Raw genomic sequence first — 72,089 nt, forward strand, 5'->3', positions numbered from 1 at the left:
ATCACTGACCATAAAACAGAAACTGAACCCATCACTTTAGTTGCTGAACAAAAAGAACGTCTTGTAAAGACACCATCTGGCAGTGAACAGTCATTTAAGAAAAAGAAACAAGACTCACAAAAAGACACTTAAGAGTGGCACTAAAACCAGCACCATGACCACCCTCGACAAGTTTCTAAACCAAGGAACTCCGATGTCTCGTAAATCAAGACAAATGGCCGAAGAGGTGCGTACACCACCAACTCTTGACAGAAATGCTGGAGGCTGGAGGAAAAGCAAAGAAAAAACCAAAGGACGATAAAGTAAATAACAAGGTGTAAATGTAATGTAGATCAATGAAAAATAACTTTTGGGATTTGTATCCTTTTTCCCTTCCAGATCTACAAATACAGTATCCATGAGAAAATACAATCACAGTAAATATATAACAGAGAAAGTAGAAATTAAGTTAGAAATATGTTTATTTACAATGTAGAAAATTTCACTAAAACAATCCAACATGGTAATATATGTATGAATCACGAAATATATTCTATACAGAATGTATGCCATATTAACTACATAAACAGTATACATGCATTTACATTGTACATATATCAACAAAAAACAACACCATGTTAATTGTGTCATACAATGTATAATGTACAAACATAATGAAAACAACACATACAACAAAATGTTACATATGACAATCATAATCTAAATATCAAAATATTAAATGCGTCTTACAAGGTGTATATGTATAAATGTATGTATAATAAAAAATACCTGTATATTACAGGATAAAACCCATAAAATTATTAATCAGTTAAAAACAGATATTTTCAAAATATTAAAAAATTCAAAATAAAATACAAATTGCACTGTATAACGCTAAAAACACAAGGTCTCGGAGAAAAACAAAAACATAGCACATTATTTATATCTATAACACATCTACATCAAATTTATAGGCAAACATCCAATTCAAAGAGGCATATTATTTTTTTCCCCAATATACATACATTTTTAGGGACTTCATTTAATTGTGGTCTTAGTCCTATTATAGGACACTTTTTTTCCTTAAATTAAAAAAAAAATTCGGACAATGTTGTATACATCAGTGTACAATAGCTAATACCCTCAAATCAATAAAAACTTAATTAAATTTTCAAATCTTACATGCAGTCACTGAACCCTAAATGACCATAACACACATTTGAATTTAAACAGCCACCTGTTGGCCATCTTGAATTCGAATCAGTCCATTAAAGGTACATTGCACAACTAGGGACCAAGGGGAAACTGCATATGAAATTTGAAGTACTTTTCCAGAAATTAACAAACTTTTACTTCCAAAATCCAAGATGGCCACCTGTCGGCCATCTTTTCCAAAAAAGGTACAATAGGGCGGGAACCTGCATATGAAATTTGAGTAGTACTTTTCCAGAGTAACAAGAATTGTTTACGGACGGACGGACGGACGGACGGAGGGACGACGGACCACGGACGCAAGGCGATTTGAATAACTAATTGGCTAAAAATCCATAAACATAACTTTTGCAGTATATTCTGTGGTGTGCTTTTGCAACTTACATGTGCAACTGCTTTGATGAAGCTAAGACAGTAAAACAACAGACAAATATTAAAAAAAAAACCCAAAGGATATTCAGGTACATACACATATATCATTGTATGTTTTGTATGAAGCCAGTGTTAATATCCGACAGAATTTGTACCTGTGCATTGTTTGAGGTATACATAAGCAGACTGGAGTTAAGTGGTCTTCATCCTGAAAGTAACATCAAAGTTGACGCCAACACTGTCCATCGGTATGGCAATGTAACCTGGCACCCCTCCAAAGGTTGCTGTTCGCAGCATCTGTAAACAAGATGTTATTACAAATGTAGATGGTGACGAAAAGAAACAATAAAATCACTGAGAATATATATTTGGATCGAACAAAGAGTGTCACAGAGACCTATAAACTAAAGTCCAGTTAAAAAGAATTAAGAACATTCTACATGATTTCTCCACCAAATCATCAATGGAGTTTAAGGGACAGATATTTCCACAAGTTTATAGGACAGACTTACCATAGGATTTATAGTGACAAATAGTCCCATCCTCAGAGTTTAGCGGACAGCTGGTCCCACCAGTTGAGTCAAGGGGGCAAATCACGCCACAAGTGGAGTTTAGGGGAGAGATAAACCTAACATAGAATTTTAGGGGGAAAATTAACCTACCATAGGATTTTAAGGAACAGATCATCGTCCCATATAGGAGTTTTAGGGGACAGATAGACCCTTGAGTGGAGATTTGGGGACAGAATTTCCCACTACACCTCCATGTTACACCTACCTGTTCAGGACATCCACGAACAACTCCTTTAGCCTCTTTGATAAGATCCCAGATTGTACTATCAAACTGAACATCCCTAATGCAGCCACGGAAACCCTGGGGACTCACATATCTGAGAAAAAAAATAACCACATGAATTTCATCAATGATGCATTGATCACACGAAAGGAGTTTTATGCATTGGGCTACTGTACAAACAAGCATAACAATATCACTGTAGTGTTCACTGAAATTTCACTCGTACTTAAGCGAACATTGTATAAGGATATATTTTCATTTTTGTGAGTACTGTTAATCCATGTATTCTTATCTCCATGCACTGTTAAAATAAGAAGACTTATTCAGCCACATTTATCAATGAAATCAAGAATTCATGAAGTTGTAATTTTTTCCAACAACTGTGAAAATTTAACCCCACAAAAATATGTGATTTTCATGTATTTAAATTATGTTAATTGATAAAATTTCATGTAAAAAATCTGAGCCTGAAATTTTAATTCTAGGATTCACACTAGTTCAATATATCAGGTACCGTATAGCTATTCCAAACTGAATTTGTTTCAAAGCCTGTGTCTTTAAAAATGAATGGATGAATTTTTTACAAGATAAAAGGGAATAAGATGAGTTGGAGTGTCAAGAATGCTCTCCTCTCTTGGGAATTTTTGAGACAAACAGGGCATTTTCACTGATATTGTTTTTTTTAAAGGTGAATTCATGACTTTTAAGATAAAGACTCTTTTGGTATCAAGTAGTGGTTGACTAAGGATGAATTCCTAAGAAAATCAGTAAGTGAGAAGTTTCTTAAAAAGTTTCCATAAGGGGCCATAACTCTAGAGTACAAAATGACGGCCAAGGTCAACACTGTATTCTCTTGTAATTTAATGACAAGGGCATCAAAAAAGATTTTACAACTGTCAAATACTATTCCTTACAATCTAATAACCACAAGAAAAAGGCATGTTTTAGCCATCTACAAGTACTTACTTTACAGGCATGACGAGCTCATTGAACCCTCCAATGAAGATATCATCAGTGTATGACAGAGAAGCCAGTGTTCCGGGTGAGCGACCCTCAATTCCATCTGAAACGCATAGAATACATACATATCAACTTATTGGGCATTTGTTTTTACTGATTTTTCGTATTCAATGATACATAGAACATATTGAACTTTAATGCAAGTTAGGGACATTGTCGTCACAACAATGAGAAAGATTTTTTTAATCTGAACAGAAGCACCCTGAAAACCTGTACTGACCTTCTTCATCGACCCTAAGGAATCCAGTTTGTTTATCGCGGGCTGCTTGAATCTTATGCCAGGCTCCATCATTATAGGTTTGTTCTGTCATCAGTTTGGCTGGCATTCCTCCTAAATCATACTGAAACAATACCTTGCCATCATTTAATTCGATGAGCTGAAGTCGCGTCCCTTCCCAATAAAGAAGAGAAGTCCATTACTGGCATAAGTCTTGAAATGCAGGATAATGGTAGCCTTCTGTTGGGGACGGAAATTAATCTCCTTGGCACTCACAATGGCATAGCCATTACCGTTAAAACTAAAGCCATTGGACTTTTCTTCCACCAGTACATTCCTGGATGTTTAGAAAATTCTGATGAAATAACAATACTTTTTATGTTTGAGAAATAATTGATTTTATATCAGAAAGAAGATCCTTCATTCTTACTTATAAAAATGTGTTAATTTAGTTGTTTAGTTATTTTTCGGTATTCAATGTACTCATGTCCTTCTGATATGTTTGCAGTTTAAGGTATCTCTATTTTATTCCACTTGCATCTTTTATCTTTCCCAATAATCAGTATATCTAAACATAAATCTATGGAAGCCCTCTTCTTACCAAGGCACAGAGATTATGTCAGACTGTTAATGGTATCAACTTACCTCTCTACAGCACCAACGTAATTATTATCACCATACACAAAGTTCCAGATTCCCATTGGCTGGCTGTCAAAGGCCACACCCTCCATTGCGCCCTCATAGTAGTTTGAACCCATCACTGATCTAGGCAGCTGTTGACATATATCAGCAACATAAGCATACAATTATCAGACATTCAGCTATATTAGAAATTTCAAACCTACTCAATTTGATTGTATATTCTGGTGTTAGATGTACTGGACAAAATAACCACCAGATTTACACATAAGAGGATGTGCTGCATTCAACAGCAAAGTGACTACTGTAATAATCTAGCAAAAATATTATGTCTGGTAATAAGTCAGCCATGTATTGCTCACACCAACAAAAAACTATTCCATTGTCCAGTTAAAAGCCCACCCCCTCCCCCCCCTTCCACACCCTCACTGTTTCTCAGTCAGAAAAAGTATGTTTTACCTCCCACACACCCACACACTCAGTGTTTCTCAGCCAGAAAAAGTATGGTTTACTTCCAACACACCCACACCTTCACCCACACTCTCACTGTTTCTCAGTCAGAAAAAGTATGTTTTACCTCCCACACACACACCTTCACCACACCCTCACTGTTTCTCAGTCAGAAAAAGTATGTTTTACCTCCCACACACACACCTTCATCACACCCTCACCGTTTCTCAGCCAGAAAAAGTATGTTTTACCTCCCACACACCCACACTCTCACTGTTTCTCAGTCAGAAAAAGTATGTTTTACCTCCCACACACCCACACTCTCACTGTTTCTCAGTCAGAAAAAGTATGTTTTACCTCCCACACACACACCCACACTCTCACCTACTCCCTCACTGTTTCTCAGTCAGAAAAAGTATGTTTTACCTCCCACACACACCACCCCTCCCACACACCTCAGTCTCCTCCCACACCCCCACCTACTCCCTCCCACACATGTTTCTCAGTTTCTCAGCCAGAAAAAGTATGTTTTACCTCCCACACACCCTTACTCACAGCATTTACCATAGTTTTACTTTGCCCTCCACACACATAGAACTTTGTTGTGACAGGCACAGCTCTAATACAGTAAAGGTCCCAGAGGAATTACCACTAGCCTTCACGCTCTCCACCCCAACACCTACATCACGCTTGACTGTCAGTGTACCCGTCTTACCAATCCTGAAACAGCATACAGGAAAATGATTAACATACATCATATATTAAAAGGTCAGGTATCACACAATTCTTTATACAGTAGGCTAGAAAGTCATAATAACGTCAGACTCACCGCTCTGCCACAACCTTATACCACTTGTTGTCGTTGACGCTCCATGGATGACTGATTTCTGCTGGTCCTGACCCCAGGTCATACTTAAACATTACTCGGCCATCGCGAAGCTCCAAGGCCAAGAAGTCCTGCAGACATGAAATTGAAAGAAACCAAACTCAAAATGAACATGCAAATTAAAAAATTCTACCATACAAAACATGAAATATTATTTTGTTGTTTGGTGTAATGTTTAAAGCCAATCATCATTTACTCACTTCAGCAGATCGTTCAGGGATGAATTCTTCACCGATGTAAGCCAGCAGGGCATCACTTTGTTGGGTACGAATGTAAGTGGTAAAGCGACTGTATGACCCAGCCAAGTCAACATCTGGTGGATTTCTAAGGGCAACTGTTGTGTTTCCTAGGAACTCCATTCCAACTCGGATCTGTAATCGTGAATAAAAAACAAGGTTAGCATAGTAAGGTCATGATACCAGTAATTATAATACTAAAATCAGTTTAGTATTACAAGAGGAATTGTCTCTACAAGATTATTGTGCTTATGTCAGGAGTTTAAATCTTCCAGAATATTCGAGGACATGCAAAGGTAGTTATCTCACCCTGTTTGCCTCATCACGGGCTAGTATAATCTTCTCACGGAGATCAGTGATGTTGCCCATAACACTGTCCCGAAGACTACGAACATTCCTAGATTGTGTTCCCACCAGCTCGATCAAGTCCATGATCTGCGGCACTTTCTCTTTCACATCCTGAGCTGTAGTATAGAAACTTAGGTTTAAGTACAAAGTAGGATTCACTGTAAATTTGAATCTGATTTACAAAGACCTTCCTTTTTTCCCGATTTTGTTGAACTCTGACCTCTTAATTTAAATTCTGATATCAATAAGACACTTACTCTGCTGATCAGCGTATTGGGTGTTTTTCTTGGTCTTTGTGGAATCATTGATGAGTTGCTCGACCTTGGCTTTGTTTGACGGCAACTTTCGAATGATGTCATTGACCTTGTTACCGGCATCCTTCGTCATACCACTTGCTTCTTCTGCTTGCATTATGGCATCTTGAGCCCTCTGCCCAACGTTTCCTATCAAGGTATCAAGTCATAAATTATATGACCCATTTCCTAGTTCAAACGTAAGTGTCGTTCATGTTATGATCACAATCAACTGCATTTCTTTATATTTACAAGTTCCTTATTTTGCAGACTATTCACAGTAAATACTTCTGTCGTTGAAAAATTGGATTTTTTTCCCAAAAGTGACTCAGACTAGGATTACAGGTAAAGGTAAAGAAAATTGAAAATGATTTAAATTTTGAAGTTTTCAAATGAGTCTCCATTTCTTGTGTATCTTTCATTTTGTCATACCTTGCAAACCTGCCATATACAACATGTACCCGAATGATAAAGTTTGATGTGAAGAAACATTCTGTCTACCTACCGGTTTCCAGTGAGGGCAGTTGAAAGTTGACATTGTCGAGTTGGTCTTTTGACTCCTGGTTTGTGTCTTCCACCTTGTCTGTGTTGAAGGTTGCATCCTCGAGCCTTTCCTGTAAGTCTAAACACAAAACAAATCTTCTACTGAGTATCTAGATTTCACACCCATATAACTATCCTCTTGTTCTATCAGAAAGTCCAGTAAACTCTTGCCTTACAAGGATTCCTTCTTGTGTAATTAGAAATCTAACACACCTTTTAAACAACTTCAAATAAACTACTCATGGCCCTCCATCCTGACACCAAACTGTCCCCTGACTCTATTATCACACACAGATTAGCAGCAATTTACCTCTTTGTGTTTTCCTAAATTTCAGCCTATTAACAGTATTGCAAACTTTCCCCGAGTCTATCTGATATTTGACTGCCATGAGTGAATCATCTGTTTCAACCATCATAGTTAAACTGGGACAATATTCACAAAACATTTTTCACAAGAAGTAGTTCTGGAGCTTTTTGACAAGATTTTTAAATCACCATTTTCAAAATGTGATTTAACCAACGTGTGCATCCTGGGATAATGAACCATTAACAGTGTTTTTAGCAGCTAAAGCTGCCAGTTGCAGCTTCTAGAACTTGAAGAAGAGGTATAATAATTATGTGATGAATGAAGTATTGTATATAATTACTTATATAAAGTGGATTACTTTTCATATTTTATATTCCATATAATATATAGAAAATGATGTGAAAATGTCGTTATACACATGACCCTTTTAGCCAAGTCATAGAATAAAGATTTTATCACACAATTGAATATGAAACTTTGATTGGATGGACGAAGGGAGGCAAACCATTTTCTTTCAAACAGACAAGTGTTGTAATATGTGCATAGTGGTTTATAATTCTCACAAATGAAATTTGCAAAATTACAGCAACAATTACAAGAAAAAATTTCAAAACACACTTAATCCCTCTCGCAGAGTTAGATGTGTGTAGTTGTGGTTTTTTTTTGTGTGAAGTAATAACAAGGTTCCAGCTTATGAAAACTGTTGATGGCTATAGAAGCTCAGCATCTAAAATTGACCTACCCATGTCAGTCTCTTCAAGCTTCTTTTCAGCAGCAGCAAGCAACTCTGCACTTCTAGCTCTTTTGGAGTCAGCCACTTCCTCAACCCCAAATGACTGCAAAAGTCAGGTTGTTGTTAAATGCATCATACAGACTCATTGCTCTAGAAAAGATTCACAGAATAAGGTGGAAAATTAATAAAATATTTTTATATTCACCAACTTCCTCCAATACTGACACTGCAGCTTTTCACTGGATACTACCTTCTCGGTCATTATTTAACATATTTTATACTGAAATTGGTAAATTTTCAATATTTCTAGGATAAAAATTCCAACATATCAAATAAGTGAACACAAAATATACAAGACTTTGTCTTATATATTACTGCTAATGTAAGATAATATGAATGAGCTGTTCTGTAGTATAATCTCATGCCATCATCTCCCGGGTTTAGTGTTGCCGACTACCATTAATAAATTTGTCAAAATCTGATTGTTAAGCCCAACCATATAAAAGCTTACCCACTGATACATTTCTTTGGTGGTTTAACCATTGATGACCCATGAGCTACCTTTATTCCTTGCTAGGGTGGTTGTGTAGTGAAACAGCTTCATTGATGACCCATGATAAAAGCTACCTTTATTCCTTGCTAGGGTGGTTGTGTAGTGAAACAGCTTCATTGATGACCCATGATAAAAGCTACCTTTATTCCTTGCTAGGGTGGTTGTGTAGTGAAACAGCTTCATCAACACAGTATTTTTTGGATATGAACTCCATTCAATTCACAGATGTAAAAGTTATGATACAGATCAATTAACTTTAGATTGTTTTAGTTTTTGTATTTAATACTGCTGCAAAAGAACTATGCCAATCATCAAGTATGCCACTCTCTCAACCAAAAACAAAATTCCCCTTCACGATATAAGCTTGTGTTTTACACATCAGCTTTGTTAAGGGGGAATAACAAAAATTACAAATGACTATAAAATATATATATTATATTTCCACCATATAAAGTTTGTAGGCACATTTTTTAAGTAAAATTGATAATGTCACATGAATGTCTACAATATTATAGATATTGAACATTCAGTCTTATATATTGCTTTTTATTTTCATGGTCTGTCTAAAGCCATGAAAACAATTAATATTCTACAAAAATTTCATGTTATACAATTTTTTATTTATACAATTTTTTTTACTTAATTATATTGGATATCAGAAATAGTCAGATCAGTGATATTCCATGTATCTAATACCCAGTAAAACACAAGATCCAGAAGGGTTGTAAATCTTATATATAGTTCAACAATACATATTAAGAGGTTTATGAATGGCACTATCACAACTAAAGAATATATTTCAATGTAGCTGTATTCTCTTCTTATTGATCTACATACTTACCTACAAATCAGGATACACTGCATCTAATGGATCCTCTCATAATTTGCATCCAAATTAATTATAATTCAAAAGGAATCAATAATCTTGTCATGCAACACAGAAATTCATTAAAATTGTTTCCTAAAATTGCAACAAGTCCAAGAAAAGAATACACTACAGCTGCAATGTGTTAGTGAAGAGCGTACGAGTTATCCATACATATGTACCAGGAACCTTAAATAGAGGGTATATTACAACACGGCAACCAAACAAACAGAAATCATGTGAACACTTTACAGATATCACAATCAATGAACCACCAATGTTAAACTTCTACCAGTGTTTTCAACCCACGGTCATGTCGAAAAGACAAAAAAAAGGGGAATTATTCTCCAATGTATTTGGAATCAATTCCACAATTCAGTAAGTTATAATTTTAAAATGACTTTGACAAACATCTGTGAGAAGTATACCTCCAAATGGTGAAAGATCTATTCCACTAATCTACCAGTAAGGGGACAAAGAATCAAGGAAAGAAAGGCACATAGGAATTAAGGGTATCCTTTTTAACACGTCCATGTTATTATGAGTTTCTAATCTATTCAAGGGTTTTTTCTCTTCACTCCAAATCTCAATTCTATTCTAGAACTATGATCAAAGTGTTTAACCTGTCTAAACTGAACCCTGTGGAATCAAAGATCATGAATTTGGGTTTGATGTTTTAACTTGTACAGTACTCAACCTAATAAGCATACGTGCCTGATAAACACATCCTCTTTTCTGTTTACTTCACTTTCTATCACCACAATATTTAGCCTTTTATCGCTTTCTCTTCCCTATACCCAGTCAATGTGTAGTATAGCTGTGATTTATGTAACGGTTTTCAAATTTGTCTTGCTTGTTCAAGTCTAGAACCTTTTAAGAAGAAACCTTCCTTATAAAAGAAATGGAACAAACAAACACTTTTAGTGTACTTACATATATCAAATCAATTTGTAAACCTGCATAAACCAGATTTATAATAAATATGCAATGATGAGATAAAAACCTGCACATTCTGTGCATATTTGGACAAAAATATTGGTATGTGTTCAGTTTAGACAGGTTTTACAGTTATATGTGTAATGGAGGAAACAGCTCTTCAAATTCAAAATCATTTTAAGAATCCACAAATATAATGTCACAGACTTTGGTGAAGCATGCATTGTCATTGCACAGCCCTGTTACATTAGGCATTACCAAGGTTACCAAAGAGAGCTGAAGCCTTCGTGTTGTTATGTAAGTAACTATAGTACATATATATATTGTGTATAAATACAAGTCCTTACGGGCATTAGGAACACCTGAAATAAAAACCCCAAAATTAGTGTAACGATGCCGTGCTCTCATCAATAATTAACTCGCAAAGACTGGATGATGCCACTCTCTCAACCAAAAACAAAATTCAATTTAAAAAGACAGAAATAAGTAAATTCTAAATTTCAGAAGAGTAAAATTTCATTTATATTTGTCATTATACTAGGAAAGACAAGTGTCTGTAAAAAAGGACATTTTTTGATGGTAATGAAATGAGAAGGAAAATGGAAACCAGAAGATACATGCACTCCTATCAAAGTTTCTATCATTACAACCACTACAATTCTTTTTAAACAATACACCAGTTCACATACAACACATAAAGAGTGCCCATAAAATGTATTGCGCTTGAAATATGAAAGGGCATTTTTTTATTTCTTCAACTGGTGTTATATATAACATACATATATATACATATACAAAGCAACAAAGACCTAATTTCCTCTCAATTCGTATCAATATAATGCTGTACCATCAAAAGCTTGCTGTTTAAAATCTGACTGATACACCATACCACTGGTAGGACAGCTTTACATGTAACAACAACAATAAAACACACAAGCAAGGCATAGCCTGACAATTAGTGGACATAGCTCAGCATTTAGCAGTATCTAACATCAGCAACTTGCAATTAATTTGCACATAAAATTACATACAATGAAGTCAAATATCATAGTCACTAGTTCATGTGTTACCTTTCCCAGTGCACTGGACGCTGCCCCTGTTGCCGCTTGTGAGGCGTTTTGAGCATCATTGATTGCCATGACAATACCCTCGTAGGCGTTGGCTGCTCGAAGTGCTAGGGCAGCAGTGTCACGTGTGTCTGTGTACACACTGTCAAAAACAAAAGACAATTCACTCTTATCTGATATGGTAGGGCCCACTAAGCAAAAACAAAAATTGGGGTGTTGGTTGGGGAGCTGGTGGTTTGGCAAGTTGGGACTTCTGATATTTCACACGTGTGCTTATGACATGAAAATATATAATCCATCAGTTAATGTTTTCTTTTAGTTCAATACAGAAGTCTAAAACATTACTGTCTTCATTAAAATGAAAAAGAAAAATGAAAATTAGATGACCTTTCTCTTAAGTGTGTTGATAGTTTGAAAATTGTATTTGCCAAAAGAAAAATTAAGGAAATTTGAAATTTGTGAAATCGCTATTGTTTTTTTTAACTTGTTGATTTTACACTATACAAAATACCTTTCCAGCATTTTAGCCTGATCAACCAAGCTTTCTGCGTGTGCCTGTGCCTGCATTTGTTTCTCATCCAAATCACTCAAGCTGCTGTTCAAGTTGTCGTCGATGACTTTCAACTGATTGATACTGTCAGTTAGAGCAGCTGATTGGTCATTCACCGTCTAAAAATAATACACAAGAAATAAACGTGATATAACACAATTGTGAACGATTGGTCATTCACCGTCTAAAAATAATACACAAGAAATAAACGTGATATAAAACAAATGTGATACAAACAAATTACCAAGTAACACATGACTAATATCTACTACACAGCAGACTATTCATCATTACCATAACCTCCAGCCATTTAACCCCACAACTGTTTCCCTAACTCATAACCTCAAGCCATTTAACCTCACATATGTTTCCCTAACTCATAACCTCAAGCCATTTAACCTCACAAATGTTTCCCTAACTCATAACCTCAAGCCATTTCACCTCACAAATGATTCCCTAACTCATAACCTCAAGCCATTTAACCTCGCATGTTTCCCTAACTCATAACCTCAAGCCATTTAACCTCACATATGTTTCCCTAACTCATAACCTCAAGCCATTTAATCTAACAAAAGTTTACCTAACTCAGGTCTGAAATGTATATGAACCTCCGTATCAGCCTTGCAGGTCTGTAAGGCCTCCAAAGCTGCATCAATTTCGCTTTGCGACATTCTCTGTATCATCTCTGTATCTCTGCTCGACTCTTCAATTCCCTTCAGACGCAGCTGATTGAAAATGAAAAATCAGTCATCATGACAACTTACATTATAAAACCCAGCGATCCTGACCTCATAGTAGTTCAAATAGATAACAAATTCAGCATAATTCAATTGGACAACAACAAAAACCTTGTAAGACATTTACTTTAATCTTTTGATTTTGGTTTCTTTAAAAGCTTTATGTTCTAAACCCTCCGTTTAAGTACCCGGAATATTCTTTTCTACTTACTCCAATGATATTAAGAGACAGCTGTCTAATCTTTTTAACAAGTGCCATGGTGTCAGAAGAGTTAGTGAGACTGCGCTGACCATTTTCCTGAAGGCTGTAGAGACTGTTGGCGAGGTCGTTAACAGCATTGGCTAGCCTTTCAGCCTCATTCTCACTCTCCTTGTATGCAACCCTGTATCTGTCCAAGTCAACTGGACATAAAAATTGATAAATCTTGAAATCATTAAGTCAAGCAAAGAACCAATCAGAAGTAACGTTCATCCGACCTCATAAACTTCCAACAGTAGGCCAAAACCAAAGCCAGCAGGGTTTGGGATGTAAAGTTTACAAAATCTAATACAACAACAAAACTCCTATCAATACATCATTTGTATACTCCCTTGGTAAACATTACTTTGTTTGACAACCTGAAATGTATCTCAAATTACTCAAAGTAAGACATGTGACATAATCCAGTATACCTCCTCCCACTGGTGCACTTAGTTTTCTATCAAAACAAAATTGATCAAGGCACATCTATTCATCAATTTCACAGAATCTATAGACCAAACTTAGGCTCTGTAAATTACTAAACCATTTTTTGTTGTATACTTACACCCTAAAATGTCAATAACAGCAGCTTGCTCTGTCATTTACCCCAGTTATGTTGACTGCCATGATGTCATCCAAAAGATCAATGGACTGCTTGATGTATGTGTCTATGTTGGTCACCTGGATCCCCCTCAGGATGGTGGCAAGGACATCTTCAACCTCCTGTACAGCCACTGTAAGGTCAAGGTCGTACAAAGGTCATTTTCCAAAATACTACGGTATATAAAGTTACTGGCAAGACAGAAGCAATTGTTTATTTTTCATTTATTTATATTTATTTACTTTTAAATTTTAAATTAAATTAAATTTTAAATTACTTTAAAACTTTTGAAGAATTCTATGGTTGACTCATTTCTGTCTAAATGAAATAAACAGCAGAGACTGACTGGAGTAACATAATCAATACTCCAAGTGCATATGTAAATTAGCACAGCCAATGTCAGCTTAAGATATCTCTAACAGAGTCTTGTTCTATTTCTAGAATTGGTGACCTTGACCTTAAGGAACTTGTACAATCTATATTGTTAATCTCTGTATCAATGGGTAAGACCTTGTGAGATTAAGACAGGTGGATTCTGAGATAATATCCAGAGATGACTGTAGAGAGATGACCAACAGAGGTATGATACTGATTACAACAGTCACCTCTCTGACAGTTAGAAGTGTCAAGATTACATTACAAATACACTACATGTTGTGTTTACTTCACCAAAGAGAGAAGATGGCAGGTCAAAGAAGCAATCTTCATTTTAAGACTTCAACAAAAATTATTGTACTTTTAGGTATTTCAAAATTTTAAGTTATTTATTTCTAAGTCTTTAAGACTTTGTCAGCCATTTCCACTTTGATGTCTTTATACATTTGAAACTGAAAAAAAGAAAGAAATATTTTCTTTTTCTTGTGTACATTTGGGCATCAAATACTATCATCATATCATATTTACCATTAGATCCAGCACTGACATCTTCACTGTTCTGTTCAAGGTCAAGGGCTTTGGTGAGGAATTGTTCAGCTTCCTCCTTTACCAGGCCAGCAGACACTATCTGTGTATTGGACTGTAAGATAAAGAATGTGCACATCATCAATACATATCTAAACTTAGGACACATCCTTGTCACATATTTGGTCATTGCTCTGAATTAATATTTTTGACAAACATGTAAACAAGACAGACAGTGACCCAAAAACAAAAAGGAGTTTAGTGTCCTAATTTGTTTAAAATGTTTCTGTGATGAGAGGAAATAATTCTGCATGGTTAGGGTAAAAAAATTGCCATATAACACAAGTCACCACCGTATCACCATTAGTAAATTACTAACCATCTACATTATTGCAATAGTTTACCTTTGACTTCTTACATGAACCAAAAGATTCACAAATACTGACCATTGCCACGGTGTCATCTGCCAGTTCTGCTTTCATTTTGTCGATCTTAGGCTAGAACCATGGATAGTTATTTTACTTCAAGAACCATGGAGAAAAGATCTTTCACTTCAAGAACCATGGAGGAGAAAAGATCTTTTACTTCAAGAACCATGGAGGAGAAAAGTTATTTTACTTCAAGAACCATGGAGGAGAAAAGTTATTTTACTTCAAGAACCATGGAGGAGAAAAGATATTTTACTTCAAGAACCATGGAGGAGAAAAGATCTTTTACTTCAAGAACCATGGAGGAGAAAAGATCTTTTACTTCAAGAACCATGGAGGAGAAAAGATCTTTTACTTCAAGAACCATGGAGGAGAAAAGATCTTTTACTTCAAGAACCATGGAGGAGAAAAGATCTTTTACTTCAAGAACCATGGAGGAGAAAAGATTTTTTACTTCAAGAACCATGGAGGAGAAAAGATCTTTTACTTAAAGAACCATGGAGGAGAAAAGATCTTTTACTTCAAGAACCATGGAGGAGAAAAGATCTTTTACTTCAAGAACCATGGAGGAGAAAAGATCTTTTACTTCAAGATCTTTTACTTCAAGAACCATGGAGGAGAAAAGATCTTTTACTTCAAGAACCATGGAGGAGAAAAGATCTTTTACTTCAAGAACCATGGAGGAGAAAAGATCTTTTACTTCAAGAACCATGGAGGAGAAAAGATCTTTTACTTCAAGAACCATGGAGGAGAAAAGATCTTTTACTTCAAGAACCATGGAGGAGAAAAGATCTTTTACTTCAAGAACCATGGAGAAAAGATCTTTTACTTCAAGAACCATGGAGGAGAAAAGATCTTTTACTTCAAGAACCATGGAGAAAAGATCTTTTACTTCAAGAACCATGGAGAAAATATCTTTTACTTCAAGAACCATGGAGGAGAAAAGATCTTTTACTTCAAGAACCATGGAGGAGAAAAGATCTTTTACTTCAAGAACCATGGAGGAGAAAAGATCTTTTACTTCAAGAACCATGGAGGAGAAAAGATCTTTTACTTCAAGAACCATGGAGAAAAGATCTTTTACTTCAAGAACCATGGAGAAAAGATCTTTTACTTCAAGAACCATGGAGAAAAGATCTTTTACTTCAAGAACCATGGAGGAGAAAAGATCTTTTACTTCAAGAACCATGGAGGAGAAAAGATCTTTTACTTCAAGAACCATGGAGGAGAAAAGATCTTTTACTTCAAGAACCATGGAGGAGAAAAGATCTTTTACTTCAAGAACCATGGAGGAGAAAAGATCTTTTACTTCAAGAACCATGGAGAAAAGATCTTTTACTTCAAGAACCATGGAGGAGAAAAGATATTTTACTTCAAGAACCATGGAGGAGAAAAGATCTTTTACTTCAAGAACCATGGAGGAGAAAAGATCTTTTACTTCAAGAACCATGGAGGAGAAAAGATCTTTCACTTCAAGAACCATGGAGGAGAAAAGATCTTTTACTTCAAGAACCATGGAGTAGAAAAGATCTTTTACTTCAAGAACCATGGAGGAGAAAAGATCTTTTACTTCAAGAACCATGGAGGAGAAAAGATCTTTCACTTCAAGAACCATGGAGAAAAGATCTTTCACTTCAAGAACCATGGAGAAAAGATCTTTCACTTCAAGAACCATGGAGGAGAAAAGTTATTTTACTTCAAGAACCATGGAGGAGAAAAGTTATTTTACTTCAAGAACCATGGAGAAAAGATCTTTCACTTCAAGAACCATGGAGGAGAAAAGTTATTTTACTTCAAGAACCATGGAGAAAAGATCTTTCACTTCAAGAACCATGGAGGAGAAAAGATCTTTTACTTCAAGAACCATGGAGGAGAAAAGTTATTTTACTTCAAGAACCATGGAGAAAAGACCTTTCACTTCAAGAACCATGGAGGAGAAAAGACCTTTTACTTCAAGAACCATGGAGGAGAAAAGTTATTTTACTTCAAGAACCATGGAGGAGAAAAGTTATTTTACTTCAAGAACCATGGAGGAGAAAAGATCTTTCACTTCAAGAACCATGGAGGAGAAAAGATCTTTCACTTCAAGAACCATGGAGGAGAAAAGATCTTTTACTTCAAGAACCAAAGATTTTACTTCAAGAACCATGGAGGAGAAAAGATCTTTTACTTCAAGAACCATGGAGGAGAAAAGATCTTTTACTTCAAGAACCATGGAGGAGAAAAGATCTTTCACTTCAAGAACCATGGAGGAGAAAAGATCTTTCACTTCAAGAACCATGGAGGAGAAAAGATCTTTCACTTCAAGAACCATGGAGGAGAAAAGATCTTTTACTTCAAGAACCATGGAGGAGAAAAGATCTTTCACTTCAAGAACCATGGAGGAGAAAAGATCTTTTACTTCAAGAACCATGGAGGAGAAAAGTTATTTTACTTCAAGAACCATGGAGAAAAGATCTTTCACTTCAAGAACCATGGAGGAGAAAAGATCTTTTACTTCAAGAACCATGGAGGAGAAAAGATCTTTTACTTCAAGAACCATGGAGGAGAAAAGATCTTTTACTTCAAGAACCATGGAGGAGAAAAGATCTTTTACTTCAAGAACCATGGAGAAAATATCTTTTACTTCAAGAACCATGGAGGAGAAAAGATCTTTTACTTCAAGAACCATGGAGGAGAAAAGACCTTTCACTTCAAGAACCATGGAGGAGAAAAGATCTTTTACTTCAAGAACCATGGAGGAGAAAAGACCTTTCACTTCAAGAACCATGGAGGAGAAAATATCTTTTACTTCAAGAACCATGGAGGAGAAAAGACCTTTTACTTCAAGAACCATGGAGGAGAAAAGTTATTTTACTTCAAGAACCATGGAGAAAAGACCTTTCACTTCAAGAACCATGGAGGAGAAAAGATCTTTCACTTCAAGAACCATGGAGGAGAAAAGATCTTTCACTTCAAGAACCATGGAGGAGAAAAGATCTTTTACTTCAAGAACCATGGAGGAGAAAAGTTTTTTACTTCAAGAACCATGGAGGAGAAAATATCTTTCACTTCAAGAACCATGGAGGAGAAAAGATCTTTTACTTCAAGAACCATGGAGGAGAAAAGTTTTTTACTTCAAGAACCATGGAGGAGAAAAGATCTTTTACTTCAAGAACCATGGAGGAGAAAAGACCTTTCACTTCAAGAACCATGGAGGAGGAAAGATCTTTCACTTCAAGATTTTATCTTGGTTTTTGATGCCCTGATCCTTTTTCTTTACAGAAAATATTATGTACATTACCATATTTAATGGCCATTGGTACCCTTATATAATACACAACACTAGCATTATATACACAGGGCATTGGTAGTTCTGATTTATTTATCAAAACTGTTATCAAAATATCAGGTTAAATCGTTAAAAAGAAAATGAAAATGTCCGATTCTATCACCGTTTTTCACTTTGATTTCTGTAACACACTTTAATAGAAACTTGACTAAAAACATACTCCATTAATGGCGACTGAATCGTTGATGGCTTGCAGACGCTTCATGGCTGTCACTCCAACAGAGACTGTTGCCAGGTTACCGGTCAAGCTGGTTAGATTTCTATCCATGAATTCCAAGTCATCCAGCAAAATGTGCACACAATTGTCACAGGCTAGAATACAAAGAGGGGATGGAACAGATAAGCTGCCATTGTTAATGACGTTAATGACCTAAAGACAGCGTAAAAATATCGCCATGACATCATTTTGTGTTTTCATTGATTCATTATTTTATGTTAATTGTAGCCTAAATCCTTTTTGACAACAGAAGTACAAGCAGTTTACTTCAAAAAATAAAACAAAGTACTGACAAAAAGTTCTTTTAATAGTTTTTTTAATGAGGTTATCTTTCCTCATGGGTGAAGAGACAACTTACGACGGCATCCCTCATTAGGTACGAGGATCCAGCGTGGAAGGCATCTATCACACCTTTCACCAGTGACACCCTCCAGACACTGACACACCCCAGTAAATGGATTACAGGTCATAGCACCATCTGCCTCACAGTCACACTCTGTACACACACAGCAACATGATAATCCACTTTACTCCACTTTATATTGTTGCTATATTGTTGCCATTAAAAGCATCAGTTAACTGTTTAGTAATATGTATAGTGAATATGTATAGTGAAACCCACTTAATGTCACTTCTGTTAATGTCACTTTCCAGTTAATATCACATTTTCTTGAAACACATGTTTCTATGTATTACCATTATTTTCCATATGCCATTTTCATGACATCTGTTTGGCAATTAAAAATAAGCACTTACATTAATAGTCAGAGAAACATGGCGTTTCAAAGTTGAACAATTCACACTCTGTTAGCTTTTTTTTTTGTGGTAATGCTTGAGCTGCGATCTTCAGATCACATTTGATCAAAGTTGCAGAGATAAACACTGTACATATATCAACTTTGCTATGATACACCATTATAAAGCCTATATATCAAAGAATGAATGAATTATGTGGCAAAACATCAGCTGATGACAAGTGTCATGTATGAACCACATATAAATGGAATATTACACAATGATGACATCATCATTCAAGATAATTCATGATTCCAATTTAGGTATTTCAAAGAATAAACAAATGAAAGCTATGGAAACTCATTGTTCTTATGGGAAAAACAAATAATTTCAATTGTTTTACCTACAAACAATTTCTGTTAGTTTGGCACATCAGAGAATTAACTTCTGGGTTAAGACGTCCGGAAAAAAATGTGTCAACTTTTTATGTCACATTCCACTTATTATCACATTTTCCCCCAACAAATGGAACATGATATTCAATGGGTTTCAATGTACATGTATCATAGAAATTTTATTTTAGAAACAGCTTTTATCTTGCTATCTGACTGTTATCCTGTGAATTAACCCCCTTGTAAATTTTTCACATATATGCCACGAGTATATATCTTTATCCTTATTTATCCTGGAGCATTTTTCATCGACTGCATCATTATGAAATTGATTGCGATGTCACAATCTGGACAAGGACATTACTTCAAGAAGTGGAAATGGCACAACAATATGGCCACCGTCATTTGATATTGCCCTCCACATTTTACCATTAAATCCGTCAAAGTGAAATATTTTTGATTTATGTGATAAAAAGTATTTTCAATTTTGTTTTCATTTCATATATTTCATCAAAGTTGTCTCACAAGTTTTAATTTTTGCAATAAAAACTTTTTGATGTTAAGAAATTGAAAATGATTGTTCTCACTTTGACAACCAGTTGCAGTATAGTCGAAGAAGCCGTCCATACACTCATCACACATCAGGCCTGTAACACCTGGCTGACAGGAGCATTGTCCACTGACAAGGTCACACTGAAGGCTGGTGGCGGCTAGTCCACAGTTACAGTCCCGACAACCCTCGCAGTTGTCAAATCCATATGTGTTGGGCTGTGCATTGAATTAAATACCTTGGATTTCTTACTTATATAATGGGAGTTCATCAATTATCAAATTTATACCAAACTAATGAAAACAATTTTGAGAGAAAAAAATCATGGAATTCATTCGTTTAATTTAAAACATATTTCTTAATTCCAGTAGATTTGAAAGAAAAATTGACGTCAAGTGTAATTGTAAAGAAAAACTGATACAGACTATCCTGAATTCTCCATCATGCAATAAGTACTAAAAGTAAGTAATTCTACTCACTGCACAGCTATCGCAGTCCTCGCCCTGCACATTTGGTTTACACATACACTGTCCTACAGCGTTGTCACACAGCTGAGAACCACATTGGTCACAGGTACAGGCTGTAAGGACACAGGTGTTATAATTATAGTACAGGTTATACAGTGGCACTTACTACAGGTAAAATACAGGTATACAGGCTGTAAGGACACAGGTGTTATAATTATAGTACAGGTTATACAGTGGCACTTACTACAGGTAAAATACAGGTATACAGGCTGTAAGGACACAGGTGTTATAATTATAATATAAAGTATACAGAATGTCTGGAAGTATTCGCCCTACAGAACAGGTTAATGCCATACTGATATTTTCATTACTGTAATGAATCGAAGGAACATTTCCAATACCTTGACAATTTTTGGCTTCAACAGCATCACCATACCACCAATCACGACACCGAGAACAGTCGACGCCTGTTGAGTTGTTGTCACACATAAGACATGCACCAGTCACCTCGCTACAGGAGCCGCGGTTGTTCATATCAATATTTCCGGAACATTGACACATTTCACAATGACCGCCCTCCTCATTGGGATTGCCATAGTAACCTGGGGCACATCTACAAAACGGGAGATAATCAGAAACTGTATTTTTTTGTATGTTCCATGGATATGACATTAAGTGCGATTTCAGTAGAAATGACAATAAATTCTATATCAATGTCCTGTAATAAGCCCACCTATATGTTAGTATTCATGTATTGTTCTCAATCTATATATCTAGTTCATAGCAGGATAAAATAAAATAGACAGAGGGATACACCATTTGAGATCTTGATGATTTGTTTATTTTTTTTTGTGTGTTACAGGTGTTGTAAATGTTCATGAACTGGTCTTCATTGAATGTACTCAATGATGGCACAAGATATTTTTATCAAGCACCTATTAGCAAATATCATTTGAAAAAGATCAAAGTATTATTAGATTCTTACAGATGGATAATTGTTTATTTTTTTTTGTGTGTTACAGGTGTTGTAAATGTTCAATGAACTGGTCTTCATTGAATGTACTCAGATGATGGCACAAGATATTTTTATCAAGCACCTATTAGCAAATATCATTTGAAAAAGAACCCAAAGTATTATTAGAAATAGCAGTAACAAACTTTTACATTCAAAACAGGTGGATAATGGACAATATGCTTGTGCATATGAAATTTGAGAAAGATCCATCCAGTACTTTTCCAGAAATAGCGGTAACAAAGTTTTACATCCAAAATCCAAGATGGCCAGCTGTTGGCCATCTTGAATGCGAATGTGTCCAAATAAGGTTAAATGCACAACTAGGGACCAAGGGAAACCAATATCATATGAAATTTGAGAAAGATCCATCCAGTACTTCCTCAGATATAGCAGTAACAAACTTTTACTCTCCAAAATCCAAGATGGCTGCCTGTCAGCCATCTTGATTTCGGATCAGTCCAAAAAAGGTACAATGCACAACTTGGCACCAATGGGAACCTGCATATGAAATTTGAGAAAGATCCATCCAGTACTTTCCAAGAAATAGCAGTAACAAACTTTTACATCCAAAATCCAAGATGGCCACCTGTCGGCCATCTTGAATTTGAATCAGTCCAAAAAAGGTACAATGCACAACTAGGGACCAAGGGGAACCTGCATATGAAATTTGAGAAAGATCCATCCAGTACTTTTCCAGAAATAGCGGTAACAAAGTTTTACATCCAAAATCCAAGATGGCCACCTGTCGGCCATCTTGAATTCGAATCAGTCCAAAAAAGGTACAATGCACAACTAGGGACCAAGGGGAAACTGCATATGAAATCTGAGAAAGATCCATCCAGTACTTTCCAAGAAATAGCAGTAACAATCTTTTACATTCAAAATCCAAGATGGCTGCCTGTCGGCCATCTTGAATTCGAATCATTCCAAAAAAGGTACAATGCACAACTAGGGACCAAGGGGAACCTGCATATGAAATTTGAGAAAGATCCATCCAGTACTTTTCCAGAAATAGCAGTAACAAACTTTTACATCCAAAATCCAAGATGGCCACCTGTCGGCCATCTTGAATTCGAATCAGTCCAAAAAAGGTACAATGCACAACTAGGGACCAAGGGGAAACTGCATATGGAATTTGAGAAAGATCCATCCAGTACTTTCCAAGAAATAGCAGTAACAAAGTTTTACATCCAAAATCCAAGATGGCCACTTGTTGGCCATCTTGAATGCGAATCAGTCCAAAAAAGGTACAATGCACAACTAGGGACTAAATTTGAGAAAGATCCATCCAGTACTTTCCAAGAAATAGCAGTAACAAACTTTTACATCCAAAATCCAAGATGGCTGCCTGTCGGCCATCTTGAATTCGAATCAGTCCAAAAAAGGTACAATGCACAACTAGGGACCAAGGGGAAACTGCATATGAAATTTGAGAAAGATCCATCCAGTACTTTTCCAGAAATAGCGGTAACAAACTTTTACTTCCAAAATCCAAGATGGCCACCTGTCGGCCATCTTGAATGCGAATCAGTTCAAAAAAGGTACAATGCACAACTAGGGACCAAGGGGAACCTGCATATGAAATTTGAGAAAGATCCATCCAGTACTTTTCCAGAAATAGCGGTAACAAGAATTGTTTACGGACGGACGGACGGACGGACGGACCACGGACGCAGGGCGATTTGAATAACCCACCATCTATTTGAATAGATGGTGGGCTAAAAAAATGTGACTAGCTTCATAAATCACACATGAAATAAATGTAAGATCTTTATTATCACATGATCAAATTACTTTTAGTATAATTACTTGAGCAAATATATTGCAGAAGACATACATTTACATACATGTCGAAATTGAACTCAACCTGTATTGGTATAACACTGGCCACTTCCATTGTTACGTCATAATAGAGACTTCATTTCTCTACCAAAAATGACGTCACATTAAGCTACAGTACATTAGTTACAAATAGCAAAAATATATCATGAACATATTTGTCTAATATCAAGATAATTATGTGATGAATATATACATTCTTGTGTATATATATATATAAGGGTGTGTGCGTATGTTAACATTCATGACCCTCACACCAGGAAATTTTTAAGTACATGTGTTTCTAAAAAACGTATATGTTTGAAAATAGAATACAAATATATTAGAATAGATGTATATATAATGCCATGGTTTTAGAAAATATCTGTATCAATTTGTTTTTCAAATCAGTGTTTATGTGCTATTGGAGCATGTGGGGATTTGAATATACAAAGGTAGTTCAGTTTGTGAAGGCTCACATACCTAAATTGTCCTTAATACTTCAGGATTTCAACGTACTGGTTTTGGATGAGGCAGTGCTTGCTCTTGCAAGGTTGTACAGAAATGATGTCCTTGTCCTAAATGAAGAAGTTGACTTGATGAAGGCAAATAGGCACCAAGGATATAGACAGTTTATTCTTTGGCAGCATGGGTGGCTTGGCACTGGGAATCGCAGGGTGATTCCAGGCTGCTGTGTTTGGAGAATCCGTGATGGATATCCGGATCCCTTTGGCCAGTACAAAGGATTTGTCCCTGGACGACTTGCCTGATAAATGTTTGTTTTGACTTATGGTGCTAGATAATGTGTGATGGTGTAACTGATGGTGCTAGATATTGTGTAATGTGTGGTGATGTGACTGGTGATGCAAGCTATGTAATGTGTGTTGGTGTGACTGGTGGTACAACCTACTGTGTACAATGTGTTGGTGTGACTGATGGTGCTAGCTACCGTGTAATGTGTTGGTGTGACTGATGGTGCAAGCTACCATGTAATGTGTGACTGATGGTGCTACATATTGTAAAATGAGTGTTGGTGTGACTGATGGTGCTAGCTACTGTGTAATGTGTTGGTGTGACTGATGGTGCTAGCTATGTAATGTGTGTTGGTGTGACTGGTGGTACAACCTACTGTGTACAATGTGTTGGTGTGACTGATGGTGCAAGCTACCATGTAATGTGTGACTGATGGTGCTACATATTGTAAAATGAGTGTTGGTGTGACTGATGGTGCTAGCTACCGTGTAATGTGTTGGTGTGACTAATGGTGCTAGCTACTGTGTAATGTGTGGCCGATGGTGCTAGCTACCGTGTAATATGTGATGGTGTGACTGATGGTGCTAGATACTGTACAATGTGTGTTGGTGTGACTGATGGTGTTAGCTGAAGTGGAATTACTGTAATATGCAACGAGACATACGATACCTAGTATATTAAAGAATGGACTTCCTGATTTTTTCTTCTGTTATTACTTTTTTCACTTATTACAATTTTAATAAATGTTTTCGTGTCCTATAACACCCAGGTCATTTCAGGATATGCCATATTTGGATGGCGTAGAAAAGGTGGAGAAAAATCACCATATGATGAGCACATGGCACCTGCCCAACGAGTCTCAAACTTGTCGACTCAAGAGGATGAGGATGTTACTTTGACCTCTAGCCCCGGCATCTGTCATGCTCCAAATCAAAATGGCTCTATGGACTGTGACATGCATATAGTGAATAAGTACTGGTAGTGTTTTGATGTAACAGCAGACTTCCCTGTCGATTTCATGTTACTAGCATGGTATAACAGTCAAAAGTAAAAAATACTTGTGGTGCCATTATATGATTATTGTAACATAAAATTCAAATGCTTCAGTGATTTTATAGTGTTTCTTCAAGAGAAATATATCTGATGATTTTTTTAGCTTTCTAGCTCTGCTCTAGACCAGAATATGTCAACTTATAGAGAACTGCATATAATGACCAAACAATCATTGTAGAAGTTTCCATGGTACAGTTTCCAAGCCAAAACACAATATCCTGGTAAGAGTGATTCAAAGAAATATTTCAAACTGGAAAGGGTAACTTGCAAAATTTATTAATCATCTCCAGGCATATACAATTTGGTAAAGCATACTTTATTTTCATTCACAACCCCAATATTGTACATATTTCAAGAGACCATTTATGATCACTTACTTTCGTACGCCGTTAATTTTCATAAGATACAGTATCAAACGTGCATTACACATAGTAACTGTCAGGCTCTACACACACACTCCCAAAATTATAATACATGCCCCAAAACACGCACACACTCCAACATCATACAACATGAGGCTTTACCCCACACATAAACATTCCCACATTATGCTGCAATCACCACAAATACAAAACCAACATTATACAACTGATCCTACACATACACATACCAAAATGATTGTGAATGGGCCATCATAACTCTCTTGAAAGGTATTTTGTAAAGATTACTTTGGGGGGCACAAGTCCTTGTTACACTGATCAATAACACAAAATTTCAGAAAGATAATTTTCACTTTTCAGTCTCTTTTTTCCGTGTCATTTGTTGAGACACAAGCTCCTTTGTTGCCTTTGGACTTACTGGAGCAAGATGTGCAGACAATCTTCGAGGGTCATCTGCTGCCATAGCCTTTGGACGGTGCATTCCCATCTTGTCTTCTAAGCGTGCAGAAAGCATCCTTCTCAGAAGGTCCCTCACGTGCTGATAGTTTTTGTTTACCTTGCATGGGTATACAGACCACCTTCCACTTTTCTTATTGAAAGTTCTGTGATACCTATAAAAAAATGTTGTTTATAACTGGGTGTGTCACATAAGTCCTAATAAAAGTTTGAGAACAATGACCTGATGTTGACTCTACAATATCTCTAATTATCAATAATTCAACAGCTCATATAGCTAAGGTTGACAGTCAGTTAAAAAGGTACAAAATATGAAATGGACCTCCTCAATCTGAATATTTGATATAGAGACAAAATTTTCAATTGATCTTTCGATCAAATGGTCATGACCTTGTGCCCTAAACTTTTAATGATAACTTATTATTTTTTTATGTATATAAAAATTTAACTAGAAAATGATCTGATAGACAAGAAAACAAAGAGTGATCACCTACAGGGCTCTTGTATCTGATACTGGACCCTAATTTACATCTTACCGGTATATAAATTGGAAAATGAATGGCTAAATTTTAGATAAAGACTTACACAACTTCTCCTTTCTTGTTCATCAGTAATGGCCTATCTATATGACAATTATTGTCCAAGGCAGCCAGCTGGTTTCTTGTTCTGTATGCTGGAGGACTATATTCAAAACGCTTTGCACAATACATCAAAATAAGATTGTTGAATACTTCAATCTCTGCTGTCATTCTGTAGATAAATATGAAAACAGGATCTTGTATACACTTTTAGTATGGTCATGAATTATCAAGGCTTCCACAGTTAACTAGACAGTGTCTTATTGTATATAAAATTGTAACTTCGTAACTTCTATAACCATATTATGATGTGAGCTAAAACCTTTATTATTCAGTCCGTCTGTTCTGAAGATCAGAATCATTCCACTAATCTACCACAATTTTTCAAATAAATCAAAGCATAAATTCCTCTAGAAATAACAAATGCATACTGACATTCTGGTTTTGATAAGAAATATATAACACTTCAAATAACAAGCACCAACCATTAAATGTAAGGCATGCCAATGCTACTTGTAAGGTTAACAACGCTACAAACCTGTGCAATTTTTGAATGGTACTCAATCAAACATTAAATTGATTACTCCCTCTGATATTTTCCATACCTGAAACAGGCTTATTTCAAACTTGTACCAGCCCCCTTGTTTAGTTCAAGTGGGCTAGAGTTAAGACTGGTTGAATCTTTCGTACCTGAAGTTTTCAATGTATCCATAACTGTTTCTCAGTCTTTTGTCTAACACTATTTCATTAATAGCTTTAGCTGCGAGAGACTCCTTTGGAAGCCAGTCTGGTCTGTTTGCATCTTTCTCTAGGTCTCCATGTGAGCACTCCGCAGGCCCTTCACCTTCTGAAAGGATCCACTCATGTTCATTGCAAGCATGGTGGCGCACTTGTCCCCAAATATTCTGAAAACATTTGTTCCTTGCTTATTAATTCACTTAATTTCTGTAATAAGATAAGTTACTATATTCAATCATCTAAATGCAAATCACACACTAGAACTCATTATACTTACGATGAACCTCATGTAACCTGTGGCTTCTCTACAAGCATACCAAAAATGATTGACAATATGTTTGGCCCATCTCAGTAAATCTTTGCATCCTTTTTTCTGTCCAGCCTAAAAAAAAATGATCAAGTTGACTTCAACTCTTTCATATCCTCCTGTCTATACATATGTATCATGAAAACACCCCACCCCACCCCCAAAACACACACACCCTCACATATATGTGATAAATTAAAATAAAAAACACTGTATATGTCAAAACTATTCATCATGAAAATGATTAAATACAAGATACTCATAAAATGGTGCCATTATCTGTTCTATCAGAGTATCATATCCTTTGATCAGAATCCTACATTTTCTCTATCAGTGTTTACCTTTGTTATCCTTTTGCCCAAGTTTTTGGCTACGTGCCAAATGTCATGACTGTGTTTGATCTCAGGATAAGATGTCCCTGAAAATCAATATATAGAATGTGGAAATAAACAAGGAAAAGGTAGCATGATACAGAAACACCAATATTTTATTAAAAAGATTTTTCGAAAATTTAAATTGCCGATTTAACTTGACCTAATATACAGTTACTTTCTTCCATACTTTCTCGGGAAAGACCATGTTTACACATGAAATGATAAATCTGTCTTTTCCACGGGAAATACAGCTCACACGAGCTATGTCGTCACCATTTCATGTAGCGTAACCAGGGCACTGATTGCTGACATAATACATTTTGATGATCATTTGATGGTGAAGCCATGTATACAGTGCACAGCAACTTTCAATTTCTTTTGTTATTTCTGTACATTTAAGTAAGGGAGAAAAAAGAATCAAACATTGGTCTGTTAAGTGGACAGGGTCTCTCAACCCTTGTGTAAGAATTTGGCTGGTTAGCACTCGGCAAAGCCTGTGCTAACCATACATCAACCGTCCACCTTCCAGAGTACCAAATGTTCACATGTACCCCGGTCCTCAGACTGATGGTATATGTTCCTCTTCTGTTACTATACACTGGAATGTTCAGTTGGATAGTTATATATGATACTTACTCATCAAATATCCAATTCCCATATGTGCATCTGTCACCACCTCTTTCACACCTAAACCTTTAGCTTTTAACTCCTCAATGCTCCTTCGAAAGGCTTCCTTTTCAATTGTTGTTGATTTGCGGTCAACAACACGTTTGTCCATTGTTACTAAACTCAGCACCTTTTTGGTTTCCATTTCCATGAGGGAATAGCTACAGTACTGAGCACTATGCCCTGGACTATCCATTCTTCCGTCTCCTAGAATTACGTAGACAGATCAATCAAAGTTTGAATAAAATTTATCAGTTTATGCATTATAAAAAGAATGCAAATTACCTATGTGAGGCCAATGTCAGCTAGACATTGTTTGCTACAGAAGTATATAAAGAATACATGCAGAAGTGGCATATTATATTGATTGGATAGGGAACATACTATAAATGTTCCACAAAACATGATAGATTATAGAGGTAAATGTCATAGAAGCACATTAAATAATCACAACATAAGACCCTAATTGGCTTTCACAGCCATGTTTTGAATACAAATTATGTCTGTTCTATATTTAATTGAACTGAGGAGGACATAAAAATGTTCCACTTAAATTTCATTTTTTATATAAAGTACATGTAAATCGTACCCATCAGCACTATGTCTTTTCCTGCAAAACTTTCAATCAGTTCTGTTTGGTGTTCTTTCCAAAACAAATCCACAGTAGGTCCAATGTAAAAGTTCTGTATCCTGTGGAATACAGCTGCACTTGGGAAATGAAGATTTAGCATCTTAGCCCAAAGGGCAAGCTTTCCAAAATTATTTCCGGATGTCACACACGTAGCAGATATCAGAAAGTCCCCACTATGTAATCGTCTATTCAAAATATGCTGTGAACATCAAATGTGTTCAATGTGTTTGTCAGCACAAATCTATAATTAAACAAAACCGAGTTTAATAAATTATCATTTAACCAAGCTACAGTAGTACAAAAGATAGTGCAAATATTATTTTCTTGACTATACCACCATTTTCTTATTACTGTATGTACCTATTCAGCATGAATCAATGAAATTTACAGCAAATATTACAACAGGAACTTGTGAACAATCATATATATAATCACCTCCCTCCTTTAACGCAGTACAAGAATTAAATTTGTGTAAAAGTTTAGAAATAACTTGCAAAAGAACTTACTTCTACAAAGATACCAAAATGGGACAGACAAGCACTAGTTACTGACAAAACCTACATTGAATAGTATGTGTATACTCCCATGTTGACTTACCCATTTCAAATAAATAGCTGATCCCAGGAACTCAACCTCAATTGCCAGGGTCATCCTGCAAACTGAGCACTGCTCCTTTGCAGTATGTGCTAATGCAAGAAGCTGGCTTACATACACGAAACAAACATCATCTCTTACAAGTCTATCTATATCCTCTGGACTCTTTACTCTCTTGACTCCAGGACCAACATCTTCCTCCACCACTTCAATCCCTGTCATGACATCTTCTTCATCCTTTTCCATCTCCTGACCAAACTCAGCTTCTTCAAATGCTAGCTCTTCCACATCATCAGTCAATCCTTCTGGCCTTTATGTTGTTGCAAAAACATTAAAGTGGAATTATTAAGACAAAATATCAGGACAAAATAATTGTAATAAAAATAAGTAAGTAGGTTGTATAACTGTACTTACAAGTAATCATGTATTAATGTATGATATTAAATATACTTGCCACTGTAACAAGATAGGAAAATATACTTCATTGTTCTCTATATGAAGTTGTCACTTGAAGGTTTAAGGGAAGGTGGTTGTAACAGATGGGAGGCCTTATAGAGATATTTTTTTAAATCAATAATACTAACCATTAGGACTAATGGTGTAATTATGGTACAGATGTACAACTTATGAAGGCTGAAGTATTTTGTGAATGAAGCTCATAGTAAGTATGATAAACAGCAATATGTAACTTACATAATAGAGAAGTTGAATTCTGGCTTATAATCGGGATCATTTTGTAGGTCGTCATCACCTTCTTCTTCAACCTCCGATATCTCAAGTGTCAAACTGAATGACAAAATAAAATATTACAACTTATATTAATAAACTTGTGAACAATTTCTGATTATCTATGTTCATACATGTATCTAAATATGAGTACTACATAACTATTCAAATTATCTAACAGATGAATATTTACTTACTGCAACTGAACTAACAGAATTATGGGCATTATAAATAAAATTTTCACTCTCAAGTATTTTGTAAGAGCAAAATATTAACTGAGTTACAAAATATGATATAACTCACTCAATTGGATTCACAAATGATCCAGACAAGGCCTGCTTTCTCTTTCGTTTGCCTTCATCAAAAGATGGTTCCTCTGCTGATAGCTCTTCAACTCCTGACATAGTTGTCTCTCTGAATATTGATGATGTAATATATTATACATGTGTGCATTCAAGGGTGTGTGAATGTTACAATTATCAGTTCATGCTCTACGTTGTCTAGACTGTGTGTTGTGTCAAAGAATTTTTCATCGCACTGCTAGGAGATGACTTATACAATCTATGCCTGTTGTCAAATCAAATTACACACATTTTATTAAACAATAAAATTTGATGAAATACGAACTGATAATACATACACTTCTACATATATAAGATAAAATAAAATTTGTTCCCTTAGCGGCATTGTAATAAAAGCTCTACAGAGCTTATGTTGTTTGTTGATCTACATGACGTTAAATAAAGATTATTATTGATTTATAGATGTCAGTTTTATCAGAGACGTATATAACACATATACGTCTCTGGTTTTATACACAAAATATTTCAGACACCACAGATGTTTACCAGTAGCACATCAATAATGAATGTTAGAAATGATAGATATGTACTATATTTTATTTGGAACAAAAAGGAAACAATCTTAATTACAACAGATAGAACCATAATTAGCCTATTGCAATACTGTATACCCTTAGGCTAACTCAACTGTACATGTATGAAAAAATTAAACTACATGTAGTTGTAGTTCTTTACAATTTCATAACTTCTATATTGCTGTAGTGTATTTAATCACTTACCCCCATGATTCTGCAGCAGATATTTCAGACAGTACAGCCGTGTGCTCTTTTGGGGATCCAGGTGGTCGTAGGCCTAAACTTAATGGCGTTGGCGTCACTGCACTTGATGGTCCAGGTCTGACGTTTTCTCCATGTCTTCATCATATATGCACATACCAAAGTATACATTATATACAGTGTTTATCTAAACTATGCGATATCTGTGCAATAATCCAGACACATAAATAACCAGGTAACCCAAACAGTCAATTAAGCGATTTACTGCATCAGCCAAAAACATGTACACATTGGGGACCGTAGGCTTAAAACTTACGAGAATAGCATTGGTACACAACTTGCAAAAGATGAGATTAAATCATCATCTCATTACTGATATTAAATTTCCTGTGATCAGTGAACAAGAGTGTGAGCAATAAAAATCAAGAAACAGGCAAAATGACCAATCACAGGCAATGATGTGTATATCACAATGACCAATGAAATGGTCAGCTTCAGTTTGATTTTTGTATTCTTAATACATCTTACTTTTTGAATTTTTATTTGACCATTACTGACCATTACCAATATGAAGGGAGACAGAAAGAGAAGGAACAATTATTTCAAGCCTGCAAATGTTCCAAAGAATAAGGGCCAGGCATTTAAAGATGAAGATCCTGAAGTACCTATGACCAGAAGACTGACCACCCAGGAATTTCAGTTGATCACCAAGTCTTCCTGATGGCCTTTCCCTCGTAGCAACAGATACTGGACACACACCATGTCCAACACGGATACTACTGCCAGCAACTGTTACAGCTGAAGAATCCAATTCCGAGCCTGTGATAGAAGGAAACCGGATCATAGACATAGTGTTGATGGTGAAAATGTGCAACGACATCATCAGACTTCATGGCGGACAACCTAACACTACAGCATGTACCAGAGTTTGAAATGGACACCGAGCGGAAAAGGGCTCTGGGATGGAGTTGTGCTGTCCGATGTAATCAATGCCAGTACAGATCTCCACTGTATAAACTATATAGAGAGGCAGACATGGATAACAAGTACCTGCCTTCAGCTTTGTGTGGCCAGGCTGTCAGCACCAAAGGAGCCAGGTTACTTCTCGGACACCTGAATATTTTGGAGTCAATGCCAGCACCAATACAAACCTGCTGTCAAGAAAACAAGTATGCCGTTGTTAGCAGAACAGCACAAGCAGCATGCGAAAAGATCCAGGACCGCTCAGAAGTCGGACTACAGGAGAGGTCAGCTAGATCCCAACATCCATCTATGTAGGGGAGACAGCCGGCCTCAGGACCACCTGTATTGAGAAGAGGTGACAACAAATTTATTAGAGACATGTTAACAATCAGAAAAAAAAACCCAAAATAACGTAACAACAACAGCAACAACAACAAAATATATGACTACCTAATGAGGGAACCTCCACGTGGTGGTAGTCGGACAATGTTGTATACATCAGTGTACAATAGCTAATACCCTCAAATCAATAAAAACTTAATTAAATTTTCAAATCTTACATGCAGTCACTGAACCCTAAATGACCATAACAAACATTTGAGTTTAAACAGTACTGCCTATTATTATTAATGAAATAAGGTTGTGAACTTATGTGCTCTACATTTACACTTTAACTATTATGACAGAGATGGGAACAGCCACACGTATACATACACAGACTATCCATGCCAAAGACAGGGGGGTGGGGGTGGATGTTCTCTTTGGGCCTTTCTGTTTACTTATGGGGGGATCTCATCCATGCCAAAGACAGGGGGGTGGGGGTGGATGTTCTCTTTGGGCCTTTCTGTTTACTTATGGGGGGATCTCCCTGTGTCTTAAACACCTTTGATGTTATATTATCAAACAGGCAATGATGTGTATATCACAATGACCAATCAAATGGTCAGCTTCAGTTTGATTTTTGTATTCTTAATACATCTGACTACTTCTGACTGACCACTGCTGACCACTACTGACCATTACTGACCATTACCAATATGAAGGGAGACAGAAAGAGAAGGAACAATTATTTCAAGCCTGCAAATGTTCCAAAGAATAAGGGCCAGGCATTTAAAGATGAAGATCCTGAAGTACCTGTCACCAGAGAAGAGAGACCAGCTCTGACCAGAAGACTGACCACCCAGGAATTTCAGCTGATCACCAAGCCTAGTCCTGATGGCCTTTCCCTCGTAGCAACAGATACTGGACACACACCATGTCCAACACGGATACTACGGCCAGCAACTGTTACAGCTGAAGAATCCAATTCCGAGCCTGTGATAGAAGGAAACCGGATCATAGACATAGTGTTGATGGTGAAAATGTGCAACGACATCATCAGACTTCATGGCGGACAACCTAACACTACAGCATGCATGGTACCAGAGTTTGAACTGGACACCGAGCGGAAAAGGGCCCTGGGATGGAGTTGTGCTGTCCGATGTAATAAATGCCAGTACAGATCTCCACTGTATAAACTATATAGAGAGGCAGACACGGATAAGCCCGCACCAAAGCCAGCCCTTGTAAACAAGTACCTGCCTTCAGCTTTGTGTGGCCAGGCTGTCAGCACCAAAGGAGCCAGGTTACTTCTCGGACACCTGAATATTTTGGAGTCAATGCCAGCACCAATACAAACCTGCTGTCAAGAAAAGAAGTATGCCGTTGTTAGCAGAACAGCACTAGCAGCATGCGAAAAGATCCAGGGCCGCTCGGAAGTCGGACTACAGGAGAGGTCAGCTAGATCCCAACATCCATCTATGTAGGGGAGACAACCAGCCTCAGGACCACCTGTATTGAGAAGAGGTGACAACAAATTTATTAGAGACATGTTAACAATCAGAAAAAAAACCCCAAAATAACGTAACAACAACAGCAACAACAACAACAAAATATATGACTACCTAATGAGGGAACCTCCACGTGGTGGTAGTCGGACAATGTTGTATACATCAGTGTACAATAGCTAATACCCTCAAATCAATAAAAACTTAATTAAATTTTCAAATCTTACATGCAGTCACTGAACCCTAAATGACCATAACACACATTTGAATTTAAACAGTACTGCCTATTATTATTAATAAAATAAGGTTGTGAACTTATGTGCTCTACATTTACACTTTAACTATTAAGACAGAGATGGGAACAGTCCAGATCACTTGAAAATTCTAAATTTTCAGAAAAACAAATAAAAGCAAGTCTGTGTGCATGTTTCTTTTTCCAAGTGTCAGGAAAAATGAAACAGATTTTGCAATTATTAAGATATTTCAGTTCTGTAAATTGGTATATAAACTTGAATAATTCCTACATGTACCTATACAAAAAAGTTTTTCAATTTCAAATTACAACTTCATTTTTTTGTAGAATTTTATTTTTTTTTTTTTTAAATTACCAAATTTCAATATTAACTGAACATTTAATCTGCTTTAAAGCATTTTTCAGCTTTGATTTGGACATGAAATAATCAATAGATAACAGTAAAGACTTGCAGTAAACAATCACAGTGAATGACACCCATTGGACTAACTAACAGCCACATGTATACATACACAGACTATCCATGCCAAAGACAGGGGGGTGGGGGTGGATGTTCTCTTTGGGCCTTTCTGTTTACTTATGGGGGGATCTCCCTGTGTCTTAAACACCTTTGATGTTATATTATCAAACAGGCAATGATGTGTATATCACAATGACCAATCAAATGGTCAGCTTCAGTTTGATTTTTGTATTCTTAATACATCTGACTACTTCTGACTGACCATTGCTGACCACTACTGACCATTACTGACCATTACCAATATGAAGGGAGACAGAAAGAGAAGGAACAATTATTTCAAGCCTGCAAATGTTCCAAAGAATAAGGGCCAGGCATTTAAAGATGAAGATCCTGAAGTACCTGTCACCAGAGAAGAGAGACCAGCTCTGACCAGAAGACTGACCACCCAGGAATTTCAGCTGATCACCAAGCCTAGTCCTGATGGCCTTTCCCTCGTAGCAACAGATACTGGACACACACCATGTCCAACACGGATACTACGGCCAGCAACTGTTACAGCTGAAGAATCCAATTCCGAGCCTGTGATAGAAGGAAACCGGATCATAGACATAGTGTTGATGGTGAAAATGTGCAACGACATCATCAGACTTCATGGCGGACAACCTAACACTACAGCATGCATGGTACCAGAGTTTGAACTGGACACCGAGCGGAAAAGGGCCCTGGGATGGAGTTGTGCTGTCCGATGTAATAAATGCCAGTACAGATCTCCACTGTATAAACTATATAGAGAGGCAGACACGGATAAGCCCGCACCAAAGCCAGCCCTTGTAAACAAGTACCTGCCTTCAGCTTTGTGTGGCCAGGCTGTCAGCACCAAAGGAGCCAGGTTACTTCTCGGACACCTGAATATTTTGGAGTCAATGCCAGCACCAATACAAACCTGCTGTCAAGAAAAGAAGTATGCCGTTGTTAGCAGAACAGCACTAGCAGCATGCGAAAAGATCCAGGACCGCTCGGAAGTCGGACTACAGGAGAGGTCAGCTAGATCCCAACATCCATCTATGTAGGGGAGACAAGCGGCCTCAGGACCACCTGTATTGAGAAGAGGTGACAACAAATTTATTAGAGACATGTTAACAATCAGAAAAAAAACCCAAAATAACGTAACAACAACAGCAACAACAACAACAAAATATATGACTACCTAATGAGGGAACCTCCACGTGGTGGTAGTCGGACAATGTTGTATACATCAGTGTACAATAGCTAATACCCTCAAATCAATAAAAACTTAATTAAATTTTCAAATCTTACATGCAGTCACTGAACCCTAAATGACCATAACACACATTTGAATTTAAACAGTACTGCCTATTATTATTAATAAAATAAGGTTGTGAACTTATGTGCTCTACATTTACACTTTAACTATTATGACAGAGATGGGAACAGTCCAGATCACTTGAAAATTCTAAATTTTCAGAAAAACAAATAAAAGCAAGTCTGTGTGCATGTTTCTTTTTCCAAGTGTCAGGAAAAATGAAACAGATTTTGCAATTATTAAGATATTTCAGTTCTGTAAATTGGTATATAAACTTGAATAATTCCTACATGTACCTATACAAAAAAGTTTTTCAATTTCAAATTACAACTTCATTTTTTTGTAGAATTTTAATTTTTTTTTTCAATTACCAAATTTCAATATTAACTGAACATTTAATCTGCTTTAAAGCATTTTTCAGCTTTGATTTGGACATGAAATAATCAATAGATAACAGTAAAGACTTGCAGTAAACAATCACAGTGAATGACACCCATTGGACTAACTAACAGCCACATGTATACATACACAGACTATCCATGCCAAAGACAGGGGGGTGGGGGTGGATGTTCTCTTTGGGCCTTTCTGTTTACTTATGGGGGGATCTCCCTGTGTCTTAAACACCTTTGATGTTATATTATCAAACAGGCAATGATGTGTATATCACAATGACCAATCAAATGGTCAGCTTCAGTTTGATTTTTGTATTCTTAATACATCTGACTACTTCTGACTGACCACTGCTGACCACTACTGACCATTACTGACCATTACCAATATGAAGGGAGACAGAAAGAGAAGGAACAATTATTTCAAGCCTGCAAATGTTCCAAAGAATAAGGGCCAGGCATTTAAAGATGAAGATCCTGAAGTACCTGTCACCAGAGAAGAGAGACCAGCTCTGACCAGAAGACTGACCACCCAGGAATTTCAGCTGATCACCAAGCCTAGTCCTGATGGCCTTTCCCTCGTAGCAACAGATACTGGACACACACCATGTCCAACACGGATACTACGGCCAGCAACTGTTACAGCTGAAGAATCCAATTCCGAGCCTGTGATAGAAGGAAACCGGATCATAGACATAGTGTTGATGGTGAAAATGTGCAACGACATCATCAGACTTCATGGCGGACAACCTAACACTACAGCATGCATGGTACCAGAGTTTGAACTGGACACCGAGCGGAAAAGGGCCCTGGGATGGAGTTGTGCTGTCCGATGTAATAAATGCCAGTACAGATCTCCACTGTATAAACTATATAGAGAGGCAGACACGGATAAGCCCGCACCAAAGCCAGCCCTTGTAAACAAGTACCTGCCTTCAGCTTTGTGTGGCCAGGCTGTCAGCACCAAAGGAGCCAGGTTACTTCTCGGACACCTGAATATTTTGGAGTCAATGCCAGCACCAATACAAACCTGCTGTCAAGAAAAGAAGTATGCCGTTGTTAGCAGAACAGCACAAGCAGCATGCGAAAAGATCCAGGACCGCTCGGAAGTCGGACTACAGGAGAGGTCAGCTAGATCCCAACATCCATCTATGTAGGGGAGACAAGCGGCCTCAGGACCACCTGTATTGAGAAGAGGTGACAACAAATTTATTAGAGACATGTTAACAATCAGAAAAAAAACCCAAAATAACGTAACAACAACAGCAACAACAACAACAAAATATATGACTACCTAATGAGGGAACCTCCACGTGGTGGTAGTCGGACAATGTTGTATACATCAGTGTACAATAGCTAATACCCTCAAATCAATAAAAACTTAATTAAATTTTCAAATCTTACATGCAGTCACTGAACCCTAAATGACCATAACACACATTTGAATTTAAACAGTACTGCCTATTATTATTAATAAAATAAGGTTGTGAACTTATGTGCTCTACATTTACACTTTAACTATTATGACAGAGATGGGAACAGTCCAGATCACTTGAAAATTCTAAATTTTCAGAAAAACAAATAAAAGCAAGTCTGTGTGCATGTTTCTTTTTCCAAGTGTCAGGAAAAATGAAACAGATTTTGCAATTATTAAGATATTTCAGTTCTGTAAATTGGTATATAAACTTGAATAATTCCTACATGTACCTATACAAAAAAGTTTTTCAATTTCAAATTACAACTTCATTTTTTTGTAGAATTTTAATTTTTTTTTTTTTAAATTACCAAATTTCAATATTAACTGAACATTTAATCTGCTTTAAAGCATTTTTCAGCTTTGATTTGGACATGAAATAATCAATAGATAACAGTAAAGACTTGCAGTAAACAATCACAGTGAATGACACCCATTGGACTAACTAACAGCCACATGTATACATACACAGACTATCCATGCCAAAGACAGGGGGGTGGGGGTGGATGTTCTCTTTGGGCCTTTCTGTTTACTTATGGGGGGATCTCCCTGTGTCTTAAACACCTTTGATGTTATATTATCAAACAGGCAATGATGTGTATATCACAATGACCAATCAAATGGTCAGCTTCAGTTTGATTTTTGTATTCTTAATACATCTGACTACTTCTGACTGACCACTGCTGACCACTACTGACCATTACTGACCATTACCAATATGAAGGGAGACAGAAAGAGAAGGAACAATTATTTCAAGCCTGCAAATGTTCCAAAGAATAAGGGCCAGGCATTTAAAGATGAAGATCCTGAAGTACCTGTCACCAGAGAAGAGAGACCAGCTCTGACCAGAAGACTGACCACCCAGGAATTTCAGCTGATCACCAAGCCTAGTCCTGATGGCCTTTCCCTGGTAGCAACAGATACTGGACACACACCATGTCCAACACGGATACTACGGCCAGCAACTGTTACAGCTGAAGAATCCAATTCCGAGCCTGTGATAGAAGGAAACCGGATCATAGACATAGTGTTGATGGTGAAAATGTGCAACGACATCATCAGACTTCATGGCGGACAACCTAACACTACAGCATGCATGGTACCAGAGTTTGAACTGGACACCGAGCGGAAAAGGGCCCTGGGATGGAGTTGTGCTGTCCGATGTAATAAATGCCAGTACAGATCTCCACTGTATAAACTATATAGAGAGGCAGACACGGATAAGCCCGCACCAAAGCCAGCCCTTGTAAACAAGTACCTGCCTTCAGCTTTGTGTGGCCAGGCTGTCAGCACCAAAGGAGCCAGGTTACTTCTCGGACACCTGAATATTTTGGAGTCAATGCCAGCACCAATACAAACCTGCTGTCAAGAAAAGAAGTATGCCGTTGTTAGCAGAACAGCACAAGCAGCATGCGAAAAGATCCAGGACCGCTCGGAAGTCGGACTACAGGAGAGGTCAGCTAGATCCCAACATCCATCTATGTAGGGGAGACAAGCGGCCTCAGGACCACCTGTATTGAGAAGAGGTGACAACAAATTTATTAGAGACATGTTAACAATCAGAAAAAAAACCCAAAATAACGTAACAACAACAGCAACAACAACAACAAAATATATGACTACCTAATGAGGGAACCTCCACGTGGTGGTAGTCGGACAATGTTGTATACATCAGTGTACAATAGCTAATACCCTCAAATCAATAAAAACTTAATTAAATTTTCAAATCTTACATGCAGTCACTGAACCCTAAATGACCATAACACACATTTGAATTTAAACAGTACTGCCTATTATTATTAATAAAATAAGGTTGTGAACTTATGTGCTCTACATTTACACTTTAACTATTATGACAGAGATGGGAACAGTCCAGATCACTTGAAAATTCTAAATTTTCAGAAAAACAAATAAAAGCAAGTCTGTGTGCATGTTTCTTTTTCCAAGTGTCAGGAAAAATGAAACAGATTTTGCAATTATTAAGATATTTCAGTTCTGTAAATTGGTATATAAACTTGAATAATTCCTACATGTACCTATACAAAAAAGTTTTTCAATTTCAAATTACAACTTCATTTTTTTGTAGAATTTTATTTTTTTTTTTTTTCAATTACCAAATTTCAATATTAACTGAACATTTAATCTGCTTTAAAGCATTTTTCAGCTTTGATTTGGACATGAAATAATCAATAGATAACAGTAAAGACTTGCAGTAAACAATCACAGTGAATGACACCCATTGGACTAACTAACAGCCACATGTATACATACACAGACTATCCATGCCAAAGACAGGGGGGTGGGGGTGGATGTTCTCTTTGGGCCTTTCTGTTTACTTATGGGGGGATCTCCCTGTGTCTTAAACACCTTTGATGTTATATTATCAAAAAGGCAATGATGTGTATATCACAATGACCAATCAAATGGTCAGCTTCAGTTTGATTTTTGTATTCTTAATACATCTGACTACTTCTGACTGACCATTGCTGACCACTACTGACCATTACTGACCATTACCAATATGAAGGGAGACAGAAAGAGAAGGAACAATTATTTCAAGCCTGCAAATGTTCCAAAGAATAAGGGCCAGGCATTTAAAGATGAAGATCCTGAAGTACCTGTCACCAGAGAAGAGAGACCAGCCAAGCCTAGTCCTGATGGCCTTTCCCTGGTAGCAACAGATACTGGACACACACCATGTCCAACACGGATACTACGGCCAGCAACTGTTACAGCTGAAGAATCCAATTCCGAGCCTGTGATAGAAGGAAACCGGATCATAGACATAGTGTTGATGGTGAAAATGTGCAACGACATCATCAGACTTCATGGCGGACAACCTAACACTACAGCATGCATGGTACCAGAGTTTGAACTGGACACCGAGCGAAAAAGGGCCCTGGGATGGAGTTGTGCTGTCCGATGTAATAAATGCCAGTACAGATCTCCACTGTATAAACTATATAGAGAGGCAGACACGGATAAGCCCGCACCAAAGCCAGCCCTTGTAAACAAGTACCTGCCTTCAGCTTTGTGTGGCCAGGCTGTCAGCACCAAAGGAGCCAGGTTACTTCTCGGACACCTGAATATTTTGGAGTCAATGCCAGCACCAATACAAACCTGCTGTCAAGAAAAGAAGTATGCCGTTGTTAGCAGAACAGCACTAGCAGCATGCGAAAAGATCCAGGACCGCTCGGAAGTCGGACTACAGGAGAGGTCAGCTAGATCCCAACATCCATCTATGTAGGGGAGACAAGCGGCCTCAGGACCACCTGTATTGAGAAGAGGTGACAACAAATTTATTAGAGACATGTTAACAATCAGAAAAAAAACCCAAAATAACGTAACAACAACAGCAACAACAACAACAAAATATATGACTACCTAATGAGGGAACCTCCACGTGGTGGTAGTCGGACAATGTTGTATACATCAGTGTACAATAGCTAATACCCTCAAATCAATAAAAACTTAATTAAATTTTCAAATCTTACATGCAGTCACTGAACCCTAAATGACCATAACACACATTTGAATTTAAACAGTACTGCCTATTATTATTAATAAAATAAGGTTCTGAACTGATGTGCTCTACATTTACACTTTAACTATTATGACAGAGATGGGAACAGTCCAGATCACTTGAAAATTCTAAATTTTCAGAAAAACAAATAAAAGCAAGTCTGTGTGCATGTTTCTTTTTCCAAGTGTCAGGAAAAATGAAACAGATTTTGCAATTATTAAGATATTTCAGTTCTGTAAATTGGTATATAAACTTGAATAATTCCTACATGTACCTATACAAAAAAGTTTTTCAATTTCAAATTACAACTTCATTTTTTTGTAGAATTTTATTTTTTTTTTTTCAATTACCAAATTTCAATATTAACTGAACATTTAATCTGCTTTAAAGCATTTTTCAGCTTTGATTTGGACATGAAATAATCAATAGATAACAGTAAAGACTTGCAGTAAACAATCACAGTGAATGACACCCATTGGACTAACTAACAGCCACATGTATACATACACAGACTATCCATGCCAAAGACAGGGGGGTGGGGGTGGATGTTCTCTTTGGGCCTTTCTGTTTACTTATGGGGGGGATCTCCCTGTGTCTTAAACACCTTTGATGTTATATTATCAAAAAGGCAATGATGTGTATATCACAATGACCAATCAAATGGTCAGCTTCAGTTTGATTTTTGTATTCTTAATACATCTGACTACTTCTGACTGACCATTGCTGACCACTACTGACCATTACTGACCATTACCAATATGAAGGGAGACAGAAAGAGAAGGAACAATTATTTCAAGCCTGCAAATGTTCCAAAGAATAAGGGCCAGGCATTTAAAGATGAAGATCCTGAAGTACCTGTCACCAGAGAAGAGAGACCAGCTCTGACCAGAAGACTGACCACCCAGGAATTTCAGCTGATCACCAAGCCTAGTCCTGATGGCCTTTCCCTGGTAGCAACAGATACTGGACACACACCATGTCCAACACGGATACTACGGCCAGCAACTGTTACAGCTGAAGAATCCAATTCCGAGCCTGTGATAGAAGGAAACCGGATCATAGACATAGTGTTGATGGTGAAAATGTGCAACGACATCATCAGACTTCATGGCGGACAACCTAACACTACAGCATGCATGGTACCAGAGTTTGAACTGGACACCGAGCGAAAAAGGGCCCTGGGATGGAGTTGTGCTGTCCGATGTAATAAATGCCAGTACAGATCTCCACTGTATAAACTATATAGAGAGGCAGACACGGATAAGCCCGCACCAAAGCCAGCCCTTGTAAACAAGTACCTGCCTTCAGCTTTGTGTGGCCAGGCTGTCAGCACCAAAGGAGCCAGGTTACTTCTCGGACACCTGAATATTTTGGAGTCAATGCCAGCACCAATACAAACCTGCTGTCAAGAAAAGAAGTATGCCGTTGTTAGCAGAACAGCACTAGCAGCATGCGAAAAGATCCAGGACCGCTCGGAAGTCGGACTACAGGAGAGGTCAGCTAGATCCCAACATCCATCTATGTAGGGGAGACAAGCGGCCTCAGGACCACCTGTATTGAGAAGAGGTGACAACAAATTTATTAGAGACATGTTAACAATCAGAAAAAAAACCCAAAATAACGTAACAACAACAGCAACAACAACAACAACAAAATATATGACTACCTAATGAGGGAACCTCCACGTGGTGGTAGTCGGACAATGTTGTATACATCAGTGTACAATAGCTAATACCCTCAAATCAATAAAAACTTAATTAAATTTTCAAATCTTACATGCAGTCACTGAACCCTAAATGACCATAACACACATTTGAATTTAAACAGTACTGCCTATTATTATTAATAAAATAAGGTTCTGAACTGATGTGCTCTACATTTACACTTTAACTATTATGACAGAGATGGGAACAGTCCAGATCACTTGAAAATTCTAAATTTTCAGAAAAAACAAATAAAAGCAAGTCTGTGTGCATGTTTCTTTTTCCAAGTGGCAGGAAAAATGAAACAGATTTTGCAATTATTAAGATATTTCAGTTCTGTAAATTGGTATATAAACTTGAATAATTCCTACATGTACCTATACAAAAAAGTTTTTCAATTTCAAATTACAACTTCATTTTTTTGTAGAATTTTATTTTTTTTTTTTCAATTACCAAATTTCAATATTAACTGAACATTTAATCTGCTTTAAAGCATTTTTCAGCTTTGATTTGGACATGAAATAATCAATAGATAACAGTAAAGACTTGCAGTAAACAATCACAGTGAATGACACCCATTGGACTAACTAACAGCCACATGTATACATACACAGACTATCCATGCCAAAGACAGGGGGGTGGGGGTGGATGTTCTCTTTGGGCCTTTCTGTTTACTTATGGGGGGATCTCCCTGTGTCTTAAACACCTTTGATGTTATATTATCAAAAAGGCAATGATGTGTATATCACAATGACCAATCAAATGGTCAGCTTCAGTTTGATTTTTGTATTCTTAATACATCTGACTACTTCTGACTGACCATTGCTGACCACTACTGACCATTACTGACCATTACCAATATGAAGGGAGACAGAAAGAGAAGGAACAATTATTTCAAGCCTGCAAATGTTCCAAAGAATAAGGGCCAGGCATTTAAAGATGAAGATCCTGAAGTACCTGTCACCAGAGAAGAGAGACCAGCTCTGACCAGAAGACTGACCACCCAGGAATTTCAGCTGATCACCAAGCCTAGTCCTGATGGCCTTTCCCTGGTAGCAACAGATACTGGACACACACCATGTCCAACACGGATACTACGGCCAGCAACTGTTACAGCTGAAGAATCCAATTCCGAGCCTGTGATAGAAGGAAACCGGATCATAGACATAGTGTTGATGGTGAAAATGTGCAACGACATCATCAGACTTCATGGCGGACAACCTAACACTACAGCATGCATGGTACCAGAGTTTGAACTGGACACCGAGCGAAAAAGGGCCCTGGGATGGAGTTGTGCTGTCCGATGTAATAAATGCCAGTACAGATCTCCACTGTATAAACTATATAGAGAGGCAGACACGGATAAGCCCGCACCAAAGCCAGCCCTTGTAAACAAGTACCTGCCTTCAGCTTTGTGTGGCCAGGCTGTCAGCACCAAAGGAGCCAGGTTACTTCTCGGACACCTGAATATTTTGGAGTCAATGCCAGCACCAATACAAACCTGCTGTCAAGAAAAGAAGTATGCCGTTGTTAGCAGAACAGCACTAGCAGCATGCGAAAAGATCCAGGACCGCTCGGAAGTCGGACTACAGGAGAGGTCAGCTAGATCCCAACATCCATCTATGTAGGGGAGACAAGCGGCCTCAGGACCACCTGTATTGAGAAGAGGTGACAACAAATTTATTAGAGACATGTTAACAATCAGAAAAAAAACCCAAAATAACGTAACAACAACAGCAACAACAACAACAAAATATATGACTACCTAATGAGGGAACCTCCACGTGGTGGTAGTCGGACAATGTTGTATACATCAGTGTACAATAGCTAATACCCTCAAATCAATAAAAACTTAATTAAATTTTCAAATCTTACATGCAGTCACTGAACCCTAAATGACCATAACACACATTTGAATTTAAACAGTACTGCCTATTATTATTAATAAAATAAGGTTCTGAACTGATGTGCTCTACATTTACACTTTAACTATTATGACAGAGATGGGAACAGTCCAGATCACTTGAAAATTCTAAATTTTCAGAAAAACAAATAAAAGCAAGTCTGTGTGCATGTTTCTTTTTCCAAGTGGCAGGAAAAATGAAACAGATTTTGCAATTATTAAGATATTTCAGTTCTGTAAATTGGTATATAAACTTGAATAATTCCTACATGTACCTATACAAAAAAGTTTTTCAATTTCAAATTACAACTTCATTTTTTTGTAGAATTTTATTTTTTTTTTTTTTTCAATTACCAAATTTCAATATTAACTGAACATTTAATCTGCTTTAAAGCATTTTTCAGCTTTGATTTGGACATGAAATAATCAATAGATAACAGTAAAGACTTGCAGTAAACAATCACAGTGAATGACACCCATTGGACTAACTAACAGCCACATGTATACATACACAGACTATCCATGCCAAAGACAGGGGGGTGGGGGTGGATGTTCTCTTTGGGCCTTTCTGTTTACTTATGGGGGGATCTCCCTGTGTCTTAAACACCTTTGATGTTATATTATCAAAAAGGCAATGATGTGTATATCACAATGACCAATCAAATGGTCAGCTTCAGTTTGATTTTTGTATTCTTAATACATCTGACTACTTCTGACTGACCATTGCTGACCACTACTGACCATTACTGACCATTACCAATATGAAGGGAGACAGAAAGAGAAGGAACAATTATTTCAAGCCTGCAAATGTTCCAAAGAATAAGGGCCAGGCATTTAAAGATGAAGATCCTGAAGTACCTGTCACCAGAGAAGAGAGACCAGCTCTGACCAGAAGACTGACCACCCAGGAATTTCAGCTGATCACCAAGCCTAGTCCTGATGGCCTTTCCCTGGTAGCAACAGATACTGGACACACACCATGTCCAACACGGATACTACGGCCAGCAACTGTTACAGCTGAAGAATCCAATTCCGAGCCTGTGATAGAAGGAAACCGGATCATAGACATAGTGTTGATGGTGAAAATGTGCAACGACATCATCAGACTTCATGGCGGACAACCTAACACTACAGCATGCATGGTACCAGAGTTTGAACTGGACACCGAGCGAAAAAGGGCCCTGGGATGGAGTTGTGCTGTCCGATGTAATAAATGCCAGTACAGATCTCCACTGTATAAACTATATAGAGAGGCAGACACGGATAAGCCCGCACCAAAGCCAGCCCTTGTAAACAAGTACCTGCCTTCAGCTTTGTGTGGCCAGGCTGTCAGCACCAAAGGAGCCAGGTTACTTCTCGGACACCTGAATATTTTGGAGTCAATGCCAGCACCAATACAAACCTGCTGTCAAGAAAAGAAGTATGCCGTTGTTAGCAGAACAGCACTAGCAGCATGCGAAAAGATCCAGGACCGCTCGGAAGTCGGACTACAGGAGAGGTCAGCTAGATCCCAACATCCATCTATGTAGGGGAGACAAGCGGCCTCAGGACCACCTGTATTGAGAAGAGGTGACAACAAATTTATTAGAGACATGTTAACAATCAGAAAAAAAACCCAAAATAACGTAACAACAACAGCAACAACAACAACAAAATATATGACTACCTAATGAGGGAACCTCCACGTGGTGGTAGTCGGACAATGTTGTATACATCAGTGTACAATAGCTAATACCCTCAAATCAATAAAAACTTAATTAAATTTTCAAATCTTACATGCAGTCACTGAACCCTAAATGACCATAACACACATTTGAATTTAAACAGTACTGCCTATTATTATTAATAAAATAAGGTTCTGAACTGATGTGCTCTACATTTACACTTTAACTATTATGACAGAGATGGGAACAGTCCAGATCACTTGAAAATTCTAAATTTTCAGAAAAACAAATAAAAGCAAGTCTGTGTGCATGTTTCTTTTTCCAAGTGGCAGGAAAAATGAAACAGATTTTGCAATTATTAAGATATTTCAGTTCTGTAAATTGGTATATAAACTTGAATAATTCCTACATGTACCTATACAAAAAAGTTTTTCAATTTCAAATTACAACTTCATTTTTTTGTAGAATTTTATTTTTTTTTTTTTTCAATTACCAAATTTCAATATTAACTGAACATTTAATCTGCTTTAAAGCATTTTTCAGCTTTGATTTGGACATGAAATAATCAATAGATAACAGTAAAGACTTGCAGTAAACAATCACAGTGAATGACACCCATTGGACTAACTAACAGCCACATGTATACATACACAGACTATCCATGCCAAAGACAGGGGGGTGGGGGTGGATGTTCTCTTTGGGCCTTTCTGTTTACTTATGGGGGGATCTCCCTGTGTCTTAAACACCTTTGATGTTATATTATCAAACAGGCAATGATGTGTATATCACAATGACCAATCAAATGGTCAGCTTCAGTTTGATTTTTGTATTCTTAATACATCTGACTACTTCTGACTGACCATTGCTGACCACTACTGACCATTACTGACCATTACTGACCATTACCAATATGAAGGGAGACAGAAAGAGAAGGAACAATTATTTCAAGCCTGCAAATGTTCCAAAGAATAAGGGCCAGGCATTTAAAGATGAAGATCCTGAAGTACCTGTCACCAGAGAAGAGAGACCAGCTCTGACCAGAAGACTGACCACCCAGGAATTTCAGCTGATCACCAAGCCTAGTCCTGATGGCCTTTCCCTGGTAGCAACAGATACTGGACACACACCATGTCCAACACGGATACTACGGCCAGCAACTGTTACAGCTGAAGAATCCAATTCCGAGCCTGTGATAGAAGGAAACCGGATCATAGACATAGTGTTGATGGTGAAAATGTGCAACGACATCATCAGACTTCATGGCGGACAACCTAACACTACAGCATGCATGGTACCAGAGTTTGAACTGGACACCGAGCGGAAAAGGGCCCTGGGATGGAGTTGTGCTGTCCGATGTAATAAATGCCAGTACAGATCTCCACTGTATAAACTATATAGAGAGGCAGACACGGATAAGCCCGCACCAAAGCCAGCCCTTGTAAACAAGTACCTGCCTTCAGCTTTGTGTGGCCAGGCTGTCAGCACCAAAGGAGCCAGGTTACTTCTCGGACACCTGAATATTTTGGAGTCAATGCCAGCACCAATACAAACCTGCTGTCAAGAAAAGAAGTATGCCGTTGTTAGCAGAACAGCACTAGCAGCATGCGAAAAGATCCAGGACCGCTCGGAAGTCGGACTACAGGAGAGGTCAGCTAGATCCCAACATCCATCTATGTAGGGGAGACACGCGGCCTCAGGACCACCTGTATTGAGAAGAGGTGACAACAAATTTATTAGAGACATGTTAACAATCAGAAAAAAAACCCAAAATAACGTAACAACAACAGCAACAACAACAACAAAATATATGACTACCTAATGAGGAAACCTCCACGTGGTGGTAGTCGGACAATGTTGTATACATCAGTGTACAATAGCTAATACCCTCAAATCAATAAAAACTTAATTAAATTTTCAAATCTTACATGCAGTCACTGAACCCTAAATGACCATAACACACATTTGAATTTAAACAGTACTGCCTATTATTATTAATAAAATAAGGTTGTGAACTTATGTGCTCTACATTTACACTTTAACTATTATGACAGAGATGGGAACAGTCCAGATCACTTGAAAATTCTAAATTTTCAGAAAAACAAATAAAAGCAAGTCTGTGTGCATGTTTCTTTTTCCAAGTGTCAGGAAAAATGAAACAGATTTTGCAATTATTAAGATATTTCAGTTCTGTAAATTGGTATATAAACTTGAATAATTCCTACATGTACCTATACAAAAAAGTTTTTCAATTTCAAATTACAACTTCATTTTTTTGTAGAATTTTAATTTTTTTTTTTCAATTACCAAATTTCAATATTAACTGAACATTTAATCTGCTTTAAAGCATTTTTCAGCTTTGATTTGGACATGAAATAATCAATAGATAACAGTAAAGACTTGCAGTAAACAATCACAGTGAATGACACCCATTGGACTAACTAACAGCCACATGTATACATACACAGACTATCCATGCCAAAGACAGGGGGGTGGGGGTGGATGTTCTCTTTGGGCCTTTCTGTTTACTTATGGGGGGATCTCCCTGTGTCTTAAACACCTTTGATGTTATATTATCAAACAGGCAATGATGTGTATATCACAATGACCAATCAAATGGTCAGCTTCAGTTTGATTTTTGTATTCTTAATACATCTGACTACTTCTGACTGACCATTGCTGACCACTACTGACCATTACTGACCATTACCAATATGAAGGGAGACAGAAAGAGAAGGAACAATTATTTCAAGCCTGCAAATGTTCCAAAGAATAAGGGCCAGGCATTTAAAGATGAAGATCCTGAAGTACCTGTCACCAGAGAAGAGAGACCAGCTCTGACCAGAAGACTGACCACCCAGGAATTTCAGCTGATCACCAAGCCTAGTCCTGATGGCCTTTCCCTCGTAGCAACAGATACTGGACACACACCATGTCCAACACGGATACTACGGCCAGCAACTGTTACAGCTGAAGAATCCAATTCCGAGCCTGTGATAGAAGGAAACCGGATCATAGACATAGTGTTGATGGTGAAAATGTGCAACGACATCATCAGACTTCATGGCGGACAACCTAACACTACAGCATGCATGGTACCAGAGTTTGAACTGGACACCGAGCGGAAAAGGGCCCTGGGATGGAGTTGTGCTGTCCGATGTAATAAATGCCAGTACAGATCTCCACTGTATAAACTATATAGAGAGGCAGACACGGATAAGCCCGCACCAAAGCCAGCCCTTGTAAACAAGTACCTGCCTTCAGCTTTGTGTGGCCAGGCTGTCAGCACCAAAGGAGCCAGGTTACTTCTCGGACACCTGAATATTTTGGAGTCAATGCCAGCACCAATACAAACCTGCTGTCAAGAAAAGAAGTATGCCGTTGTTAGCAGAACAGCACTAGCAGCATGCGAAAAGATCCAGGACCGCTCGGAAGTCGGACTACAGGAGAGGTCAGCTAGATCCCAACATCCATCTATGTAGGGGAGACAACCGGCCTCAGGACCACCTGTATTGAGAAGAGGTGACAACAAATTTATTAGAGACATGTTAACAATCAGAAAAAAAACCCAAAATAACGTAACAACAACAGCAACAACAACAACAAAATATATGACTACCTAATGAGGGAACCTCCACGTGGTGGTAGTCGGACAATGTTGTATACATCAGTGTACAATAGCTAATACCCTCAAATCAATAAAAACTTAATTAAATTTTCAAATCTTACATGCAGTCACTGAACCCTAAATGACCATAACACACATTTGAATTTAAACAGTACTGCCTATTATTATTAATAAAATAAGGTTGTGAACTTATGTGCTCTACATTTACACTTTAACTATTATGACAGAGATGGGAACAGTCCAGATCACTTGAAAATTCTAAATTTTCAGAAAAACAAATAAAAGCAAGTCTGTGTGCATGTTTCTTTTTCCAAGTGTCAGGAAAAATGAAACAGATTTTGCAATTATTAAGATATTTCAGTTCTGTAAATTGGTATATAAACTTGAATAATTCCTACATGTACCTATACAAAAAAGTTTTTCAATTTCAAATTACAACTTCATTTTTTGGTAGAATTTTAATTTTTTTTTAAATTACCAAATTTCAATATTAACTGAACATTTCATCTGCTTTAAAGCATTTTTCAGCTTTGATTTGGACATGAAATAATCAATAGATAACAGTAAAGACTTGCAGTAAACAATCACAGTGAATGACACCCATTGGACTAACTAACAGCCACATGTATACATACACAGACTATCCATGCCAAAGACAGGGGGGTGGGGGTGGATGTTCTCTTTGGGCCTTTCTGTTTACTTATGGGGGGATCTCCCTGTGTCTTAAACACCTTTGATGTTATATTATCAAACAGGCAATGATGTGTATATCACAATGACCAATCAAATGGTCAGCTTCAGTTTGATTTTTGTATTCTTAATACATCTGACTACTTCTGACTGACCATTGCTGACCACTACTGACCATTACTGACCATTACCAATATGAAGGGAGACAGAAAGAGAAGGAACAATTATTTCAAGCCTGCAAATGTTCCAAAGAATAAGGGCCAGGCATTTAAAGATGAAGATCCTGAAGTACCTGTCACCAGAGAAGAGAGACCAGCTCTGACCAGAAGACTGACCACCCAGGAATTTCAGCTGATCACCAAGCCTAGTCCTGATGGCCTTTCCCTCGTAGCAACAGATACTGGACACACACCATGTCCAACACGGATACTACGGCCAGCAACTGTTACAGCTGAAGAATCCAATTCCGAGCCTGTGATAGAAGGAAACCGGATCATAGACATAGTGTTGATGGTGAAAATGTGCAACGACATCATCAGACTTCATGGCGGACAACCTAACACTACAGCATGCATGGTACCAGAGTTTGAACTGGACACCGAGCGGAAAAGGGCCCTGGGATGGAGTTGTGCTGTCCGATGTAATAAATGCCAGTACAGATCTCCACTGTATAAACTATATAGAGAGGCAGACACGGATAAGCCCGCACCAAAGCCAGCCCTTGTAAACAAGTACCTGCCTTCAGCTTTGTGTGGCCAGGCTGTCAGCACCAAAGGAGCCAGGTTACTTCTCGGACACCTGAATATTTTGGAGTCAATGCCAGCACCAATACAAACCTGCTGTCAAGAAAAGAAGTATGCCGTTGTTAGCAGAACAGCACTAGCAGCATGCGAAAAGATCCAGGACCGCTCGGAAGTCGGACTACAGGAGAGGTCAGCTAGATCCCAACATCCATCTATGTAGGGGAGACACGCGGCCTCAGGACCACCTGTATTGAGAAGAGGTGACAACAAATTTATTAGAGACATGTTAACAATCAGAAAAAAAACCCAAAATAACGTAACAACAACAGCAGCAACAACAACAACAAAATATATGACTACCTAATGAGGGAACCTCCACGTGGTGGTAGTCGGACAATGTTGTATACATCAGTGTACAATAGCTAATACCCTCAAATCAATAAAAACTTAATTAAATTTTCAAATCTTACATGCAGTCACTGAACCCTAAATGACCATAACACACATTTGAATTTAAACAGTACTGCCTATTATTATTAATAAAATAAGGTTGTGAACTTATGTGCTCTACATTTACACTTTAACTATTAAGACAGAGATGGGAACAGTCCAGATCACTTGAAAATTCTAAATTTTCAGAAAAACAAATAAAAGCAAGTCTGTGTGCATGTTTCTTTTTCCAAGTGTCAGGAAAAATGAAACAGATTTTGCAATTATTAAGATATTTCAGTTCTGTAAATTGGTATATAAACTTGAATAATTCCTACATGTACCTATACAAAAAAGTTTTTCAATTTCAAATTACAACTTCATTTTTTTGTAGAATTTTAATTTTTTTTTTTCAATTACCAAATTTCAATATTAACTGAACATTTAATCTGCTTTAAAGCATTTTTCAGCTTTGATTTGGACATGAAATAATCAATAGATAACAGTAAAGACTTGCAGTAAACAATCACAGTGAATGACACCCATTGGACTAACTAACAGCCACATGTATACATACACAGACTATCCATGCCAAAGACAGGGGGGTGGGGGTGGATGTTCTCTTTGGGCCTTTCTGTTTACTTATGGGGGGATCTCCCTGTGTCTTAAACACCTTTGATGTTATATTATCAAACAGGCAATGATGTGTATATCACAATGACCAATCAAATGGTCAGCTTCAGTTTGATTTTTGTATTCTTAATACATCTGACTACTTCTGACTGACCATTGCTGACCACTACTGACCATTACTGACCATTACCAATATGAAGGGAGACAGAAAGAGAAGGAACAATTATTTCAAGCCTGCAAATGTTCCAAAGAATAAGGGCCAGGCATTTAAAGATGAAGATCCTGAAGTACCTGTCACCAGAGAAGAGAGACCAGCTCTGACCAGAAGACTGACCACCCAGGAATTTCAGCTGATCACCAAGCCTAGTCCTGATGGCCTTTCCCTCGTAGCAACAGATACTGGACACACACCATGTCCAACACGGATACTACGGCCAGCAACTGTTACAGCTGAAGAATCCAATTCCGAGCCTGTGATAGAAGGAAACCGGATCATAGACATAGTGTTGATGGTGAAAATGTGCAACGACATCATCAGACTTCATGGCGGACAACCTAACACTACAGCATGCATGGTACCAGAGTTTGAACTGGACACCGAGCGGAAAAGGGCCCTGGGATGGAGTTGTGCTGTCCGATGTAATAAATGCCAGTACAGATCTCCACTGTATAAACTATATAGAGAGGCAGACACGGATAAGCCCGCACCAAAGCCAGCCCTTGTAAACAAGTACCTGCCTTCAGCTTTGTGTGGCCAGGCTGTCAGCACCAAAGGAGCCAGGTTACTTCTCGGACACCTGAATATTTTGGAGTCAATGCCAGCACCAATACAAACCTGCTGTCAAGAAAAGAAGTATGCCGTTGTTAGCAGAACAGCACAAGCAGCATGCGAAAAGATCCAGGACCGCTCGGAAGTCGGACTACAGGAGAGGTCAGCTAGATCCCAACATCCATCTATGTAGGGGAGACACGCGGCCTCAGGACCACCTGTATTGAGAAGAGGTGACAACAAATTTATTAGAGACATGTTAACAATCAGAAAAAAAACCCAAAATAACGTAACAACAACAGCAACAACAACAACAAAATATATGACTACCTAATGAGGGAACCTCCACGTGGTGGTAGTCGGACAATGTTGTATACATCAGTGTACAATAGCTAATACCCTCAAATCAATAAAAACTTAATTAAATTTTCAAATCTTACATGCAGTCACTGAACCCTAAATGACCATAACACACATTTGAATTTAAACAGTACTGCCTATTATTATTAATAAAATAAGGTTGTGAACTTATGTGCTCTACATTTACACTTTAACTATTATGACAGAGATGGGAACAGTCCAGATCACTTGAAAATTCTAAATTTTCAGAAAAACAAATAAAAGCAAGTCTGTGTGCATGTTTCTTTTTCCAAGTGTCAGGAAAAATGAAACAGATTTTGCAATTATTAAGATATTTCAGTTCTGTAAATTGGTATATAAACTTGAATAATTCCTACATGTACCTATACAAAAAAGTTTTTCAATTTCAAAATACAACTTCATTTTTTTGTAGAATTTTAATTTTTCTCTTTTTTAATTACCAAATTTCAATATTAACTGAACATTTGATCTGCTTTAAAGCATTTTTCAGCTTTGAATTGGACATGAAATAATCAATAAACAACAGTAAAGACTTGCAGTAAACAATCACAGTGAATGACACCCATTGAACTAACTAACAGCCACATGTATACATACACAGACTATCCATGCCAAAGACAGGGGGGTGGGGGTGGATGTTCTCTTTGGGCCTTTCTGTTTACTTATGGGGGGATCTCCCTGTGTCTTAAACACCTTTGATGTTATATTATCAAACAGGCAATGATGTGTATATCACAATGACCAATCAAATGGTCAGCTTCAGTTTGATTTTTGTATTCTTAATACATCTGACTACTTCTGACTGACCATTGCTGACCACTACTGACCATTACTGACCATTACCAATATGAAGGGAGACAGAAAGAGAAGGAACAATTATTTCAAGCCTGCAAATGTTCCAAAGAATAAGGGCCAGGCATTTAAAGATGAAGATCCTGAAGTACCTGTCACCAGAGAAGAGAGACCAGCTCTGACCAGAAGACTGACCACCCAGGAATTTCAGCTGATCACCAAGCCTAGTCCTGATGGCCTTTCCCTCGTAGCAACAGATACTGGACACACACCATGTCCAACACGGATACTACGGCCAGCAACTGTTACAGCTGAAGAATCCAATTCCGAGCCTGTGATAGAAGGAAACCGGATCATAGACATAGTGTTGATGGTGAAAATGTGCAACGACATCATCAGACTTCATGGCGGACAACCTAACACTACAGCATGCATGGTACCAGAGTTTGAACTGGACACCGAGCGGAAAAGGGCCCTGGGATGGAGTTGTGCTGTCCGATGTAATAAATGCCAGTACAGATCTCCACTGTATAAACTATATAGAGAGGCAGACACGGATAAGCCCGCACCAAAGCCAGCCCTTGTAAACAAGTACCTGCCTTCAGCTTTGTGTGGCCAGGCTGTCAGCACCAAAGGAGCCAGGTTACTTCTCGGACACCTGAATATTTTGGAGTCAATGCCAGCACCAATACAAACCTGCTGTCAAGAAAAGAAGTATGCCGTTGTTAGCAGAACAGCACTAGCAGCATGCGAAAAGATCCAGGACCGCTCGGAAGTCGGACTACAGGAGAGGTCAGCTAGATCCCAACATCCATCTATGTAGGGGAGACACGCGGCCTCAGGACCACCTGTATTGAGAAGAGGTGACAACAAATTTATTAGAGACATGTTAACAATCAGAAAAAAAACCCAAAATAACGTAACAACAACAGCAACAACAACAACAAAATATATGACTACCTAATGAGGGAACCTCCACGTGGTGGTAGTCGGACAATGTTGTATACATCAGTGTACAATAGCTAATACCCTCAAATCAATAAAAACTTAATTAAATTTTCAAATCTTACATGCAGTCACTGAACCCTAAATGACCATAACACACATTTGAATTTAAACAGTACTGCCTATTATTATTAATAAAATAAGGTTGTGAACTTATGTGCTCTACATTTACACTTTAACTATTATGACAGAGATGGGAACAGTCCAGATCACTTGAAAATTCTAAATTTTCAGAAAAACAAATAAAAGCAAGTCTGTGCATGTTTCTTTTTCCAAGTGTCAGGAAAAATGAAACAGATTTTGCAATTATTAAGATATTTCAGTTCTGTAAATTGGTATATAAACTTGAATAATTCCTACATGTACCTATACAAAAAAGTTTTTCAATTTCAAATTACAACTTCATTTTTTTGTAGAATTTTAAGTTTTCTTTTTTTAAATTACCAAATTTCAATATTAACTGAACATTTAATCTGCTTTAAAGCATTTTTCAGCTTTGATTTGGACATGAAATAATCAATAGATAACAGTAAAGACTTGCAGTAAACAATCACAGTGAATGACACCCATTGGACTAACTAACAGCCACATGTATACATACACAGACTATCCATGCCAAAGACAGGGGGGTGGGGGTGGATGTTCTCTTTGGGCCTTTCTGTTTACTTATGGGGGGATCTCCCTGTGTCTTAAACACCTTTGATGTTATATTATCAAACAGGCAATGATGTGTATATCACAATGACCAATCAAATGGTCAGCTTCAGTTTGATTTTTGTATTCTTAATACATCTGACTACTTCTGACTGACCATTGCTGACCACTACTGACCATTACTGACCATTACCAATATGAAGGGAGACAGAAAGAGAAGGAACAATTATTTCAAGCCTGCAAATGTTCCAAAGAATAAGGGCCAGGCATTTAAAGATGAAGATCCTGAAGTACCTGTCACCAGAGAAGAGAGACCAGCTCTGACCAGAAGACTGACCACCCAGGAATTTCAGCTGATCACCAAGCCTAGTCCTGATGGCCTTTCCCTCGTAGCAACAGATACTGGACACACACCATGTCCAACACGGATACTACGGCCAGCAACTGTTACAGCTGAAGAATCCAATTCCGAGCCTGTGATAGAAGGAAACCGGATCATAGACATAGTGTTGATGGTGAAAATGTGCAACGACATCATCAGACTTCATGGCGGACAACCTAACACTACAGCATGCATGGTACCAGAGTTTGAACTGGACACCGAGCGGAAAAGGGCCCTGGGATGGAGTTGTGCTGTCCGATGTAATAAATGCCAGTACAGATCTCCACTGTATAAACTATATAGAGAGGCAGACACGGATAAGCCCGCACCAAAGCCAGCCCTTGTAAACAAGTACCTGCCTTCAGCTTTGTGTGGCCAGGCTGTCAGCACCAAAGGAGCCAGGTTACTTCTCGGACACCTGAATATTTTGGAGTCAATGCCAGCACCAATACAAACCTGCTGTCAAGAAAAGAAGTATGCTGTTGTTAGCAGAACAGCACAAGCAGCATGCCAAAAGGTCCAGGACCGCTCGGAAGTCGGACTACAGGAGAGGTCAGCTAGATCCCAACATCCATCTATGTAGGAGAGACAACCGGCCTTAGGACCACCTGTATTGAGAAGAGGTGACAACAAATTTATTAGAGACATGTTAACAATCAGAAAAAAAACCCAAAATAACGTAACAACAACAGCAACAACAACAACAAAATATATGACTACCTAATGAGGGAACCTCCACGTGGTGGTAGTCGGACAATGTTGTATACATCAGTGTACAATAGCTAATACCCTCAAATCAATAAAAACTTAATTAAATTTTCAAATCTTACATGCAGTCACTGAACCCTAAATGACCATAACACACATTTGAATTTAAACAGTACTGCCTATTATTATTAATAAAATAAGGTTGTGAACTGATGTGCTCTACATTTACACATTAACTATTATGACAGAGATGGGAACAGTCCAGATCACTTGAAAATTCTAAATTTTCAGAAAAACAAATAAAAGCAAGTCTGTGTGCATGTTTCTTTTTCCAAGTGTCAGGAAAAATGAAACAGATTTTGCAATTATTAAGATATTTCAGTTCTGTAAATTGGTATATAAACTTGAATAATTCCTACATGTACCTATACAAAAAAGTTTTTCAATTTCAAATTACAACTTCATTTTTTTGTAGAATTTTAATTTTTTTTTTAAATTACCAAATTTTAATATTAACTGAACATTTAATCTGCTTTAAAGCATTTTTCAGCTTTGATTTGGACATGAAATAATCAATAGATAACAGTAAAGACTTGCAGTAAACAATCACAGTGAATGACACCCATTGGACTAACTAACAGCCACATGTATACATACACAGACTATCCATGCCAAAGGCAGGGGGGTGGGGGTGGGTGTTCTCTTTGGGCCTTTCTGTTTACTTATGGGGGGCTCTCCCTGTGTCTTAAACACCTTTGATGTTATATTATCAAACAGGCAATGATGTGTATATCACAATGACCAATCAAATGGTCAGCTTCAGTTTGATTTTTGTATTCTTAATACATCTGACTACTTCTGACTGACCACTGCTGACCACTACTGACCATTACTGACCATTACCAATATGAAGGGAGACAGAAAGAGAAGGAACAATTATTTCAAGCCTGGAAATGTTCCAAAGAATAAGGGCCAGGCATTTAAAGATGAAGATCCTGAAGTACCTGTCACCAGAGAAGAGAGACCAGCTCTGACCAGAAGACTGACCACCCAGGAATTTCAGCTGATCACCAAGCCTAGTCCTGATGGCCTTTCCCTCGTAGCAACAGATACTGGACACAGACCATGTCCAACACGGATACTACGGCCAGCAACTGTTACAGCTGAAGAATCCAATTCCGAGCCTGTGACAGAAGGAAACCAAATCATATACATAGTGTTGATGGTGAAAATGTGCAACGACATCATCAGACTTCATGCCGGACAACCTAACACTACCGCATGCATGGTACCAGAGTTTGAACTAGACACCGAGCGGAAAAGGGCTCTGGGATGGAGTTGTGCTGTCCGATGTAATAAATGCCAGTACAGATCTCCACTGTATAAACTATATAGAGAAGCAGACACGGATAAGCCCGGACCAAAGCCAGCCCTTGTAAACTAGTACCTGCCTTCAGCTTTGTGTGGCCAGGCTGTCAGCACCAAAGGAGCCAGGTTACTTCTCGGACACCTGAATATTTTGGAGTCAATGCCAGCACCAATACAAACCTGCTGTCAAGAAAAGAAGTATGCTGTTGTTAGCAGAACAGCACAAGCAGCATGCCAAAAGGTCCAGGACCGCTCGGAAGTCTGACTACAGGAGAGGTCAGCTAGATCCCAACATCCATCTATGTAGGAGAGACAACCGGCCTTAGGACCACCTGTATTGAGAAGAAGAGGTGACAACAAATTTATTAGAGACATGTTAACAATCAGAAAAAAAACCCAAATAACGTAACAACAACGGCAACAACAAAATATATGACTACCTAATGAGGGAACCTCCACGTGGTGGTAGTCGGACAATGTTGTATACATCAGTGTACAATAGCTAATACCCTCAAATCAATAAAAACTTAATTAAATTTTCAAATCTTACATGCAGTCACTGAACCCTAAATGACCATAACACACATTTGAATTTAAACAGTACTGCCTATTATTATTAATAAAATAAGGTTGTTAACTTATGTGCTCTACATTTACACATTAACTATTATGACAGAGATGGGAACAGTCCAGATCACTTGAAAATTCTAAATTTTCAGAAAAACAAATAAAAGCAAGTCTGTGTGCATGTTTCTTTTTCCAAGTGTCAGGAAAAATGAAACAGATTTTGCAATTATTAAGATATTTCAGTTCTGTAAATTGGTATATAAACTTGAATAATTCCTACATGTACCTGTACAAAAAAGTTCTTCAATTTCAAATTACAACTTCATTTTTTTGTAGAATTTTAATTTTTTTTTTAAATTACCAAATTTTAATATTAACTGCACATTTAATCTGCTTTAAAGCATTTTTCAGCTTTGATTTGGACATGAAATAATCAATAGATAACAGTAAAGACTTGCAGTAAACAATCACAGTGAATGACACCCATTGGACTAACTAACAGCCACATGTATACATACACAGACTATCCATGCCAAAGGCAGGGGGGTGGGGGTGGGTGTTCTCTTTGGGCCTTTCTGTTTACTTATGGGGGGCTCTCCCTGTGTCTTAAACACCTATGATGTTATATTAACAAACATGCAATGATGTGTATATCACAATGACCAATCAAATGGTCAGCTTCAGTTTGATTTTTGTATTCTTAATACATCTGACTACTTCTGACTGACCACTGCTGACCACTACTGACCATTACTGACCATTACCAATATGAAGGGAGACAGAAAGAGAAGGAACAATTATTTCAAGCCTGGAAATGTTCCAAAGAATAAGGGCCAGGCATTTAAAGATGAAGATCCTGAAGTACCTGTCACCAGAGAAGAGAGACCAGCTCTGACCAGAAGACTGACCACCCAGGAATTTCAGCTGATCACCAAGCCTAGTCCTGATGGCCTTTCCCTCGTAGCAACAGATACTGGACACAGACCATGTCCAACATGGATACTACAGCCAGCAACTGTTACAGCTGAAGAATCCAATTCCGAGCCTGTGACAGAAGGAAACCAAATCATATACATAGTGTTGATGGTGAAAATGTGCAACGACATCATCAGACTTCATGCCGGACAACCTAACACTACCGCATGCATGGTACCAGAGTTTGAACTATACACCGAGCTGAAAAGGGCTCTGGGATGGAGTTGTGCTGTCCGATGTAATAAATGCCAGTACAGATCTCCACTGTATAAACTATATAGAGAAGCAGACACGGATAAGCCCGGACCAAAGCCAGCCCTTGTAAACTAGTACCTGCCTTCAGCTTTGTGTGGCCAGGCTGTCAGCACCAAAGGAGCCAGGTTACTTCTCGGACACCTGAATATTTTGGAGTCAATGCCAGCACCAATACAAACCTGCTGTCAAGAAAAGAAGTATGCTGTTGTTAGCAGAACAGCACAAGCAGCATGCCAAAAGGTCCAGGACCGCTCGGAAGTCTGACTACAGGAGAGGTCAGCTAGATCCCAACATCCATCTATGTAGGGGAGACAACCGGCCTCAGGACCACCTGTATTGAGAAGAAGAGGTGACAACAAATTTATTAGAGACATGTTAACAATCAGAAAAAAAACCCAAAATAACCTAACAACAACAGCAACAACAACAACAAAATATATGACTACCTAACGAGGGAACCTCCACGTGGTGGTAGTCGGACAATGTTGTATACATCAGTGTACAATAGCTAATACCCTCAAATCAATAAAAACTTAATTAAATTTTCAAATCTTACATGCAGTCACTGAACCCTAAATGACCATAACACACATTTGAATTTAAACAGTATTGCCTATTATTATTAATAAAATAAGGTTGTGAACTTATGTGCTCTACATTGTATATATTATGTCGATAATATCATATTTATTGCTGGGAGAGCTAGATATACTTCCACCATCTGTACTTCCACCGACGAGTTACAGTCGGCCTGACACTACACTGGTGTACACGTGTGTAAGTCGCATGTGTGTGTGTTATGATAAACTCCGAATTCTACTTCCGGTTGCGAAGGCCGTGACCTTTTAGTTCTATAGATAGTACACGTACTTACAATCCTATTAGGGTTTTTCTCCATGTACATTTTATTTTATATATATTGGGAGACTAGTGCAGAAATAAAAAATCGGTAGTAACATCCCCTTTACGTAGTCTTGTAAGATCGCGCCCTCGCGTTACCTAAACCACATTCGGATACTCTCGGATTCCTTCATGCAGTTGCTAACGTACACAACGTTGTGTACCCCCATGGAAATCTACTTTCTCTCTCATAAGATAAGCGAGGACCAATGATTTTAAACTGGTTTAAATTTTAGAAATAAAGATAATTTTCAAATAGCGTCACTTCTCTGAGAAACTCCGATCAGAGCAGACGTATTCTGCAGCACCGCACACTTGTGATATTTTAAAATTTTTCTCCCACACCTCCCACCCATTTTATGGTTGTGTATTGACCAGGCCTGAATTTTTAGTTGTTTGTATTAGTTCTCGTTTTATTTGACATTTAGTGTAGATTATATATAGGATAGTTTAGATATATAGATTAGTTAACTTTGTCAAGGTTTCCTCCTTATATACAATTCACGAATGGAACAATTTACTAATTGGTTTATTACATGTGATTTTCATATTATTAATTATCAATATATTGTGTAATGATTACATAACTTTCAAGATAACAAGATTATACTTGTTTTGCAACGTTACGTAATATTAAAAATTACGTAATTGTAATAAACCTTGACTATCACCCAAACCTGAAATCTTTGTTGTAATTATCCACATGTACACATTGTACATATACAGCATGTTAAGGGGAATAGGCATGGAATCAGAGTTCGAGGAATTTCTGCCTCTCCCCTCACACAACTAGGAAATTAATTACACATTAACTATTATGACAGAGATGGGAACAGTCCAGATCACTTGAAAATTCTAAAATTTAAATCACTGGGGTCCTTAAATGACAGAAGTCGTTATTTTTTTTGTCCTTGTTACAGGTCTAATCCAAATCCTACACATGCCATTATCTGGGCTATCCACACAATTTTCTAAGATCTTGTACTTGAATAGTTTGAAAAAATCCTCCATCTTAACTTAAAACTTAAAAATTAATTCACTACCTAATCAGTCATAAAATATAGAACAACCATGCCAATTTGTATGAGAATCAGTCAAAAAATGTGGGTATGAAATATAAAAACATGGATTTTTAGGCATGTCATTAAACTAAACCACTATTGTATACACATTGTAAATTAAAATTCATAACTAAGTCCAAAAGTGACATAAATAAAATTTCCATTTCACCTGGTCAAGATCAACATTTGAGTAACAAAATGTAATAAAGTTTGAACCCATCATGTTGGGCCAGTGACATAAATAAACTGTACCTCATGTGTGTAACACATTAAGTAATTATGAAACAGTTGGGCCAGTGACATAAATAAACTGTAACCTCATGGGCCAGTAACACATTAAGTAATAAACTGAAACCTTGGCTGCCAGTAACACATGGGCTGTAGTTGTACCGAGTGACATAGGTGTGTTGTATTATCATGGGCCGGTAACACATTAAGTAATTAATTGAAACCCTGTGTGCCAGTGACATAAATATATATATATATATGGGCAGTAACACAAAAGTAATAAACTGAAAGCCGAGTTGGGCCAGTGACATCAATAAACTGTAACCTCATGGGCCAGTAACACTAAACTGTAACCTCATGGGCCAGTAACACATTAAGTAATAAACTGAAACCCGAGTTGGGCCAGTGACATAAATAAACTGTAACCTCATGGGCCAGTAACACATTAAGTAATAAACTGAAAGCAAAGTTGTGCCAGTGACATAAATAAACTGTAACCTCATGGGCCAGTAACACATTAAGTAATAAACTGAAAGCCGAGTTGGGCCAGTGACATAAATAAACTGTAACCTCATGGGCAAGTAACACATTAATTAATAAACTGAAAGCCGAGTTGGGCCAGTGACATAAATAAACTGTAACCTCATGGGCCAGTAACACATTAAGTAATAAACTGAAACCCGAGTTGGGCCAGTGACATAAATAAACTGTAACCTCATGGGCCAGTAACACATTAAGTAATAAACTGAAACCCGAGTTGGGCCAGTGACATAAATAAACTGTAACCTCATGGGCCAGTAACACATTAAATAATAAACTGTAACCTTATGGCCCAGTAACACATTAAATAATAAACTGAAACCTCAGCTGGGCCAGTGACATAAATAAACTGTAACCTCATGGGCCAGTAACACATTAAGTAATAAACTGAAGGGCCAGTGACATAAATAAACTGTAAACTCCAGGACATAAATAAACTGTAACCTCATGGGCCAGTAACACATTAAGTAATAAACTGAAACCTCAGTTGGGCCAGTGACATAAATAAACTGTAACCTCATGGGCCAGTAACACATTAAGTAATAAACTGAAACCCGCCAGTTGGGCCAGTGACATAAATAAACTGTAACCTCATGGGCCAGTAACACATTAAGTAATAAACTGAAAGCCGAGTTGGGCCAGTGACATAAATAAACTGTAACCTCATGGGCCAGTAACACATTAAGTAATAAACTGAAACCCGAGTTGGGCCAGTGACATAAATAAACTGTAACCTCATGGGCCAGTAACACATTAAGTAATAAACTGAAACCCGAGTTGGGCCAGTGACATAAATAAACTGTAACCTCATGGGCCAGTAACACATTAAGTAATAAACTGAAACCCGAGTTGGGCCAGTGACATAAATAAACTGTAACCTCATGGGCCAGTAACACATTAAGTAATAAACTGAAACCCGAGTTGGGCCAGTGACATAAATAAACTGTAACCTCATGGGCCAGTAACACATTAAGTAATAAACTGAAACCCGAGTTGGGCCAGTGACATAAATAAACTGTAACCTCATGGGCCAGTAACACATTAAGTAATAAACTGAAACCCGAGTTGGGCCAGTGACATAAATAAACTGTAACCTCATGGGCCAGTAACACATTAAGTAATAAACTGAAACCCGAGTTGGGCCAGTGACATAAATAAACTGTAACCTCATGGGCCAGTAACACATTAAGTAATAAACTGAAACCCGAGTTGGGCCAGTGACATAAATAAACTGTAACCTCATGGGCCAGTAACACATTAAGTAATAAACTGAAACCCGAGTTGGGCCAGTGACATAAATAAACTGTAACCTCATGGGCCAGTAACACATTAAGTAATAAACTGAAACCCGAGTTGGGCCAGTGACATAAATAAACTGTAACCTCATGGGCCAGTAACACATTAAGTAATAAACTGAAACCCGAGTTGGGCCAGTGACATAAATAAACTGTAACCTCATGGGCCAGTAACACATTAAGTAATAAACTGAAAGCCGAGTTGGGCCAGTGACATAAATAAACTGTAACCTCATGGGCCAGTAACACATTAAGTAATAAACTGAAACCCGAGTTGGGCCAGTGACATAAATAAACTGTAACCTCATGGGCCAGTAACACATTAAGTAATAAACTGAAACCCGAGTTGGGCCAGTGACATAAATAAACTGTAACCTCATGGGCCAGTAACACATTAAGTAATAAACTGAAACCCGAGTTGGGCCAGTGACATAAATAAACTGTAACCTCATGGGCCAGTAACACATTAAGTAATAAACTGAAACCCGAGTTGGGCCAGTGACATAAATAAACTGTAACCTCATGGGCCAGTAACACATTAAGTAATAAACTGAAACCCGAGTTGGGCCAGTGACATAAATAAACTGTAACCTCATGGGCCAGTAACACATTAAGTAATAAACTGAAACCCGAGTTGGGCCAGTGACATAAATAAACTGTAACCTCATGGGCCAGTAACACATTAAGTAATAAACTGAAACCCGAGTTGGGCCAGTGACATAAATAAACTGTAACCTCATGGGCCAGTAATTATACACATTAAATTATAAACTGAAACCCGAGTTGGGCCAGTGACATAAATAAACTGTAACCTCATGGGCCAGTAACACATTAAGTAATAAACTGAAACCTCAGTTGGGCCAGTGACATAAATAAACTGTAACCTCATGGGCCAGTAACACATTAAGTAATAAACTGAAAGCCGAGTTGGGCCAGTGACATAAATAAACTGTAACCTCATGGGCCAGTAACACATTAAGTAATAAACTGAAACCTCAGTTGGGCCAGTGACATAAATAAACTGTAACCTCATGGGCCAGTAACACATTAAGTAATAAACTGAAAGCCGAGTTGGGCCAGTGACATAAATAAACTGTAACCTCATGGGCCAGTAACACATTAAGTAATAAACTGAAACCCGAGTTGGGCCAGTGACATAAATAAACTGTAACCTCATGGGCCAGTAACACATTAAGTAATAAACTGAAACCCGAGTTGGGCCAGTGACATAAATAAACTGTAACCTCATGGGCCAGTAACACATTAAGTAATAAACTGAAACCCGAGTTGGGCCAGTGACATAAATAAACTGTAACCTCATGGGCCAGTAACACATTAAGTAATAAACTGAAACCCGAGTTGGGCCAGTGACATAAATAAACTGTAACCTCATGGGCCAGTAACACATTAAGTAATAAACTGAAATCCGAGTTGGGCCAGTGACATAAATAAACTGTAACCTCATGGGCCAGTAACACATTAAATAATAAACTGAAACCCGAGTTGGGCCAGTGACATAAATAAACTGTAACCTCATGGGCCAGTAACACATTAAATAATAAACTGTAACCTCATGGGCCAGTAACACATTAAATAATAAACTGTAACCTCATGGGCCAGTAACACATTAAGTAATAAACTGAAACCCGAGTTGGGCCAGTGACATAAATAAACTGTAACCTCATGGGCCAGTAACACATTAAGTAATAAACTGAAACCCGAGTTGGGCCAGTGACATAAATAAACTGTAACCTCATGGGCCAGTAACACATTAAGTAATAAACTGAAACCCGAGTTGGGCCAGTGACATAAATAAACTGTAACCTCATGGGCCAGTAATTATACACATTAAATAATAAACTGAAACCCGAGTTGGGCCAGTGACATAAATAAACTGTAACCTCATGGGCCAGTAACACATTAAGTAATAAACTGAAACCCGAGTTGGGCCAGTGACATAAATAAACTGTAAACTCATGGGCCAGTAACACATTAAATAATAAACTGAAACCCGAGTTGGGCCAGTGACATAAATAAACTGTAACCTCATGGGCCAGTAACACATTAAATAATAAACTGAAATCCGAGTTGGGCCAGTGACATAAATAAACTGTAACCTCATGGGCCAGTAACACATTAAGTAATAAACTGAAATCCGAGTTGGGCCAGTGACATAAATAAACTGTAACCTCATGGGCCAGTAACACATTAAATAATAAACTGAAAGCCGAGTTGGGCCAGTGACATAAATAAACTGTAACCTCATGGGCCAGTAACACATTAAATAATAAACTGAAACCTCAGTTGGGCCAGTGACATAAATAAACTGTAACCTCATGGGCCAGTAACACATTAAGTAATAAACTGAAAGCCGAGTTGGGCCAGTGACATAAATAAACTGAAACCTCAAGGGACAGTAACACAATAAGTAATAAACTGAAACCCGAGTTGGGCCAGTGACATAAATAAACTGTAACCTCATGGGCCAGTAACACATTAAGTAATAAACTGAAACCCGAGTTGGGCCAGTGACATAAATAAACTGTAACCTCATGGGCCAGTAACACAATAAGTAATAAACTGAAACCCGAGTTGGGCCAGTGACATAAATAAACTGTAACCTCATGGGCCAGTAACACATTAAGTAATAAACTGAACTGAAATGTAACCTTGTCTCCAGGCAATGTGATATCTATATATAAATCAGGGTTGTTGGTTGTTGAAATGACAAACAGTCCGGTAAATACAAATCACACAAATTGGTCAATGCTCCAAAAATATATAGACTTGTAAACACACCACTGCAGGTCGAAGCTGGGTTTCTCATCAAAATGAGATTGAAGAGTAGTGACCGTGCCCCCAGGGTATCCAACGAAATTAATCTGATGAGAGTGGGGTTGAAAACCAAGATTTCGCTTTTGACAATGTTCGTCACAATAGGCACCCAAACGACGCACTAAACTATGGCCCCATAAAACAACAGTTTGGTTATCTGTAGAACACATTGTAAAGAATCTCAGACGTGCAGAAAAAAGTTAATACTCTACCGGAATTCGAAATAATACTCTCCTAATGGTTCGTCTGTAAGGCGCTGTCAGTGTCAATCAGCCAGGTTGTTGTCGTAGTCCGAGACTGTCAAAATGGCCTTGAAAGCACGTAAAGCTGACTTCCGATGTATAACCTTGGCCGCACGTGCAGAGAAATAACTTTCGCTTTCAGTATCGATGAAGACGGCTGAATATTTTGATTTGTATGAAAGATATCAAAATGTTTTCCTCTTTTTAAATATGGCGTTGTGAAGATAAATTTCTACCAGGAGAAAGTGTGATATGGGGTTCAGGGATGCTGAACAGGGGCTAGTCTACATCCTATTGACCAATGACATTATGACCCGGATGTCTTCCTTACCTTACAAGGGAATGGGCGGAGCTTACCAGATTAAATGTGACGTCATTCAACATGTAAACAAAACTACTTAGAAAGCGTGATGGCAGTAGCTTCTAAAGAAAATAAAAGTTCTCTGCAAGTTTGGCAAAAACATGTTTGCTCACAAACTTTCATTTTTCTTACTGCCTTCTGTTATAACAAGACTAATAGTCCTAAGGGGTAAAGATAACCTCCATTCCTATATATAGTTCTAAGATTTAAGGGATCTGATAAAGAGTGACAGTATAAATTTAAGGACGTGAGAAATGAAATGTTTGGAGGAAGAAAAAAAACCAACAACAACATTTCAAGCAGTTCTGTTAGGCAGAACCCGCCTAATCGAAGAGAGAAAAATCAGCCTGGGTCAGATCAGTGACATATATGTTACACGTCCTTGGTCAGTCGTGATTTTTTAACTGAAGTTCAATTTATTTTTTTTTATTCAGTTTTATCATCACAAACACATAACAATACATTGTACATCATAAATCTTCAAACTACAGCAAATTTGTTGACTTTATGTTCTTCACACACAAAGCAGATAATTCATTTTTCACCACACACATACCAACAGACAACCAAAGTGCACACTGGTATTGAATATACTTACATGTAGTAGCCAAATGTCACACATACAACACAAACCACCACTAGTACTGATTAAAACAATAATGTATGTACTTGGTATGAGACCATGCATCCTCTGAACAGTATTGGGTTATTAATAAAACATATATATAGATCTATAAGAGAATAGTGAATGTACATGTATAATGTACATCTTACATACCCATTGTGTCAAAAATGTATCACCTTGCGTTCATACTTCAGCCATAATCAGAAGACATACATACCGTTTACATGTATACTTACTTACAGAAGTTCAATTTATTATAAATGTGTCATCAATATGTCAAATTTCATTGAATATACAACAAACACATGAGGCTAAAAGAATGTCTCTAATGTGAATAGAAGATACCGAGTACCGTAGTTTATATAAAATATATTTTGAAACTTCTGTTCTTTTTTAAGCTGACACATTAAGATGTGGATATATATCTTAATTTCCTGTGTGCCTATATATAGTTTGTAATTAAGCGGGCCGGGGTTACAGTCGACCCCTTCCCCCACCCCCATCCCAACCCTAATCCCAATAAATACAAAACAAAAAAATATCGATATAATCATCATCAAACTCATGAAAACTTTCATCTTTTCGTCCTATGTGTTTATTTAGATAGATATAAGAACCAGGCTTTCCTGTGGCGTTTCAGTAACACAGTGTACGCCTGAGCTGTGCGTCAGGCACGTGCAAGAATGTTGGGTCTCAAGATCGTATTGACCAATGAAAACGTTAAAGGAAAGGACAACCAATGAGCATGGACTATTATGAAAACTGCTCAGTGCTGCGACAAAAATTTTAGCGCCGGGCACGAGACTGGTCATTCAGAAAACACCTGCTGCGAAACTAACATGTAAGTGACATTTTTCTCATACATATTTATGTACTAAGTGTAAAACTTGAAGAAATAAGAATTCCTATATGTTTTAAACATACCTTTTACATGTATGTTGTGACTGTAGCGTAAACATGCACGAGAAAATGTACATGTTTGTCCCTTTGTGTGACCCGGTGTGGCCATACAAATCTGTACTCTTGTAGTGTCGATATCTCATTCTTTTCACGGGAATAAGAGAACATTTGTGAGTTCCTACAGCTAAAGAGAGTCTCGCCATAGTTATGTCGTAGTTTAAATTAAAAACATTGTGAGAACCATGAAAACAATTTGGGAGGGAAATTACTATTTTCTGGTATAACAAAGAAACTTTTTGGTCCTAAGATGTATGAAGCCCCCAGTCCTATATACATGTAGGTTAATGGGCGGGATCATTACTGCTTTCTCATAGACTGGACATACAATCATGTTAATATTGTTATGAAATTATGTTACCATAGTTACAGCTGTAAAAATATAATTTTTCGAACAATATTGGAATGTCATAGGATTTCTAATATCGCACTAGAAGGGTGGGGGCAGTAAGCATAGGTGTTTCTGATGTCATACACAACTTTATTCAAGTAAATTTAAGACTGATTGAGGTTTTAATTTTTCAAACTACCTCCCTTTCTTCCTAATTTGAGAGCAGAATTGGTCAAAACACACCATGCGGGAAAATCTATATTACTCGATAGCTATTCGATATACACAATAAAACGATATATCAATTTGTTGATCTGATCATTTTCTAAACAATCAGAGAAGCATTTTAATGAAATTCAAAAAACTAATTGTGATGTATAAAGCACATTAAAAAAAATTAATCTATTTGAAATGTGCTTTACTATGTTTGATTAAGTTTAATCCTATTCATAATTGCTATAAATACATAAAAAACACTGAAACTTGTTCATAATGATTTTATTTTAATTTCATCTGGGGTGAATAAAGGGAGGTAATTAAGGTGCTCTTGTGGGTGAGAATTTCAGCTGTTTTCAAAAAGGCTTGGTATCAGTTGGAAAAGTGTTCTACAGTAGGTAACAGGTATAAGAAAAGTCAGTAACAACCTTAGAATGTATTTAGACTGGAATTCAGGGCAATTCCAATAGTTTAATGTGTGGTATCCATGGTAACTAAGAAGGAAAGTTTTTGAATTTTGGATAAATTCTGTTTTGATGATTTTTACTTAATAATGTGTGTATTTCTCATAGACTGGTACAATCATGTGAATATTGTTATGAAATTATGTTACCATAGTTACAGCTGTAAAAAATATACTTTTTTGAACAATATTGGAATGTCATAGGATTTCTAATATCACACTAGTAGGGTGGGGGCAGTAAGCATAGGTGTTTATGATGTCATACACATGACATTTAAGAATATCTAATGTCATATCACTGTTAATTACTTTAGAGAAATGTGTCGAATGCTAATTTGAAGTTTTTGTGGGATTTCTAGCCTTCACTATGACATCACAGTGCATTGGTGAAGCCATCATTAGCAATTGATGACATCATAGTACTGATGACATCAGTCATTACCATGACATCTTATCAGACTATATATATGTAGTACCAATCTGTTTTTCTGTTATCTAAATTCACAGAAGAACAAACTACTCAATTCAGTTTCAATTGCAACTTTATTCAAGTAAATTTAAGACTGATTGAGGTTTTAATTTTTCAAACTACCTCCCTTTCTTCCTAATTTGAGAGCAGAATTGGTCAAAACACACCATGCGGGAAAATCTATATTACTTGATAGCTATTTGTGATATGCAGTAAAGTGATATATGAATTTGTTGATCTGATCATTTTCTAAACACTCTGAGAAGGATTTTAATGAAATTCAAAAAACTAATTGTGATGTATAAAGCACATTAAAAAAAATTAATCTATTTGAAATGTGC

General features: G+C 37.5%; 3 protein-coding genes and 1 long non-coding RNA gene across 4 annotated transcripts; all 4 read right to left on the reverse strand.

Moving 5' to 3' along the window:
* Nucleotides 1-4,236: 4,236 nt before the first annotated feature.
* LOC132564172 (laminin subunit alpha-like) lies at nt 4,237-12,672 on the reverse strand. The gene is made up of 11 exons (XM_060228848.1): nt 12,610-12,672; nt 11,963-12,120; nt 11,455-11,593; nt 8,040-8,133; nt 6,953-7,069; nt 6,412-6,597; nt 6,116-6,270; nt 5,771-5,941; nt 5,514-5,641; nt 5,260-5,404; nt 4,237-4,368 (listed from the first exon to the last, which is right to left on the reverse strand). Exons 1-11 carry the CDS (start codon nt 12,670-12,672, stop codon nt 4,237-4,239), a joined length of 1,488 nt encoding a protein of 495 aa, XP_060084831.1.
* Nucleotides 12,673-14,350: 1,678 nt separating this feature from the next.
* LOC132564174 (laminin-like protein epi-1) lies at nt 14,351-20,225 on the reverse strand. The gene is made up of 6 exons (XM_060228850.1): nt 20,171-20,225; nt 18,815-18,952; nt 18,400-18,551; nt 14,885-14,977; nt 14,503-14,595; nt 14,351-14,407 (listed from the first exon to the last, which is right to left on the reverse strand). The coding sequence occupies exons 1-6, from the start codon at nt 20,223-20,225 to the stop codon at nt 14,351-14,353; spliced, it is 588 nt and encodes a 195-aa protein (XP_060084833.1).
* A 22-nt stretch (nt 20,226-20,247) lies between these two features.
* LOC132564173 (uncharacterized) lies at nt 20,248-21,050 on the reverse strand. The gene is made up of 3 exons (XR_009554872.1): nt 21,002-21,050; nt 20,613-20,713; nt 20,248-20,351 (listed from the first exon to the last, which is right to left on the reverse strand). It is a non-coding gene; the product is annotated as an uncharacterized LOC132564173 (long non-coding RNA).
* Nucleotides 21,051-25,936: 4,886 nt separating this feature from the next.
* LOC132564177 (uncharacterized) lies at nt 25,937-30,254 on the reverse strand. Its single transcript, XM_060228853.1, has 8 exons — nt 29,967-30,254; nt 29,328-29,610; nt 28,709-28,945; nt 28,040-28,116; nt 27,669-27,773; nt 27,344-27,558; nt 26,661-26,825; nt 25,937-26,230 (listed from the first exon to the last, which is right to left on the reverse strand). The coding sequence occupies exons 2-8, from the start codon at nt 29,467-29,469 to the stop codon at nt 25,969-25,971; spliced, it is 1,203 nt and encodes a 400-aa protein (XP_060084836.1). The 5' UTR covers nt 29,470-29,610; nt 29,967-30,254; the 3' UTR covers nt 25,937-25,968.
* Nucleotides 30,255-72,089: the final 41,835 nt, after the last annotated feature.

Source organism: Ylistrum balloti, unplaced genomic scaffold (genome assembly GCF_031769215.1).
Source record: "Ylistrum balloti isolate Yb309-2 unplaced genomic scaffold, AGI_CSIRO_Ybal_v1 Utg372034, whole genome shotgun sequence".
Lineage (NCBI taxonomy): Eukaryota > Metazoa > Mollusca > Bivalvia > Pectinida > Pectinidae > Ylistrum > Ylistrum balloti.

Coding starts and splice junctions, on each gene's coding strand:
- LOC132564172 (XM_060228848.1), bottom strand. CDS start 12,672: ATGTCGCAAAGCGAAATTGATGCAGCTTTGGAGGCCTTACAGACCTGC. Junction 7,070..8,039: donor GCTTGAAGAGACTGACATGG/GTAGGTCAATTT, acceptor TTTTGTGTTTAG/ACTTACAGGAAAGGCTCGAG. Junction 4,369..5,259: donor CTATGTGTGTGGAGGGCAAA/GTAAAACTATGG, acceptor ATATGTCAACAG/CTGCCTAGATCAGTGATGGG.
- LOC132564174 (XM_060228850.1), bottom strand. CDS start 20,225: ATGTGTGATGAGTGTATGGACGGCTTCTTCGACTATACTGCAACTGGT. Junction 18,953..20,170: donor TACTGCAACTGGTTGTCAAA/GTGAGAACAATC, acceptor GTGTGTGTACAG/AGTGTGACTGTGAGGCAGAT. Junction 14,408..14,502: donor TTGAACAGAACAGTGAAGAT/GTCAGTGCTGGA, acceptor TCTTTTTTTCAG/TTTCAAATGTATAAAGACAT.
- LOC132564177 (XM_060228853.1), bottom strand. CDS start 29,469: ATGCTAAATCTTCATTTCCCAAGTGCAGCTGTATTCCACAGGATACAG. Junction 28,946..29,327: donor AAAAGACATAGTGCTGATGG/GTACGATTTACA, acceptor ACGTAATTCTAG/GAGACGGAAGAATGGATAGT. Junction 26,826..27,343: donor GGATACATTGAAAACTTCAG/GTACGAAAGATT, acceptor ATTTATCTACAG/AATGACAGCAGAGATTGAAG.